Below are 68,356 nucleotides of genomic sequence, written 5' to 3' on the forward strand. Positions count from 1 at the left end.
GGAAAGAGGAAAAACAAACAGGGCAGGCAAAAACCCCATATATGTGTGATATACATATGTAATATATTTACCACATATAATATATATTTAATTCGCTTCCTAAGCTTTAGTGAGAACCGGGTCTTGTTCTAAGTGCTTGTACTTAAATGGTTCTACAGTTTATAGATTTTTCGGATGAAAATTGGTCAAGCTGCCAGCTGATAGTGCACTGTAAGTAATACCCTGCATCTTATATTTCCATGGCGGGCAGCCAGAAACATCCGAGTCTGGCGCACAACCCCTGTGTATTGTCATTTTAAGAGTGAACTAACAGGTTGAAGATGAACTACAGCTGATCCAAAGGAAGACTCCTAGAGTGATGCTAAACTTTCCTGCTATCAAGTGAAAGTAAGGTCTCTATTCTCAGTCCTTTTCTTTTCTTTTCTTTCTTTCTTTCTTTCTTTTTTTTTTTTTTTTGAGAGATTTTTGCTATAGGGCACATGTGCTCACCAGAGAGATGGAGACAGAGAGACAGAAAGTGAGAAATCACCCCTGGAAGGATGGCCACACCACAGTCCCTTCTCCTCCATTCTCTTCTCAGGATTTTGGGCATGCATGTACACGTGCCTGGCATGAGTTTCAGGCCACTGAGTCAGGGACTCTAAATGCAGTTAACCATGTGGGAGTCTAGCACCTTCACCACACCCACTGCAGGCCCTTCAGTCCTTTAATTTTTCCAGTTGCTTTTACACTTTTGTCATTTACTTCTCACAAGAAGCCTATGAAGTCGTTACTATTATCACCTTAATTTTACAGAAGAAATGGAGCCTGAAAGTCATTCCACTGTTGGACCACAGCCAGGTAGGCATTCAAAACCAGAGTCCATGCACATACCTCTGCCTCCCACTGCCTCCGCTATACTGTTCCGCTTCTGTGTACGTTTCAGATCAGATTGGTGGAAGGGCATGAGAACTGTGAAGAGTCCCTTTAGCACACCTCAAATGCCAAACGCAGATGACCAGTCAGGTGAGCACAAACGTGCGAGATTCTGAGCCATGACAGAGATTTTCTCAGTGGTAATGAGTAGGGGTTAGTGGTAAGTCAGAATCACTCACATTCAGTGTGTCGTGCAATACATGTTGTAATTAGTTATTTATGTGCCTGAGTTCTTCATTTAGAAAACCTGTATATAGTTACTTCCCAGGAGCCGTCACCTGTGCCCTGTATCATTGTATCCTTAATTGGAGTTTCTGCGACTTGTCATTTAGTCCCTTTAACGTCACAAAAGAGGCGTGTCTTAGGAAGACTGGAGGGACTGAGATCACACACAGGCAAGTGGAAAATCTTCAAGTGTTCTGGTAACATTTGGACACTCCTAAAACTAAGCAGTGAAGAAGTCAACATTTGCCAAATTTCTAAGCTGGGCTTATCAACCAAGTTGTTTTCTCCTCCCTTTAACCATATTTTCTTTCCTTAGCAAAGTTGCCAGCAATAACCATTTTGAGCAATCGTGGGATGCTAATGGCACGTGTTCAAAATATAGGACAACTGAATTTAAAGCTTTTCATGGCATACAGCAGATAGATTTGAAAATGCCCAAGAACTTCTCATTTTAACCTTCCTCCTGATAGAATCTATTTGTATCACTGCCGTTAGCCGGGTCGACTTGGAGGGAGTGGTGAAAGATGAACGGGCAGTGCTCAGCCGCAAGGGGAGAAAAACGTCATCCAGCCCCCCAGAATAGCAACAGCAATAAATATGGTCATGTCTCTCTTCTGCCGAGGCCAAAACGACAGACAGGATCACATTTACGGCACCCACAAGCCTACTGGCTACTAGGGCTGGCTCAGGGATTTGGAGGAAACACATACAAAAGTTGATGCAGACCTTAGAGGCTTGATTCAGAGCACAGGAAGAAAAAGGACACAGGGTGCAGAACCACTGCTAAACTAGAGGGGGCTCAGCACCCTTCTGGTCACAGGGGAGGACATTCTAAATCAGCTTTCGGACAGCTGGCTCAGGGCTCTTGAGAGCTGAGCTGAGAACTTCCCTGCACGTCTGTCCGAGACCTTGCTGTTATCTGCAGCTGCCACAGCCATCAAGGCACATGCGTAAGGAGGAAGGTGAAAAAGAGGGCTCTTGTTGGTCATCAGTTATTTAAAGAGGGCCCATTGGATTGCAGCCACCTCATTGAATGGAATCAGCATCTTTGTTCTGAGAGATCTAGGAGGAGTGGGTATCTCCTTCCCTTCAAAACTTGAGTCTCCCTTTCCATACAAGCCCTTGGGGGTCTAGCCATTGCTGGGACTCCAGGAGCTTCATTTTCACACATCTATTTTCATATATATTCCTGTTTCATATACTGCATGGCCACATCTCTAAGAAGTTGTGGTTTTACCATCTTTGCCTTCTTGTGCCACTTTAACAGGTCTGGGCTTTGCCATTCTCAGAGCTCGCATGCATGCAGCAGGAGGCTTTTAGACTGAAAGGTTTTCAAGCTCACGTGTAACTGATGCTTCCCATGTGCTTTGGAAACCAAGCATAATCTGGATTGGACTAGTTTATTTTTTCCTATTAAACTTTCCCATTCTACCATGATTCAAGTCCTATTAAGCTGAATTCTCTCTCTGTGGTCTTTGTGGTTCATAGTCCTCTCCAATCTGTCCCCGCAGGGACTCCTTGGAAGCAGATTCACTTTGGCCACATGTCACCCATTTCTACCATGTAGCTTTAATAGGCACAGACCCAACCCTGCACTCTCATTTGTCTCAGTCCCTGCTGAGGATGTAAATCCACCTTTTCTCTAAGGATCCCCAAATTGCTTTTATTTGAAAAATACAGTACATAAATCATTAACACCAATGTAATAGTCAACATGATATCTGATCATCACTATTATCTCACACTTCATCTAAGAACCTATTAAGACCAATAAGATAAATGAAGTACGTTTTTCTAGCACTTGCTCTCCTGTTTGTTCTTTCTCTTTCCCTGGTGACGGTGGGTGGTTAAGAGAAAAATCATGCCAGTGTGTTGAGATTGGTGCCAAAGGAACACAAACGACTATTTGGTGCCCAGAATCTGCTGCTGCCCAGACCTTATCTTGTCCTATTTATACACTGACAAAGTAAAAATCTTACTTAGAACAACCCTTGCAACATTAGCGTTGTCTTTCTTTCAAGCATGTGCCTTGAGTTTTTATGCCATTTTTCTCGTGTGGACAGAGACAATACAGACATAAATTAACTTCGCCACTTACTATTTAGTGACTAAACACACACAAAAGCAAGGACCCTTGCAAAACAAATTCCAATGTATTATTAAATATTCTAATTTGAATTACAAAGATTTGTGCAAATGATCTTAAATCCCTGGAAAGATTCTTTTAAACATGAAAAGAGAATGTTAAGATAAGGTGTCTAAGAAGACTGCCTAAATAATTTATCAGAAGAGAATAAGAAAAGTACACCTGTCCCTGAAAGTACGGCGTTCTATAGTTATGACAAAAGGATATTTATAATGCTCACAAATACATTTTAAAAAGCGAAGTGCTTCAGGAAATGTAATTAAAAGCTGTAGTTTCAAACTTAAGTACTAAGTAGCCTCTCAGTAGAATATACTTTCCCCAAGATTGTGTCTAACATGCTATAGAGGATTTCATAGTTGCAAATAGTTATGAAAAGACTTAACTATTGTTACCTTAACAAAAGAAATATTAGTGACATTATTTGTTTTATTCAACTATCAGAACACATTGGGAAGTGACTCCTTTTTTCTCTTCTACTTCTCTTACCTTCATATTTTATGATATTTGCATAATATTAACACAATCATCAAGGCATTCTTTTAATGAGCTACTCCAACAGGCATAGTAGGAAGTCAAGCAACAAACCCTTAGGCCAGACCTGCTGTCTAGTAGTTAAGAGAGCTGAATCCTACATGGCTGATTGCATGATTCCAATTCCAGCCCTGGTGGCTTAAAAAATGTTGGTTGCATGTGTGTGCCCCAAATCCTGACAAGATGGAAAAATGGAGGAGAAAGAATTGAAGTGTGACCATTTCTCACTGAGGGGTGTTTTCTCCCTCTCCCTCTCTATGTGTCTCTCTGGCAAGTAAATGTGCCCTCTGCCAAATACATTTTTTGAAAAATGAACCCATGTGAAACTATGAGTAGTATCCAAGGATTTTATTATTTGTTATTTCTTGCATTAGAAAAATCTAATTTCCACCTAACGTGGACTATTTTAGATGTATTTTTGTAGTATAGGTGGGCTAAAATTTGTACAAGCTGAAATTAGATTTTCTAATTGGCAGAATAGCTCCTCTGACTGGAGAACATACTATATTAATAGTCAATATTTATCCTGAGTAGTAAGAAATATCAGTTATTTTTTACCATTATTTTATTACTATCTGTTATAAATTTTATGTATTGTTTGTTAAACATCATGCTAAATACTTCACACTTTAAAAATTCCAATTCTCAAAATATCCCGATAAAGGTGGTACAATCTCCTGATTTATTAGTGAGGAAGCTGTATGCACGCTCACCCAGCTGGTGAGCAGTAGAGCCAGCATTTGAATCTAGTTCTAACCTTGGACTCTGAGTTCTTAGCTAACCCATGTCCTGGAGTAGATGGTAATGGTAGGATAAAGTGGGAGAATTACACAGTGAAGTATAACCTTCGCCATTGCACTCACATGAGGTGAAGATCTCAAGTACCTGGTCAACCTGTCCACATCCTTCAGTGTAAAGACAAGAAATGGAATGAAAGTTGGACTGCAATGCCAAAATATAAATACTGAAAAGGCTCCAGGGTTGGCCTTACATATGAGGGGACCTCAAGAAGTTTGTGGAAAAGTGGAATTAAAGTACAAGTTTATTCTGGCACAAAGTTTTGTTGCAATCCATGCAGAATTTTTCCCTAACACACACTGTGAACTTTTCAGAGTCCTTGTCAAGGCTGAGACAAGCGTTGGGCCACAGTAAAGCTAAGGAATGTGGCACCAGATGTGTGGACTTTGAAGATGGAAACCGTGAGTTTTTGTTCCATCTCTACCAATTATTAATGGGCCTGTTAACGTCACACCTCATGCTGATTCCTTATTTCTACAAGGGTGGGAGATTGTTGAGAAAATCAAATGAGTACTGTTTATAAAGGCACTTTGTAGACTTTTAGAAGGAAATCAGACATTATTAGATAAATGTTGGTACCTATCATAATAAGCATTGATTTAATTTTGGGAAGACATTCTCTTCACCCTTCTCCTACCAGTTTTTTCTAAGAATTCTAGACAATCTTGGTCAAAAAAGTTCCTGAAGTAAAACTATTTGTGACTTAAGAGAGGACAATATTTACATATGAGACTTGTGAAATTACAGTCAATGACTACGGTTGTACTTCATAAAATAAGGCTAGATCTTGTGGTGAGCGGTGAGATCCTACCTTTAGCCCAGACTTCAGGGTTTAAGTCTCAGTTTTGATATAAACAGTGCAAGTGTGGGAAATTCAGTGGACCTCTCTGTGCTTCATTATCCTCATCAATAAAATGGGGAGGATATTTATCCCTGCGTTAAGAGATTTTGCAAGTTTTAAATACTACACACACACACACACACACACGCACACATCCATTGAAATAGTTCCTGGCACACAGTAAACACTCCAAAAAATATTAGCAACCAAGTAGTGTGAATGCATCTTTGTTCGAATTGCATATTGGCTACATTCACATATTTATTCTGGACATGTCCACCATGCATCATAGTAGAGATGGATGAAAGAGAGTGGAGGATATTTCAGATCCTCTCCACCAGAAATACAGCTCAATATGATTTCTCTACTAAAAATGAAGAACTTTGTACACTACCAACATTATTAGCCATTCTTAGGGGAAAAAACATCTTATTATAAGCCTACAGTAACCTCACAAAGCCTCCTGAATTAGTAAGTTGCACTGTACAAAATATGATATTTGTTCTGAAATCCTGAGGTAAGATTTTAGAATCTGAAAATCAAGTTGGAACTATTCTAAGTTTATTGGAACCTTTGCTTAGAAGCAGGCAGTGGGTAGTCAACCCTTTTGGAAGGGCAAGTGGTGGAGTCTTAACATCCTGGGCCTTGGAATTTAACTGGTGGGTTGGCACCAGAGTTTACCTGCCCATTTTTGTGGAGGTTGTTCCAAAAGATTTAACGTTTTGTTTCTGTCATTTTGTTCAGCCTTTCAACTTTCACACACTATTTTCTGCCCTAACAGTTTAATAGATGAAGAAAACTAAGGTCCGACTTGGGGTGGTTCATCAGTTACACACTAAATTGGTACATAGTTATCAAACTTGACTTGCAACAGAAAAACCTGAAAGGGCTGACTTCATAGTCTGGTTGTTAAAGCAGACAGCTCACATGTGGCAGTCTCCACTATTTGAGTCCCAGCTCAGGCAGCTTGAGAAACATGTCAGGTGTATGTTCATGCCACAAATCCCAACAGGATGGAGAAATGGTGGAGAAGGGATTGCAGCATGACCATCCCCATGGGAGGTGCTTTCTTTCTCTCCCCCTCTCTCTTCCCGGAGAGCACCTGAGCCCTCAGCAAAATTTAGAAAAAAAAAGGAAGAAAAACATGGATGTCTTATTAAAACAGATTGCCAGGCTCCATCCCCAGAGTTTTTGATTCAGTAATATGTATTCTTTTTTCCCTTTTTTTTCATAAGAGAGAGAGAGAGAGAGAGCACACACGCAAGAGAGAAAGAGAGTGAACAAGAGAGAGACAGGTGTTTTTTACAGGGTCTCACCATGTTGTAGTCCCTAGCCTCAAACTTCCCAATTACATAAGACCATTCTATTATTATTATTATTGTTATTGTTATTATTATTATTATTATTATTTATTTTTAATTTGGCCAGAGAGAGAGACAGAGAGGGAGAAAGGGAAAGTGGGAAAGCAAGCTGCCAGGTCCAGGATTTGAACCTCATTCAGCCATGTGGGACGTTAGCATCTTAACCACTGTGCCCCTGTTAGCCCCTGTTAGACCATTCTAACTAATTTAGGTGGGGCCAGTAATTGAACTTGGCATCCCATGTGGCCCCTGCCTTTCTGTAGCAATGCCCTCCTGCTTGTGCCACTAGACTGGGCCAGTAAATATGCATTTCTAAGAAGTCCCCAGGTGGTGTTGAATTGCTTGTCTGCAGACCATGCTTGGAGAACAACTATGACACATCAAATACAGAAGTCAAGTTGGTTAGAGCTCTAGTAAACTAGCTAGAACTGTCACAGTCTCTTAAAATCAATGTATTTGATGAGCCATCTTGTATCTCATTCAATTAGGTAATACTTAGAATTTTGTAGACACTTGAAGATATCAGATAGCAGGAATTAGTAATAATTAAGATAAATATCCTCAAGAATAATTCCTAAATAAGAACCTTTCCCCCCATCACCTGCTTTTTGGGAAGTGGGTGGGGTGCAATGCTCCTGAGTCATCAGATGCCTTGGTCCTGGTGAGGTGGTCACAGAATTTCATTGACACTGTGCGTCTTTGTCATGGCACCAAGTCTTGGTCACTGAATATCTTGTCTAGAGCATGCTTTCATCATGGCATGTTTGGGCAACACACAGTAACTTAGTTTCTCCTGTCTGTGACAATGTGGGTGAACTGCTGCTCCCTTTAATCCTTATGTATATCACATGGATCCGATTACTGTCATGTGTCAAGTCAGAGTAGGCAGAGTTGTCTCTGAGTGCATAGTTAGTATTGTGTTGCTACTGTCAAGAGAAAGTAGAGATGATTCCCTTTTTTCTACTTATATAAAATGTCCTTTCTGGTTTTGGAAAAGTTAGTTTTGAACTACCATAATTAGTTAAATATAGTTTCTGGATAAAATCACCATTTCTGTTTTCTAATTTATCAGCAAAGTAAATAGCAGGGGGTTGGTTATTCTTAAAAAATAGAGACCTCTTGTGGTCATTCATGAAAGTACCTTAAAAAGCAAACCGAGAGTATTCTAATTCATTAGGTTTCAAGATCTGTGGCTCCATTGATGTTCATTTAATATATACAGTACATACATGAAATATCTAATACCTGTCAAGATATATAATATCAGTAGTAGGACTTTATATAAAGTAACTTTTATAAGTACTATACATCATTCAGCCATAAGAATGCTATGTGATAATTTAAAATGTTACTGAAGCATAAAACTTAGAGGAAGGTAACAAATCATAATTACCTAGATCAAGGAATTTTTCCAAACTGGATATATCTGTGTAGCCAGCATATGTGATATATTTTATCATAATTTTGTCAGTAAGTTAACTCAGGCTAAAAGGAATCATTGGGATGCATGATTTCATAACATCAATCAAATCCATTTGAACTTTGCTTAGAAATATTTAGATAAATAAATAACTTCAGTGAATAGTAACATAAAAATTTTCAGGTTGCAGAGTCATGATCTACAGTCCAGATCTGTAAATATAAAATATATTTACCATCCTTTTATGATTAAGGTTCTTAGCAAAATTGACATAGAAGGGACATTCCTCAACACCGTAAAGGCCATCTATGACAAACCTATAGCTAACATCATACTAAATGGGGGAAAGTTTAAAGCTTTTCCACTAAAAACTAGAAGTAGATAAGGCTGCCTACTTTCTCCACTCCTTCTTCAACATAGTACTGAAGTTCTAGCCAATGCAATTAGACAAGAGGGTCAAACAAAGGCATCAAATAGGAAAAGAAGCAGCAGAATTACCTCTATTTGCAGATGATATGATTCCACACTTAGAAAATCCAAAAAGAATCCACAAAAAATCTCCTGGAACTAATAAACAAATACAGTAAAGTGGCGGGATATAAAATTAACAGACAGAAATCTATAGCACTTTTATGCTCCAACAATGAACAAACTAAGATAGAATTGAAAAAAAATACATTTACAATAACTACAAAAAACAATAAGATATCTAGAAATAAAACTAATCAAAGAAATCAAAGACATCTACAAGGAAAACTGTGAAACATTTGAAAAAGAAATTAAAAATGATACAAAAAAGTGGAAAAACATCCCATGTTTCTGGATTGGAAGAATTTATATAATCAAGATGTCAATCCTACCCAAATTAGTCTACAAATTCAATGTAATTCGAATCAAACTATCAGAGATATTACTCACAGAAATAGAAAAAAAAAGTCATAAAGTTTGTCTGGAATCATACAATGCCCTGTCTTGCCAAAGTAATGCTATACAAGGGGAATAAAGTAGGAAGCATCTTGTGACGAGCAGATGGCATAATGGTTATGTCACTGGACTCCCATGTAGTTGACTGTGGTTCAAGTCCTGGACCTGGTGGCTTAAAACTCATGCCAGGCGTGTATGTGTGCATGCCCAAAATCCCAAGAGGAGAATGGAGGAGAAGAGATTGCAGCACTGCAGGGAGGTGATTTCTCACTTTCTGTCTGTCTTTGTCTCTCTGGTGAGGGCATGCACCCTTTGGCAAAAAAAAAAAAAAAAAAAAAATCTAACAAAAATAAGTAGGGCATCTCACTTCCTGAACTTAAAACATATTACAAAGCCATGATAATCAAAACAACATGGTATTGGCACAGAAATAGGCAGGTAGACCAATGAGAACAGAAAATAGAACCCAAAAATAAATCCTGAAACATACAGTCAGCTGATCCTTGACAAAGCACACAAGACAATCCAGTGGGAAAAAGAAAATCTCTTCAGCAGATGGTGTTGGGAGAACTGGATATCAACCTGCAGAAGAATGAAACTGTACCCTTATCTGTCACCACAAACAAAAATCAACTCAAAATGGAAGATCTCAACATAAAACCTCAAACTATAAAAATACTGGTGGAAAACACAGGAAAACTATTGGCGACCTTGGAGTAGGCAAAGATTTCTTAAAGGAGACCCCCAAAGCATAGGCATTAGTCCCCAAAACAGACGAATGGGACTATATTAGACTGAGAAACTTGTGTGCAGCTAAAGAAACAATAAGTAGAGTGTGAAGATAGCTCTCAGAGTGGGAGAATATATTTGCAAACTATACCTCAGATAAGGGACTGATAACCAGAATATACAGGGAAATCAAGCATCTTATCCCCTCAAAATAATCAATCCAATTAAAAGATGGGAAATGAGCTGAATGCACAATTCTCTTTCATATGTAGAGCATATGAAAACATGCTCTACATCTCCTATCATAAGAAACATGCAAATCAAAATCATGTTGAAGTACCACTTAACCCCAGTCAGAATGGCTAAAATTTAAAAAATAAAGAATAATAAGTGCTGATGGGGCTGTGGTGAAAAGGGAACTCTCCCTCACTGTTGGTGGGAAAGTAAATTAGTGCAACCACTTTGGAGAACAATATGGAGATTCTTCAGAAACCTATGAAAGAAATATCATACAACCCACTAATTCTACTCTTTAGGATTTATCCAAAAGATAGGAAAACCCTCAGTTGAAAAGACACTTGCACATCCATGTTTATTGTAGCATTATTTACAATTACTAGGACATGGAATCAATCCAAATGTCCAAAACAGGCTAGTGGATTGAAAAAATGTGGCATATGTGATCTATGGAATACTACTCAGCTTTAAAAAGCAATGAGACCCTGATATTTGATACAAGTGGATGAATATGGAAGACTTAATCCTAAGTGAAACAAGCCAGACTATGAAAGACAGACACTGCATGTTGTCCCCACTCAATGTATACCGAATGTCTGTGTTCTGTAACAGAAAGTGAAAGTTTGGAAGGTATAAGAGCAGGGCGGGCAACTGTAGATACTAGAGATAGTAAGGGAGGGGGAATGGGAGTAGGTTGTAGGTGGAGGGAGAAGGGGAACAGGGAAAGAAACAAACAATATGTTTAACTGACAAAAAAAGACAAATTATTTGCTGATGATAATATGTATGGTAACATCTTTCTTTTGACTGATACGTACAGTATTTGTGCTGGAAAAACCATCATGTATATTGTAAAAAATGTATAGTAATTAGATGTAAATTAAACACACACACACACACACAATCTAAAAAAAATTATCAGCAAGCATGTGCATTTATCAGAGAGAAACAGACAGAAAGAAAGGGAGAGGGAGAATGCACTCCCCCCAGTGGGGCATGGTCACCCTCCTCCTTCACTTTTCCATCCTGTTGTGATTTTGGGTATGCATGCACACAGACCAAGTATGTTTTCCAAGTTACCAGGCCTAGAATTTGAACTATAGGGTCAGCCATATGAGATCCATATGGATCCCTTAACCATAAAGCCATGGGGCTGGCCTTGTAAATTTTATCAAATGAAATTATCTTTGCCTATAGAGTTAGTCTTCTCTAGAGCAGTAAAGTAACAGGCTACTAGGTCCTATTTATTTGTTGTTGTTGGTGGTGGTGGTTGCATATTCTTTTTTTCCATTAATTAATAAGTATTTTTGGATGCATCTTTTATGGTACTATTCTGGGTTCCTGGGAATACTAAACTGGATAATAGGTTGCTCTTCCCCCAAGAGGCTCAAAATGTACTGCACAAGAAATACGTAAGTGAAGTAGTACACTACAGTGGCTTGACAAGTGCTCCCATGAATGTGCCTGCACTTAGGTAGACTAATTTTCAAGAAGGTAGCTCTATTAATGAGGATAGGTTAAAACAATAGTATCCAAGAAGCATAAAATACCACTTATGTAAACAAGATGCTTTATTCTTCTTTAAGTAAAAGTTTGGAGGCTTCAGACTGGGTTTGGTGTGCGAGCTCTGTTCCTCTGTCTTGCGCCTACTCATAGCTGAGCTATCCCTAGGTTGTGGCCCCATTCCTCAGAGTCCAACTAAGCATCTACTCTTATGGAAGCAGGATGGAGGACGGGATGAAAAAGGTGCACAGGGCTGTCTCTTTAAAGAAGATTCCAGAATGTGGCCTTAGCATATCCATGACATCCCATCTGTTAGAATAGAGTCACAAGGTCACATTTAATGCAACAGAGCCTGGCAAATGTAGTATTCATTCTCATCAACCATTTGCTAAAATTTCTATTACCAGAGAAGAAGAGGAAAATAGATTTTTAGGGCCAACTGTCTGATTTTGCCAGTTATTTCTTTAGTTAACTTGTAAGTAGAGGAATTGCTAGTTTAGAAGCTGTGCTCATTCTCCAGGTTTTGGGGGTGTACTGATAAATTTCCTTTCAGAATCTCTGTACTTGTTTATACCCCCAATGACACACATGAATACTTAGCATAAACAATGTCATACTAATCAGTAAGTTCCTTCAGTGTTTACTACAAGGCTCAGCTGCTGGGAAGATGTGATAGAAAAAGCACTCAGTGATTGATGGACCAGGGCTTTATTGCCAGGACTCTTTCAGTTGTAGGTGACAGATGACCTACTAATAGTGTTGAACTGAGGTGTTTTAGTAAATTAAGAGAAAAAGAACTGAATTGCATATGCTAAATCTGAAGCTGGAGAATTAAAAGGATAATTCTTCTGAAGGGGATATGAGGGGTAGATTATGTAGGTATTTGTAAAAATGTTAAGGACTGAAGAGATAATATCTAGTGTAATATGATGTCCCCGTACTGTCAGTGGGAGGGCTTTTATATCTACCACACATTTCAGGCAGTGTCCTAAGTGCTTTACATACATTCTCATCGAATCCCACAGTAATCTGATAGGAGTATGTTTTTTACATCCATATTTTACACATGATGAAGCGAAGCTTCAAGAGAGGTCAAGTTAGGGCTAGAGCTAGAATTTAAACTCCATGCTGTCTGATTTCAAAGTTTTCTCTTTTCTTCCCTACTCTTACAAGTGAACTGATAAAATATTTTGGCGAGGAGAATACTTTTTCTGTATCATTTAAAGATTTAAAAAGACACATTATAAAATATTTAAAAATATACAAGTATTATAGAGAACAATAAGTAAAGTACTGCAAAGGAGAAGAAGGACCTCATGAGATTTTTGTCTCTTCCAGAGGTCTTTTTCCAGTCTGGGTTGGCTGCCAGCTCTTCCTTTCTCATGCTGTCCTGTGTTCATCTTAAGACAGTTTATTCTAGTCTGTTCTCTGTTGTTTCATAATTGAATACCTAAAGTCAAGTAATTTACAAAAATGGAGGTTTATTCAGATCAGAATTAGGACATTGAGGGGCTACATCTGGTGGTGGCCTTTTTGCTGAGCCTCGAAGTGACCAAGGACATTACACAGCAAGACAGAGCAAGAACGGATATGTATGTGTGTCCATCTCATTCTCTTTCCTTATAAACCTGCCAGGATTTAGTCATGGGAGAACCAGCCTGATGACCTTAATTCTAATCACTGCCCAAAGGTCCCACCTTTTAATCCCAAAAGTGAATTAAGTTTTCATCCTCTTAATACTGCCACAATAGGAGTCAAATGTAAACTCATGAATTTGGGGGGAACACATTCAAACTATAGCACAATTCTTATCTTTATTGTGGTTATCTATTTACTTTGTTGCTTCCATTACCAAACTTATGTCTTGAGTGCCAGGTATAAGGTCTTCCATATCTTTGTATCCTCAGGACCTGGCACAATATCTGGAATATAGTAGATGCCCAGTAAATATTCGCTGAATGATTTATATGGGCATTATTTTATGGCCATATTTATATGTATTGAAGAGAATTTTTTAAAAAAAGAATTATTTATTTAATTCCACTTGTTATCATTATTATTATTTTTTAATTTGATGAGAGAGACAGAGAGAGAGGGAAAGGGAGAAAGCAAGCCACCAGGTCCAAGACTCAAACCACAGTTGGCCATGTGAGAATCCGGTGCCTTTAACTACCATGCCATCTGCCGGCCCCTTAAGAGAAATTTTACCAGTTTACTGTGATGCCAAAGTTTAAGAGGTATACAACTACATGAGTGCAAAATTATGATTCTGACCATGGCTATAAACAAAATGTTTACAAGGCAATTGAACCTGTGAATAATACTGAGGGCCCACAACATGCAAAGCTTCTCTGAGTGTTTAAGATTTTATTATTTATTCAATTTTCACAAAAACCTCATGCAGGAAATAAAATGCTCTCTACTTCAAAAGTAGAGAAATTGATACAAAATCAGGACACGAATCAAAGTAGTGCTATATTGACTGAAGCGTCATTATTTACTAGCTGTTTATCAGAGTTCCCTCCCCCGCCCCATGATTCCATAGTATTTATCTTAATGCAAACTCAAAGATCCTTATCCTCTTGCTTTCTGTCCACCGGAATTCCTTTCAGTCTGCGGAACAGACTCTCCCCAACAGGAACTCTAAGTATCTTGGGAAGCTGTTGCCACACAACCCACAAAACCGATGAGTAATTTGCTATCACCATTTGTTCTTTCTTCCCTTAATAACCAAGGTCTCATATTTTAGTTAATCACTTTCCCCTAAACACGTCCAAGTGCACCTCCTAGGTGGTTTCTGCGCTGCAGGGCCTCCCTGGCGCCCACACACCGGCGTCTTTGCAGACGCAGCCCCGCAGCGTTCTCTCCGGAGAAACTACACTTCCCAGCTGTCTGTTCGAGGCCGGGACTCATCCCGCGGCACCGCGGAAACCAGAAAACGTAGTGTGGGGCTGTGTGGGTGGCAGGAGCGCAACGCGCCCTGGCCAGGCCTGCCCTCGCTCGCGCACCCAAAAATGGCTCGGAGACAGGACGAGCAGCGAGGGGGCGCGCCCTTGATGGCGGAGGGCAAGTCCGACGCGGAGGTTAAGCTCATTCTGTACCACTGGACGCACTCCTTCAGCTCTCAGAAGGTACCGGCCCCGGCGGCCGAGGGAAGCGGCGCGGATCGGGTTTCAGCACCGGGACAGCTCCCCCAGGGTCCCACCCGGGTCGCCGGTTCTGAGTCAGGCCTCCAGCGTCTCAGCCCCAGATGTGCTCTCTGCAGAGCAGGGATGCACATGTGGGGAGCGGGGGCACGCAGTCTAAAATGGGCAGGTGGCGACCCAGGCCCTCGCTCCTGAAATGCGACACAAGACCGCCCCCTGCGCCTTCGGTGTGCTGGAAGGCCTCGCCTGGCCGGCCTTGGAAAGGGAAGCAGAGGGCAGCGACCCTACAACCGCATAACCTATGGGTTCTGTCTTTTGCTTTGCCTTTCATTCAGATTCTGAACAAAACCGAAAACACTAACTCAAAGTCCAGAAAGTCTGCTTTGCGGTGTTCAGGGAAGTCTCTTAATTGATAGCTTAAATGCGTTGTCGTAACCGGTGTGAACTCTTCCAGGTGCGCTTGGTAATTGCTGAAAAGGCTTTGAAGTGCGAGGAACATGATGTAAGTCTGCCCCTGAGTGAGCACAATGAGCCTTGGTTTATGCGTTTGAACTCAACTGGAGAAGTGCCTGTCCTTATCCACGGGGAAAACATAATTTGTGAGGCCACTCAGATCATTGATTATCTTGAACAGACATTCCTGGATGGTAATGTTAAGGCTATTTGTGATTTCTTGGATTTACTTTCTTTTCTTTCCTTTTTTCCCCCCTTAGATTTACTTTCAATACAAATATGTGTCTGTCTACAACCTACCTCTCTTCCTCCCTTCCCACCCTGCCTCCTTCCTTCCCTTTCTTCTCTCTTTTTTTCTCTTCTTTTGGTTTCATGATGATGGTTTAGTGCTTAAAAACCTTTTCCATTTCCATAAGCACACAAATAATAAAGTAAGTCAATAGCATAAATATTTTGTAAGCCAATATGACTTTATTTAAAATAATTCCATGTAAATTACAAACGTTGATGTCGAAACTTTCCTTTTACATTCGCTTGTTAAAGAGCCTGCAAATGTGCAGTCTGCTATGGTAATTTATTAGCCTTAAAATCAAATTGATATTGATTCTAAGTATACATTATAAAAATAAACTTTTTATCTAATATACCAAATGATTCTATCTAAAGAACAAGAAATGGAATAAATCTTAAACAAGAGCAAATAGGATGTTAGCTTGAGTTCTTTGCCCCAGCTGCTTCCGTATGGCTTGAGTTTTGTCTTTCCTAAAGAGTTATAGGCTTTAATATGTGCAGTGCTTTTTAGGTAATAATTATTTATTGACAGCTTATTATGGGTCAGATATTTCATGATTTCTATTCTATTTAGTCTTCAAAAGAATACATCTGAGAAAGGCAAGGTAGACTAGTTACTTCCATTGTGTGCAGAAGCAAAGAGAAACAAGGTTGCCCAATATCATACAGCTATTTTATGGCAGTCTGGTCTCCAGAGCCTTCATACTACACCAACTGTGACTCACAGTCTTTGCTGCCACTTACCCATTGTGTGGCTTGTACCTTATGACAACCCTTTGAGGTGAATTGTAGCCTCCATGACTTGTCCAAGATTATCAGCTGATCATAGGCAGAGCTGAGAGCAGAACACCAGCCTCCTCACTCTCAGCAGAGCACTCCTCTAAGAGAAGCTACCTGAGATCCAATTATGCCTCCTCTGCCACCAGTTATGTTGATGTTCATTGGATAAGATGAAATCAGAATATAAACTCAAATTATAGGAAGCTGAGAAAGGAAATGATACCAGGTCCCCAAATGTCTGAGCTACTGTACTTAGAAGAAAAATGGGTATGAGACCTAAGTGGGGGAGGTGAGAGAGGGGTAGTTCAGGGATTAGAATAGCAGTGGGCTGTCTCTATGCTTTTTTTTTTTTTTTTTATGGAAGAGGGTTATCCCTATTCTTAATCCAAGTGTTAGTTCTCTAGGGTTCTGATTATAGGTTTTATTAATGGTGGTTTAGGACTAAACTGAACAGCTTAGTGAACTATTGAATACTTTCTCCTCACTATTGCTTAATATCTCCAAAATTTAAACCCTAGGGACTGTACTCAAAATGATTTGATTTAAGACAATTTTTCTCAACCTTGAGCTTTTTGGAAATGGATAAGTCTGTTAATAATAATTTGTATTACTTGGGAGAAGTGAATATAATGTGAACAAAAAATAAATAATGGTGTTAAGAGTTATATTTTAAATGATAAAAAATTTAAAAAAGCATAATAAATGGAAATTATATTTAAGTCTTTTGTTAATATTGCTTGAACTACTGCTACTAGTATCAACATTTTCTTCCACCCATTCCTCTTCCTTTTCTCCTTAAACTGTTTTCCCTCTATGAAATTTAGTAATCTAAAATATGATACTTTACACTATGGTAATGTTTCTGATTATTAGGTTTTCTTCAAATTTTCCTTACTAGGTTTTTCTTTTTCTTAAATGTCCCCTTTTACTTTTATTATGTAATAAAACTAAAATAAATTCCAAGTCCTGTTAAGCTATATTTAAATAATCAAACATGAGAAATACCAAGTTATTCTTTTGATGATTATTTATTAAAGTCGAAGGGAAAACACTGAGGACTAAACAGTAGGATGGAAATACGGAAACTAGAAGTTTATTTTTGTTGAGTTATGTTAATAAATTAGCAATCAAGAGTTTAGTCTAATATGCCACCAACTTGTTGAATATCTTTGGTTACTCAATTTCTCTGCCTTTTGAGTTAGGTGACACTTAGTTTTGTAAGTTGCACAGATAAAACAAGTCCAACCAACTCTTACTGTACTTTTTTTCTAAAATAGTAGTCATGTAATTAGAAATGATTTTTAAAAGATTAATATAAGGAACCTAAATTTTATGATAGATTTGAAGATAGCAAGAGAACAATAGTTAAATAAATCAAAGTTACTGCAATGTACAGTCAAGATGACGTTCATCTTAAAGTTTTGAAAATAAAAAAAGATCAAAACAGATTTGGTGTTTTTATAGTTATAATCGTGATACTTTTAAAGAACCATGGCAAGGGTCAGGTGGTGGCACAATGGTGACACAACATTCTACAATGCTGGATTCATGTGGGAAGGGCTTGGGTTTGTGTTCCAGGGACTCCCTGTACACATGGCTGGCTGAGATTGGGGTTCGATCATGGTGTGAAGACTGTTAGATTGCCTTTCTCTCTGTGTATCTCTTTTTCATGGATATAATGTAAACTAAAATAAAAAAGCAAAAACAAAATAAAACTCATGGGCAATAGGAAAAGAGACAGATCTGAGATAGATAAATGTTTTCCCAGTTATAAAAGAGAAGGAAAGATGAATTCTCCCAATTCTTGCTTTTTAGAATGTGTTCTATCTCCCAGAAGCATTGACATCCCCTGAGAACTTATTAGAAAATGCAGTCTAGCCCAGCCATAGTAGCACAGGCACAGGCACTAGGGGGCCGTTCTGCAATGGTGGAGCCATATGGAAGGCCAGGGTTTGTATCCCAGGTTGACCTGAAATGTACCAGGCACCCATGACTTGGTTGGCTGGAAGGTCTTCTTAGTGTTAGGGGATCATGGGAAAACAGGACCTTGTTGAGCATGCCTATTCTATTTGTTTCCCTCTCAAGAAATGGAAACTTAAAAAAATAAAAAGAAACACAAGTCTTAGACCTGGTTACAGATCTATTGAGTTAGAACCTTTTTTTTTTTTTTAAGAAATTCTTTTTTTTTTTTTTAAGAAATTCTTTTTTTTTTTTTTAAGAAATTCTTTTTTTTTTTTTTAAGAAATTCTTTTTTTTTTTTTTAAGGAATCACTTTATTTATTTTCAATTTGACCAGAGAGGGACAGAGTGAAAAAGGGAGAGAGCGAAAGTGAGAAAGCCAGTCACCAGGGACTCAAACCATGGTCGACCATGTGGTAGTCCAGTGCCCTTAACCACCACGCCACCTGCTGGCCTCAGAACCTTCAGTTTTAACAAAACTCCCAGTTCATATGTACATTAAAGTTTGAATTTATTGTTATAAATTATTGTCTTTAAATCTGGCAGAATTCTAGAATGGATTGTCAAAGGTTTTTAAAAATACTATTATTAATTTTTGAGCATCTCAGTAGAAGGAACCAGCTTACATTTTATACTGGTTGTGAATGTCACCAACACCTTTAAACAATGTGTCTATTATGTGCCAGACATGGTTCTAGATATAGCGTATCCTGATATATCAGCATGTTGTGAAGTGATTATGTTGTTGGATGCCCACATGGCCAACCATGGTTGGAGTCCTAGACCTGGTGGCTTCAAAATCACACTGGGTGCATGTGCATGTGTACTCAAGATCCTGGGAGGAAAATGGAGGAGAAGGGATTGCAGCATGGCCATTCCCCCTGGAAGGTGATTGGTGATTTCTCACCTTCCTTCTCACAGTGTCTTCCCCTCCTCTTTCTGGTGAATACACAGGCCCTAAGGCAAAAGCCTCTAAAAAAATAGAATGAAAAAACCCCACCTATATCCCTAACATTTCCTATAGTGAATATTCTTCAGTACTACTTACTAAATACTTTTGAGTAATTAAAATAAAATGAATGAATTATTAAAATAGCTGTCAACCTATATGGGGTCTCTAGTGGTGTTCTTAAAGACTTTTATTCTCTGACTTGACTCTAACAATTCCATAAATGAATACAGACATAGAAGAAATACATTACATTTGTCAATGACTGAAAAACTGGGGTAACTAAAATGATCAACGTATGAAATGTCTCCTATTGAACAATAATAAAATAAGATAAAGTTTAACAAGGCTAAATATAACATGTAAATTTTATTTTAAAAAAAATCAGCTTCATTAAGAAAGGATGGTGGAACCAGCAGGAGGCGTGGTGGTTAAAGGTGCTGGATTCCCACATGGATGACCACAGTTTGAGTTCTGGACCTGGCAGCTTGCTTTCTCACTTTCTCTCTCTCTGTCTTTGGTCAAATTAAAAAATAATAATAATAACAAATAGAATTAAATAAATGAATAAATTTCTTTTTTTAAAAAGAAAGAATGGGAGACTTGGTTGGTATTAAGTTGTCAGTAATAAAACAAAAGTCCAGTGTGACCTCAGGTTGTTTTAAAAGTGTCGGTTCTGTCTAGAACTGGGTAGTTGTAAGTCTGCATTCTGAGCTGGCTGGAAGAGTCAGCACTTTGTCTATTTCCGGATGGAACTTTGAGGAATGCTGACTAATTAAAATAAGTGGATGGATTTCAAGAGGTGCATAGTTGTCCATGGTTGTAATAGGAGACTGGAATTAAGTGTAGCTATTCATCTGAAGAACAGAATGTAGAAAACTGGCATCTCCCATTAATTTACTCTTTGTCAGTTGGGGATTGTACTATAAATGATGACTTGCTGACCTGGAGACATTTCTCAGCCTTTTTGTGTATTAGTATTTACTTTCGAGTGGTTTTGGGATAGCCCATTAAATAATTGGTAGTTTAGGAGCAGAATTTGAAAACCAAAGTAACTCTTTTCAAGTCTTAACCTGAAATAGTGAATATCTAAGTTGGATAATTACTGTGTTCTTTCTTTCTTTCTTTTTTAACGGTTATATGGAAGAATGGTGTGAATATCAGTGATATTCCTGAGGGGTTAACATGAATCAAAGGAGAATTTAGAAGTGTTCAGTTATGGCTGCTCAGTTATGGGCTAAGAGCTCTCTCTTCATTCTTTCAGTAGTCTTTTATTGGCATTACACTAGGTACACGGTTCTGAGATACCTAAAGATATTTCAAAGATTCTAAATCATTAGGTGTTTACTAATCTTCAAAGATAATTTATTTCTATATATTTGATAATTCTAAATCTGTCTTGTCTTTTTTCTTTTTCTTTTTTTTTTTTTTAAAGAGATTTTTGCCTTAGGGCATGTGCACTTGCTGGAGAGAGAGAGAAAGAGAGAGAGAGAAAAAGAGAGAGAGAAAAAGAGAGAGAGAGAGATGGAAAGTGAGAAATCACCTTTCAGAGGAGAGGGCCATGCTGTGATCCCTTCCCGATTTTTCTCCTGGGATCTTGGGCATGCACACATATGTACCTGGGATGATTTTTGAGCCACTAAGTCCAGGACTCAAACTGTTGTCAGCCAAGTGGGAATCCAGTGGCTTAACCACTACACCCTCTGCTGGCCCCCCACGTCTGTCTTAATTTATGTATCTGCTACTATTAAATCTTATGCTAATATTAAATGTATATGGTACTATTCAGTTTTACAGACTCCTTTTTACACACAAGACTTTTTATATTTTGGCATTTAATGACTAATATGTATATTAAAACAAGTAATTGATTAAGCTAGATAAGTTATGATAGAAAGCAAATTAGGCAAACTCAAGAACAGTTGATGTGACAAGGTGAATATACACACCAGTATGGATTTTAAAATCTATCTTGTACTATTTGTAACCTCTCTTTCTCCTTTTAATTTTTTTCTTATCGTTTTGCCATAGGGTATGTATGCTCACTGAAGAGAGACAGTGAGCAACTGTGAAAGGGAAAGTGAGGAATCACCCACCAGAGGAGATGGCAATGCCACAATCCCCTCTCCTCTGTTCTCTTAGGATTTGGGGCATGCATACATGCATTCCTAGATTTTCAAGCTATCAGGTCCAGGACCTGAACTGTGGTAGAACGTGTGGGAGTCCAACACCACACCACCTGCTGGCCCCCTTAGCTACTTTTTTTTTTTTTATTAATTGCCAAAGGATATATGCACTTGCCAGAAAAAAAGAGTTATAGAGGGAGAGGGAAAGCACCCCACAGTGGGGCATGGTCATGATGTCATAATCCCTTCTTCATCCTGTTGGAATCTTAGACATGTGTGTGCATGTGCAGACAGACACACGCACATACATATACACAGACACACACACACACACACACACACAGCATGTTTTCCAAGCTCTTGGGTCCAAGATTCGAGCCACAAGCCATTAGGATCTGGTTCACTTAACCAGATACAGGGTACAGAACCAGACCTATAATCTCTGTTAGTAAAATTTTTTTAGGGGGGACCAGCAGATGTCATAATGATTATGCCACTGGACTCCCACATGGCCAACTGCGGTTTGAGTCCTGGACCCAGAGGCTTGAAACTCATGCCGGGTGCATGTATGTGCACGCCCAAAGTCCCGAGAGGAGAATGGAAGAGAAGGGATTGCAGCAGGGCTATCTCCCCAGGGATGATTTCTTACTTTCTGTCTTTCTGTCTCTCCGGTCAGCACATGCACCCTATGACAAAAATCTCTCCCTAACACACACACACACACACACACATACACACACACACACACACACACACACACACACGAACCCAAAAAACAAAACCTTTTTCAGTTTATTTACTTATTTGTTCTGAGTATGAGAGAGATAGACAGATAAGTGACCTCATCAGGGTCTTTATGCCATGATGCAATCCCAGCCTCAGTCCATCCAGAGCAAGAGCATGTGTGTGCTCCTGGCATGTACTGGAGACCTCAGGTTGCAAGCCTGTGACCTTCGCATTGGCCTCATCATCAAAGAGCACTACTGCTGCTTTTTAAATAAAATTTAATTTGGCTACTAGATAATAAAAAATGGGTATGAAATAGTAAAGCATATGATTTTTATTATTGCCAGTTAACTCAGTAGTAACTTGGAATGAAGGATATCCTCAGGTGAATATTGAAATTTGGTAATTTAATGTATAATAGTTCTCCAAACATAATATCCCATGTTATATGTCAATGTATATGGTTTAAGTTATTCTTAGAAAATAAAATTTGCTTTGGAAATAGACTATGTTGGTGTTATTAAAATCACATACAAGTCAGATTGGAAACAAAAATTTATTTTATAGGTACAGTTTATTATGATATATTAAAGTTCAAGATTTATTTATTTATTTATTTATTTATTTTTCAAGAGGTTTTTCCTATAGGGTACATTTGCTTGCCAAGAGACAGAGAGAGGCAGAGAGACAGAAAGCAAGAAATCACCCCCCCAGGGGGGATGGCCATGCCACAATCCCTTCTCCTCCATTCTGCTCTTGGGATTTTGGGCATGCACACATACATGCCCGGTGTGAGTTTTAAGCTCCCGGTCCAGTATTTGAATCATGGTTGACTATGTGGGAGTCCAGTAACGTAACCATTATGCTCTCTGCTAGCCCCAAGTATATCATATTTTTAAAAGAACATTAATTTTGAAGTCATTGTTACATTAAAAATATTTATTCAAGGGATTGCCAGTTTTCATTAAAGTTCATAGAATCATTTTATGTCTATCAGTAAAAGGCTCTTGTATATATAGTTGAATAATTTTTTTAAAAAGAATTATTTAATTTATTTTTTATTATTTTTTTAATTTGACTAGAGAGAGAGGGGAGAGAGGAGGAGAGGGCAAGAAAAAAAACGAGAGAGCAAACCTTCAGATCTGGGATTTGAACTGCAGTCAGCCATGTGGGAATCCAGCGCCCTAGCCAGCACACCACTTGCCAGACCTAGTTAAGTAATTTTCTAGCACATCTGCTGAAATTGCAGATTAGCACAGAGTGTGGAAAAAGCATGGTATATGATAAGGAGAAGGAAACAAGTCTTTCAGATGAATGATTGTGTCACTAAAAGTTCCTTTACAAGTAACTTTTTTTGTCTATTCTATGATTTGTTAATTTTAGCAAAGGGCTTATTCTGTATTATGTGTATCCAACAATTAGAACAAATTTTCTGATAAGGAACTTTCCACCTCCAACGTTACGTGTGTTTGTATTAAAAGTCTTAAATATAATACCGATTAAAACTGGTTAAATATTTAATATGTAAAATTTATTCAAAATAATGCTACAGAAAATCCTTGCTGACATGGATCTGTTCTCATCTTCATTTAGAGTTGATCATTCTAAGACCAAAGTTAAAACACCCTTCAATGGTAGTCAATTTGTAACTATGTTTCTTGCTTCATAGCTTCGTTGTTTACCATTGTTATTATATTTTTCAATAGCCTGGAGTAAGATGGGTTGAAGTATTCAATATTGTTTTCATTATTAGATATTAGCAAATAATACCTCATATACTAATGCCATCACTGTGCAGTTTGTAATAAATAAAATTTAAAAAACCAGAGAAGGGCTAGAGTTAGAGAGGAGGTCCAATTTGTTTTCACTGAGCTTAAATAAGGAAGACCTGAAAGTTATTTAAATAGATCTAGAAGGAGTCTACCTACTTTATCTGCCATCACTAGGGAACGCAGGAAATCAGAGCAGCAAATTAATTGAAATAATGGAAACTTATGCTTCAACCCTCTCATTTCTTTTCATCTTTGCATTCTGGGAAACTGAATGTAATTTTTTGGCTTTGTTTTTATTTTAACTAGCTCAGAGCTGTTGTCATTGTTATTCTCCTCAGCAATGCACAGAACCATTTGTCCCCATTAAGTGACTGAAGAATGCTTTTATTGTTCCTTTCTGAATGTCTGAATTTTCTTGCTTTTTTTTTCCCTGCTCTTGTTTGTCACCTCTTTCTCCTTTATGTCTGTCTGCCTGGTTCTAATTTGCCACCTAAATTTATATGTAATACAACTCCTACCCTTTCCCATGCTCATTTCTTCTAGGAACCTTTCTTCAGGCCTTGCGCTGACTTATTTATTCTTCGAGGTTAGTTGCCTTGCCTGGCTTCCACTATGGCAACCCTACTCCCCAGTGCTGGGGCCTCATCTCATTGGCTCATCCTCCAACTCCCCTGTGTCTCTGTCCTGTCCCTGTGTGCCTTATTTTGCCTTTCCCCTGCTGAGTGAAGTAGAATACCAAGAAAACTGTCTTTTTTAGATTTTAACAAAGATGCTCAATGGAAGGATGGGAAAGTAAAATAGGCTAAGACAGAGAGGAAAGGTCTGGTGTGTAATTCAAAAGAGAGTTCCATTTGTCTTGAAAACTCTGCTTCTAGAGGCAGTGGTCTAGGGTGTGAGGAGGTGGACAGCAGCGTGGTGTCTGTGTGATCCAGACAGAGTATCCTTGATGTTTGCAAAGACAAAAAGTAAAAGGGTGGGGAGTGTGTGTGCCAGGTGGTCTGGTGGGTAAGGCAGCTGGACACAACATGGTCCACTGTGCAATTTTAGTCCCAGGTCCAGCTTGAAAAACATCTAGGGTGTGTGTATATGCATGCCCTAAATTCAAAAAGATAAGAGAGATGGAGGAGAAGGGATTGCCCAGGAATTAAAAAAGACAAGAGAGAGCTGAGAAGACAACTTGGGTTCAGTGGGTATCTTATGCTCTGACAGAGCACTTCAGGAAATATTAATAGATTCAATTTGTCTTCTGAAGAATTAAGGCTTGGCCAGATGAAGCTTCCCAGAAAAAAATTAGACCTTGTTTTTCCTGCTCTCATTCACTTTCCCAGGAAGGAAGTGGTATGCTCTTCTGGAGAAAAGCCCCAGGGCCTGACAGCAGAAAGCAGCCAAAGCCAGTAGTCATAAATCTGATGAATTAGGAAGCATTTGAAAATGTACCAGTTATGGTTATTAACCAGAGGTTCTTGGATTTCCCCTAAAAAAGTGGCTCTTAAGCTTTTTGGTCCTAGGACCTGTATATCTTAAAAAAAGGGTCCTTGAGAGTTTTCTTATTTAAATTTATTTATTTACATTCATTTACTGTACATCATTACAGCATACAAAATGAAATTTGTCCATACAGAATACATTGACTCAATTAAACACATCAGAACTTTTGTTTATGTGGGTCATATTTATCAATATTTACCTTTTAGAAATTTAAATTAAGGTGGTTGTGGCAGGTGGCGTGTGGTTAAGGGTGTCAGACTCCCTCATGGCTGACCATGGTTCGAGTCCCAGACCTGCTGGCTTTCTTTCTCACTTTCTGGCTCTCTCTCTCACACACTCTGTCTCTGCTCAAATTCATATAAATAAATGAATGAAGATTTAAAAAATTAAATTAAGAAAAATATAAAACTAGCATACTCAAGCACACACCCTGTCAGCTCAGAGTGATGGAGTCATCACATTTCGTGGTAACCTCTGGAAACCTCTGTCATACACTCGAGAGACAATGTGTGTGAAGAAGCAACTCTTATCAGTATTGCTATAAAAATAGCATTGACTCTGTGAATCTCCTGAAGTGCTGGGAAAGTGTTGAGACCCTTAGCTCATAATCTGTCATTGGTTGCCCTCAGGATTCTGCAGGTAGAATTCGGATTTGCGAACTTAGAAGAACATCGTTTATTTCCACTTATTTCTAATAGACATGTATGATTTCTTTATTACCAATGTAGTACTAATCCATAGTAGTATCAGGAGTCACTGTGACTGTTGCGAATAGAAGTCACAGATAGCTCTGTTTATAGTATATCAAGTTACCAGAGATGTCTTAGTACTTTCAAATTAGGGTAGTTATTAGACCTGTGGCTAGATCTTGATAATGTGGTGATAAAGAGGCATGCATGTCAGTGTTTTATAATTCAAAATCGTTTTGATAACTGTATTGTAACAGAATTGATTTCTTTGCAATCCCATCTTGTATTTCATGCATTTAAGAACATTGTTATTTTATGTCAGTGGCACACAAAAGGTTAAGGATGCTCTAGAATTTCAAGGCTCCCCGTCTGTTGTCCTCATGGTAACTTCTATCATGCATTGCCACGAGGGTCCTGGAGATACTGAAGGTCCTGAAAAGACAGCCCGAGGTGCTCTGCTCACTGTTAGATTTCTGGTGTGTAGAGGCTTGCCGCCACATAGGTGACTTCCCAGCCTTCTTCCCACACAGTCAGCAGTGAAGTGTGCTTAGGGAAGGGAATTCCCTTGCTGGGGAGCAGTATGTAGCTCGTGGCTCATTTTTGTTATTCTAATGCAGCCTTCAGAGTTGGACTCTCCAAGATGGAATTAGCTCACTAGCTGGAGAAGTCATCCATTTTTCTTTTTCTTAGAGAGTCAGAAATAGCCTGCTGGCTTGAAAAGCCTGTTCTGCTTGGCATGGCATTATGAAATCTTGCCTGAAATGCTCTGTTGATGGCAACCAGTCTAAACTGTCAATGTTTATAAATGAGTGTGGGAGGCTCAGACAATTCTAAATTAAATAATCCAGGTTCAGAAATATATGAAGGGCTGGCAGGTGTCATGGTTGTTAAGGGCACTGGGCTCCCACTGACTGCAGTTTGAGTCCTGGACCTGCTGGCTTGCTTTCTCATTTTCCCTCTCTCTCTCTCTCTCTTTTTTGCTCTGTTCCTTTCTGGTCAAATTAAAATAAATAAATAAATAAAGGTAAATAAAATAATTTTAAAAGAATAGAAATACAAGAAGAAAGAAGATTGAGACTATTCTTTTTTACTAGTTGGAACAAGCTAGTTGGCATTTTTCTGGGATGTTTGAGAATCAGAGGTGGAAAAGGATCAGGGACAGAGCCCTGATCTTTGGGTTGCATCGTCACTTTCCTACACTCACAACCCTATTCACAGCTCTCTGTGCACTAACACAAAATTATATTAAAAAAAATGGATTGTCTCTGAAATGTAAACCTTTTGATGATGGCAAAACAGTGCATTACCTTAGGAATTAGGTAACTTGAGGTCGTGCTCTGCCTCAGCTGTGGGTATCCTCTTTAGCTACTGCAGAGCTTCTGCAGCTCAGGTAGTCTATAATAACTGGAACTGTATTCAGTAATTATAATTTATTGGTTATCTGTCAAATATTATATTAAGCAAAGAGGATTTAATAGAGAACAGTAAGTAGTCTCTGACCTCAAGAAGTCTACTGACTGGATTTTAACCAGCAAATGAAGATTTATATAGAACCCCCTTCTCAGAGGTCAGTCGTGAGAAATTGCTGCAGAAACTGCAGCTGTAATATTAGAGCAAGGCCTCTTCTATTCCATACAGATCGTCATTCCACATTCACATAGTGTCTTCCGTTACTCTTGGTGTTGGTTGGCACCTAGAAAACAGTGTTCTATGACTATCTTCTCATAATGACTTAATGAAGTAACTTAATCAACCTTTACTGAGGACCTAAAATGTATGAAAAACTCTCCTACTTCTTGCCCTGAAAATGTTCTTGGGACAAAAAGATACACTTGATTGTAGAGTAGTGAGGGCTGAAACAGGATGTGCAATGCATTGTGAGTGTATGGAAGAAGACGTGCCTGAGCCAGTCAGATGTGGGCAGTTGTAGGAGATCAGAGGCACTTCTTGGATCAAGTGGTCTAAACAGCAGCATCTTGAGGGTTAAATAGCAGTTTGCAAGCTGGAGGAGTGAGAGAATGCCAGTATATAATCAGAGTTTAGGATCCAGTCTGGTACATCAGGCCATTTCAAATTTTGAATATCTGGGCTGGGAAAATACTGTTCTTTAAATGTACTGATGTGATGTCAAAAATGATAATGATGAGGGGGTTAGGGCTTATATTTTTGCTTTGGATATAATATCTCATTTGTAACATTTTCTTCAATATTTGCATATGTGTCTGTGTGCATTATAGAAAGAACACCCAGGTTAATGCCTGACAAGGGAAGCATGTATTACCCACGAGTGCAGCACTACCGAGAGCTGCTTGACTCCTTGCCCATGGATGCCTACACGCATGGCTGCATCTTACATCCTGAGCTGACAGTGGACTCCATGATCCCTGCCTACGCAACCACAAGGATTCGCAGTATGTAAAACTCTTGCAGACCTGGAATTTCACCTGAAGTTTTAACATTCATTTTTGAGATCCTAGCATATCTCATCGTCATGGAGAAAAGACTGAGAAATGAGAATAGGGAGGTTGAGTTTGCTTCTTGGATGTGCATTATGGATTGATCCATGAACTGACCAGATTAATCTGTGCTTCAGCTGTTCGGCTGGATATTTATTGTCCGTAGAACCCTACTTGTCAGCTCTTGGCTTTGAGAGCCAAGTTTGGATAAAACTAAGAAGAGTGGTCTATGGAAATTTAAGGAATATAACATGTTCTTATGCAAGATGAACTGGGAGTCAGAAAAGCTGGGGTCTGCCTGCGATTATGGGTAACCGTGTGTGAGGGAGCCAGACTAGAGGGCGTCTAGTACTTCTACAGCCAGTGATTGAGGTTTATTGAGATCAGACTGTGACAGCCAGCTTTTCCCTCCCTCCTGCTCTGAGGGTAGAGTGAGGTCAGTACGTGAGATGTGAGCTTAAGGAGCTGTGCTGAACAGCTCGGCATTTGGGGCAGGAAGTAGGGAAGGTGGCAGGACTGGACTCTGGTGTATGTGACTAGAAACTCTCAGATGCAGGTCTTCTAAATCCAGAATCTGTGTTTTGTCCATCACATCATACCTCGCCTTTATTATTCTCTTGTTCAAGTCAATTTTCTTTCTTTTTGATATCCACCTCTTCTTTTTCTATTTCCTTCCCTTCTTTCCTCTTCTCCACTCCCTTCTCTCTTTTCTTCCATTCTTTTCTTCCTATCTTCTCTTTTTGCTTATCCCCATCCTCTTGCTTTTTTAGAATTTTCAATTTTATTTATTATGATTATTATTTGTGTGAGAGGTTTCCGTTATAGGGCGCATGTGCTCGCCAGAAAGACAGAGAGACAGAGAGACATAAAGCAAGAAATCACCCCCTGGGGGGATGGCCACATCGCAATCCCTTCTCCTCCATTCTCCTCTCGGGATCTTGGGCACACACGCACACACGCCCGGCATGAGTTTAAGCCACCGAATCCGGGACTTGAACCACGGTTGACTACATGGGAGTCCAGTACCATAGCCATTACACTAACTGCTGGTCCCTATTATTATTATTTTTAAAATTTGACCAGAGACAGAGACAGAGAGAGAGAGAGAGAGAGAGAGAGCGCGCAGGTCCAGGACTCGAACTGAGAGTCCAGTTCCTTAACCACCATGCCACCTGCCGGCCACATCTCTTGTTTTTACTCCTTCTCTGCATAAGTACTCATTATATGTTGGAACAAGTATTCCAATCACAAATCTATCGCATGCAGTTATTATTACTATTTTTTTTTTTAATAAGCCTCTTTTCCATAGTAAGCTCAAGGAAAGCAGAAACCTCCCATGGAACTGAAGGGCAAAAGCTCTCTTGATCTTGATTATCAGTACAAATACAGAATGTGAAAATAGGGCCTCAAAAAAAGGGGAAGTGTAAAAATATAAGTTTTTTTTCTTTCTTTCATATAGAAGTTCTTTATAAAATACTTGAAAGGTACAGAAAGGTAGAACAATTAGCCGGCATGGAGCACTGTGTTGTGCTAGGCCTTCTCTGAGAACTTCCCATGGAGCTTCTGTCCTCCCTGTGAGTGGCAGGTACTCTCCTAGTTTCCCTTCAAAGATGAAGAAACCGGGAACCAGCAGTTAACGTAATGACTACGTCGCTGGACTCCTATGTAGTCGACCGCGGTTCGCATCTCGGACCCGGTGGCTTAAAACTCACGCCGGGCGCATGTGTGTGCATACCCAAGATCCCGAGAGGAGAATGGAGGAGAAGGGATTGCAGTATGACCATCCCCCCTGGGGGGTGATTTCTCACTTTCTGTCTCTATGTCTCTCTGTCTGTCTGGTGAGCGCACGCGCCCTATAGCGAAAATCTCTCAAAAAAAAAAAAAAAAAAAAGATGAAGAAACCAAGCCATATACAGGGTCGGTCTGAGGCAGAGGCCAGGCATGAGGCGCACAGCTTGGGCCCTTCCTATTGCATTTCTCTGCTTCTAGTCTCAGGTATAGAGGAGAGAAAATAATTTCCTATCTCAAAAATATTTTCACTCTCAGGCCAAATCGGTAACACAGAGTCTGAACTGAAGAAACTTGCTGAAGAAAACCCAGATTTACAAGAAGCATACATTGCAAAACAGAAGCGACTTAAGGTGAGTGAACCAGGCTGACTGTATCCAGCATCCACGGTTTGTATTAAATGTTCTCCTTTTTGTAAAGTACTGCTACTTTTAGAATATTTTCTATTATATTTCATAATACGCCAGTACAGGTATTGTATTGGCTTATGTTCTGCTTTTACAAATAATTTTCTTCATTAATTTGATAATCAAATTGCATAAAAAAATATTGGGACCAGCAGATGGTGTAATGTTTCATTACAATGGGAGAGAAGGCGTTGCGGTGTGGTCATCCCCCCCGGGGGCTGATTTCTCACTTTCTGTCTCTCTCTCTCTCTCTCTTTCTGGTGAGCGCATGCGCCCTATAGCAAAAACTTCCCCTTCCCTCCCCACTCCCAAGAAAAAAAAAGATATTAAGCATGCTAGTTGCTGAGCAAAGTTATAAAAATGTCAAAACAAGTTATTAAATATTCTTTTTTTCCTTTATTATTTTATACATTAAATCACTATACATCATTTAGATTATAGAGACTTTACCCAGCATGATATACACCTCAGTCCAGCCCAGTTGAGAATATTATACACATCAACAGATAATAAACCATATCTGTGTCCTACAAATGTCTTACCTCTCTATTTTTTTCCTCAAATTTCATTTCCTATGCTCTTCCCCTCCCACACTCTCCTTCCACTTTGTCTCTAGTGTCCATAACAATTTTTAATGCTTTTATGTCCTCTAGACTTTCAGTCTCTACCATAGAGTGCAGACAGTTGGTATATATTAATTGGAAACATACAATGTCTCTCTTTCATAGCCTGACTTACTTCACTCAGCATCGAATCTTCCATATTTGTCCACTTTCTATCAAATTTCAGGGCCTTTTTTTTTAAAGAATTATTTTATTTAACTTTATTTATTATTATTATCATTATTATTTTTTAGTTTGATCAGAGAGAGACAGAGAGAGAGAGAGACAGAGAGAGAGCAAGCAAGCCACCAGATCCGAGACTTGAACCATGGTCGGCCATGTGGGAATCCAGCGCCTTTAACCACCATGCCACTTGCCGGCCCCTGGCCTTGTTGTTTTTTATGGCTGAATAGTATTCTATGGAGTATATGTGCCACACTTTTTCAATCCATTCATCTGTTTGTGGACATTTCATTTAGTTTCATGTCTTAGCAATCGTGAATAATGCTGCAATAAATATAGTTGTGCAAGTTCTTTTCTGACTGAGCATTTTCCTGTCCTTTGGGTATATACCCAGGAGTGGAATTGCTGGATCATATGGTAGTTTTATTTGAAGGTCTTTGAGGAACCTCCATATTGTTCTCCATAGTGGCTGGAACACTCCTTCATTCCCACCAACAAGGTAGGAATGTTCCCCTTTCACCACGTCTCCTCCAGCACTTAATTTTTTTTTTTTTATTTTATTTTGCCATTCTGACTGGGATTAGGTGGTATCTCATTGTGGTTTTGATCAGCTTTTCTCTTGTGAAGAGGGATGCTGAGCATTTTTTTCATATGCTTTTTTTTTTTTTTTCCTGTTTGTGTGTCTTCCTTAGAGAGTTGTTTGCTCAGCTTATTTCCCCATCTTTTAATTGGATTAATCATTTTCTTCTGGGTAAGCTGTTTGAGTTCTCTGTGTATTCTGGTTATCAGTCCCTTATCTGAGGCAGTTAACAAAAATTCTCTCCCATTCCAAGAGTTGTTGATTCACACTAATTACAGTGTCCTTTGCTGTACAGAAACTTCTTACTCTGATGCAATTCCACCTACCTATTTTGGGGCTTACTGCCTGTGCTTTGGGAGTCTTGCTTAAAAAGTCTTTGCGTACACCAGTGTCTCCCAGAGTTTCCCAAGTGTTTTCCTCCTGTAGTTTTATAGTTTGCGATCTTAGGTTTAGATCTTTGATCCACTTCGAGTTGATTTTTGTAAATTGTGACAAATAGGGGTTCAGATTCATCTTTCTTCAGGTGGATACCCAGTTTTTCCAACACCATTTGCTAAGAGGTTTTCCTTTTACCACTGGATTGACTGGTACCCTTTGTCAAAGATGACTTGGCTATATATTTTGGGGGTTGTTTCTAGGGTCTCTACTCTGTTCTATTGGTCTTCATGTCTGTTTTTGTGCCAATACCATGCTGTTTTGATTATCCCAGCTTTGTAATATATTTGGGGGTTAGGAACTGAAATGCCACCTACTCCATTCTTCTTGCACAGGATGGCTTTGGCAATACGAAGTCTCTTATGATTCCAGACAAATCCTATAATTGTCTTTTCTAGATCTGTGAAGAATGTCTCTTGTAATAGGGATTGGATTAAATATGTAGATTAATTTGGGTAGGATTGCCACTTTGATTATATTAATTCTGCCAATCCAGGAACATGAGATGTCCTTCCACTTTTTTATGTCCTTTTTAATTTTCTTTTTAAAGATTTTCATAGTTTTCTTTATGTAATCTTTGACTTCCTTGGTTAGTTTTATTCCTAGGTGTCTTATAGTTCTTGTGGCTATGGTAAATGGGATTACTTTCTTCAGTTCTGTCTCTGCTTGTTGTTTGTATATAGAAATGCTATAGATTTTTGAAGGTTAATTTTGTATCCTGCCACTTTACTGTATGTATTCAATACTTCGAAAAGTTTTTTCATGGATACTATTGGGTCTTCTATGTAAACAATCATGTAATCTGCAAACAGAGATCATTTCAGCTCTTCTTATGCCTTTTATTTCCTTCTCTTGTCTGATCTCATTGGCTAGGACTTCCAGTAATATACTGAATAGGAGTAGAGAAAGTGGGCAGCCTTTTCTTAATGGTTAGCTATAGGTATAATGTTGGCTATAGGTTTTTCATAGATGGTTTTTATTATGCTGAGAAACGACCCATCTATGCCAATTTTCCTGAGAGTCCTAATCATAAAGGAATGTTGTATTTTGTCAAATGCTTTTTCCACATTAATTGAAATGATAATATGATTTTTATCTTTCTTTCTGTTAATGTGGTGTATTACATTTATGGTTTTGCGTATGTTGAACCACTCTTGCATCCCTGGAATAAAGCCTACCTGAACATGATAAATAACCTTTTTCATATTCTGTTGAATACAGTAAAGTATTTTGTTGAGAATTATTGCATCTATATTAATCAGAGATATAGGTCTGTAGTTTTCCTTTTTTTCATATCTTTATCCATTTTGGGAATGAGGGTAATGGAGGCTTCATAGAATGAATTTGGAGGGTTCCTTCTGAATTTGGAAGGGTTCCTTCCTTTCGGAGCTCTAGAAACAGTGTGAGTAGAATGGGGGTTATCTCTTTAAATGCTTTGTAAAATTCAGAGTGAAGCAATCAGGACCTGGACTTTTTTTTTTTTTTTTTTTCTTTTCTGTTGGGAGGTTATTTATTACTGATGAAATTTTATTGCTTGTTAAATGTCTATTCATGCTTTCTATGTCCTCCCGAGTCAATCGTGGTAGATTATATTTGTCCAGGAATTTATCCATCTCATCCAGGTTTTCTTCTTTGTGGGCATAAAGTCACTCATAGTATTCTCTAATAATGTTTTGTATTTCTATTATGTCTTTTTTTTTTTTTTTGGAGAGGTTTTTTCACTCTAGGGCGCGTGCGCTTGCCAGACAGACAGAGAGACAGAGACAGAAAGCGAGAAATCACTCCCCAGGGGGGATGGTCACCCCGCAATCCCTTCTCCATTCTCCTCCCGGGATCTTGGGCACGCATGCACACGTGACCGGCATGAGTTTTAAGCCACCGGGTCTGGGATGTGAACCGCAGTCGACTACGTGGGAGTCCAGCGACATAACCATTACGCTAACTTCTGGTTCCCAGCATTGCTCTTGCTTTGATAAACATATTTTTTTTGCCCATTACGTAAGCAGACTCCAACTGTAAAAGAATTTATATCTGCTTAAGTTTCTTTCTTTCTTTCTTTCTTTCTTTCTTTCTTTCTTTCTTTCCTTTTTTTTTTTTTGTTGATAATTAGTCAAAGCTGCTTGATCATGACAATGTCAAATATTTGAAGAAAATTCTGGATGAGCTGGAAAAGGTCTTGGATCAGGTTGAAACTGAGTTACAAAGAAGGAATGAAGAAACCCCAGGTAGGTGCTCATTTGTATTGTTTCCCTCTTTTCAATATCAGAAATATTTCTGGGAACATTTTTAGATTTCAACAGAAATGTTCTGTGATCTGTTTTTCATTGTTGTTGTTATTTACAGGCAATTTTAATTATGTCAGCAACAATGATACTGAACTCAGAAAAACCCAGATGTCTAGTTGTGACTCAGTTTGTGTTTATCTGAAACATGACTGATGAAGAATTTTTCTGCACAATTTAAATTATAGTTGGATGATTCTTATCATACTTGTTTTACAGATTTGTAATTACAGTAGTTAGTTTGGTTGAATAACCTGAGTAATTGCTTGAATGCTCCCTCTAGTGCTATCCTTAGGCAGGGAGAAAAGTCTGACCTAAAGTTAAGTTTGAAATGGGAGCTGGTGTGTAGGTGGCAGGTGTATGTCTGCAGGCTGGCTGGAAGCTTTCCGTGTGAACCAACTTCAGGAGGAAGCCATTGCCCAGGTGTTTACGCCTGGACCATTTGCATTACTCTGACAGCAGAGTTGAAGACTGTGTTACCTGAAACTTGCTTCAGAATAGGGACCCTCTTCTGCTTTAAATAAGTAACTAAACTAAGAGCAGCAGCCACTGAATGATGTTTCAGGCCCATCTGTGGATTTTTTCCAAAGCACACCTGTTGTTTTCCCAAGCCAAAAGGAAGTATTGTTTACTTCTCTGACTTGGAGACTCTCAGTCCCTCAGAGTTCTATGCAAGATGGTAGAAAGGCTTTGAGCTCATGTGGCTCCAGTTTCACACCTGGGTGGCTGATAGATGTCAGGCAAGTCTCCTTTAGCTTGGAATGCATTTGCAAGAAACTTTCTGCCCCCAGCTATTTATTTTTTAATAAATTCCTACTGGCAAAAAAACCCTCTCTCTGTCCTAGACAATATAATCTTCCTTCTTCTTATTTATTTAGAGAGTTATTTACTATAGGGTGCATGTGCTCACCAGAGAGACAGAGAGGGACAGAGGGACAGAAAGCAAGAAATCATCCCCCAGGGAGGATGGCCATGATGCAGTTACTTCTCCATTCTCCTCAGGATTTTGGGCATACATGCACACATGCCTGGAGTGAGTGTTAAGCTGCTGGGTTCAGGATTCAAACCATGGTCAGGTTGCTGGCACCATATTTAATTATTTTTAATAAAAATTTTAATTGTAATTTCTAATTAACATATACATCTTTCAGCGTAAAATTACTTGCTGAATGGGTGGTCAAGAAAATATTCCATGGGCCAGCAGGTGGCATGGTGGTTAAGGCAGCTGGATTCCCACATGGCCCACTGTGATTTGATTCCTGGACCCTGTGGCTTAAAGACCATGCTCGGTATAGGTGTGTGCTCATGATCTTGAAGGAGTGTGGAGAAGATGGGATTGCGGGATAGCCATCTTCCTGGGGCATATTTCCCTCTCTCTGCATTTCTCTGACTCTCCTCTCTGGTGAGTACATGAGCTATATGCAAAAAAAAAAAAAAAAAAAAAAAAAGAAAGAAAGTGTATGTGTCATGGCCTTGGTGTACCCATACTTGCTCTTAAGGCCAAGGTCAGAAATGCCAGCTAGAGTCTGTCTGTACAGTGCTTGCCCCTAATTGTCCATGTTCTTTTCTTTGACTAGAAGAGGGTCGCCAGCCTTGGCTCTGCGGAGAATCCTTCACCCTGGCAGACGTCTCGCTTGCTGTCACATTGCATCGGCTGAAGTTCCTAGGGTTTGCGAGGAGAAACTGGGGAAATGGAAAGCGACCAAACTTGGAAACCTATTATGAGCGTGTCTTGAAGAGAAAAACATTTAACAAGGTTTTAGGACATGTCAACAATATACTAATCTCTGCGGTGTTGCCAACAGCATTCCGTGTGGCCAAGAAAAGGGCCCCAAAAGTTCTTGGCACCACCCTTGTGGTTGGTTTGCTTGCAGGAATGGGATATTTTGCTCTTGTGCTTTTCAGAAAGAGACTTGGCAGCATGCTATTAGCACTTAGACCCAGACCAAATTACTTCTAGGCTCATTGGGACCTGGTGGTGGCAGCACATCAGCCATTCAGATAGACCCGTGTCCACTTTTCCAGACCTAGTGAAGAATTATCCTGGGCAACTAGTGAAATGCATACTTTACTGTTTGGGTAGTTTATATGGGGAGAGGACACTGGAAGGTTCTTGAAGGCTGATAACTGAGATTACTTATTTGCAAACCTGAACTAATCCATCCTTAAAACATGTGCAACCTCAAGATGTAAACCTTTATCTCAAAATGCCAGTTCAAGTTCTGAACTGTTTGAGGGGTGGGCAGACAATAACAATAAGCTATGAATGGCTGTAGGTCTTCACCTGAGACTATCTGGATGTGCTGAGTGTTGAGTAGGTAGTGATATTTCCTCCTGGAATTCAGAAGTCATCTTTGTCACACACACACAGGTTCAGACTGCAACAGGCTTTATCTTACCATTGCTTGCTTTGGGGAGAAATAACAGAGACAAAAGGCGGAGGGAGGCGGAAATGGGAGAAAGAAGTCTTTATAAGGTAGAGCAGTAGTATGTAACTTCCAGGTGCCTCTGCTCTCACTCGTAGGTGCCCATCTCTATGGTAAACATCATATTTAACTTCTTGTGGCCACTGCCTGCACATATACGCCTGCAAGAGAGATCTTGGAAGGAAAGGGCTAGGGAGTTACTGAGGGTAGTAGGCTTGAGGGAACCTGGGCTTTACATATGTAGCACCCCATTTTATCTTATTATTTTAAACACTATGAATCACACTGATTGATTTAATAGGATTAAGTGCTTATACTTATACTTTGGCATGAAATGCCTAGGATCATTTGTGCCTAGCATAAAAAGTTTTAAGTGCTATTAAGATAGTTCCTGGGTTGGCCAGTGGCATGGAGGTTAAGGCAGCAGGATCCCACCTGGCCAGCTGAGTGGTTTCAGTTCTGGAACTCTGGTGGCTTGAAAAGCATGCTGAGAGCATGTATGTGTATGCCCAAAATCCCAAAGGGAGAAGTGGAGAAGGGATTACAATGTGACCATCCCCCATGGGCGGTGCTTTCTCACTATTTCTCTCTGTTCCTTTCTGGTGAGCACATGTGATATAGTGGGAAAAAAAGATGGCTCCAATGGTTCCTTACCATTCCTCATGGTCCAGTTTGATGGTGCCTGTGAAGTCACTCCTGTGGACCACCGTAGCTGGTCAGTGGGGTAGGCCTTTATAGCCCTCCTTATTCTATGACTAGCATTCAGGTATATGTCCCAGCTAGTCACTTGCATGGCATGTAGCTGGGTAATGGATGTTGGGATGATCTAGGAGTACCAGATAGGCTTCTTCTTCAGCTGGAAAGACTGGTGCATTAACATAAAAATTATTGTCCAGGCCTTCCATATGTTTGTGATTAACAGTAGAGCCTTAAAAAGTAGAAGAGAAGAGGAAGGTCTAGTTCTAGGTCTTGCTAATTAATTTAGAAGAGATAAAATCAATGGATATAGTAATGCCCACCTGTATTCATTCACAAATGTAGAGACATTTTGAGGGGTACCTCTGTCCGTCTAGAAGGGATTATCCCAGTGTGTCCCATGAATAACCATGAAACTGTCTCACATGGGCTGTGCAAAACAGCCAATGCATGTTGAGCATATCAATCCAGAAGTCTGAATTTGAAAAGCTCCCAAATCAGTAACATTTTGAGTGCCCACCTGACATCATGAGTGGAAAATTTCACACCTAACCTTATGTGACCGGTCACAGTCAAAATGCTTCAGTATAAAAGTATTGTATCAAAGTACCTTCAGGTTATGTGCATGAGGTATATATGAAACACAGATGCATTTTGTTTTTAGACATGGATTCCTATCCCCAGGGGTTTTGGGGTATTTTCATGTTATGTACATGTGCATATACAAATACCCCCAAATTCAAAGATATCCCAAATCTAAAATTCAGAAATATCCCCAATACAAAACACTTATGGCCCCAAGTATTTTGGATAAAGGATATTTACTGGGTACTGACTTTGTATTGAAAAGGAAACAAACCTAGGAACCAATGACTTTTTGATGGTAAAACAATTCTATAATTCCTTTTCTGTTCTATAATTCCATTTCATGACTCAGTTATATTAAAACATCCTGATGAAAAAGATGTCCCCTGTTTACAAAAACTTAATGACATGTCCAGAGTAAACCCAATCCAACAATAAAATAATAGGCTGGCAGATTTTATGTCTTACTTTCGCATATCATGTGGAGTTTGCTGGGCCATTCCGATCCATCATAACAGCCATAGATTTGATTTTTCAAGAGTTCATAGTGTTTCAGAATTCTTTATATTGCTCTGTTATAAACAAAAACTGAGACATGAAAAAGTCAAAATTGGATTTTCATGAAAATTCCACCAACATTATTTTCCTGGAAAAGGGCTGTTGATTAAGAATGAATAGGAGCCTAGTGTTAGCTTTTCTTTCAAACCATTACTGAATTAGAGGGATTATATTAGAAGTGTTTATAATTTTCTTATGCAGGTTCGTTAGAAATGCGCTTGTGTCAATGTTGAAGGTAATGTTCGTTCTGGCTTCACTTAGCTTATGGATACTCAAAGATGTTTGTTTAGGGATATAATAACCACTAGATGTCACTGTTCACCCAGTAGTCTAAAATTGTTTAGGTTCACAAGCCTTCTGAAATGTTTCAAGTGAAGATAAACATTAATGACCTTAGTTTCCGAAATGAGGGCATCTTCATCTGATTGTTCATTTGTAAAAAAGCTGAGGCAAATGTAATATTGATTTTAATGCTTTGGAAAGGATAATAGTACCACACCATGTTACTAAAGAGTTGAACGCATACTATTAGCGATTATGGGCACTTTTATGTATTTTCTTTTTATGATCATTGGTGACTGGCCAATGTGCTCTTCGATTTCCAAGATTTATGTAAATATCACAATTAGAAAAATGCCTGAGGTACTAAAGTTATGTTGGCTTTTCACGTCTTAACACACATAAATGCTATTTTACTGTTACTGCAATTATATGCCTTTTGAACCTATTTTCCTTAATTGCAGATAGTTGTAAATTGCTTGCTCAATTTTCAGTAATTATTGTTATTGACACCAGAGTTGTAGATTTTTGGTGTTGTTGAATGTAATAGAGAGATCACGATACTATTCTGCCTGTAAGATCAATAAAAGTAAATGGAAAATAAACATGAACCCTAAAACAAAGTACTTATTTTGTAATCTTTTTGGAGAAGCAGATATGTATTTTTTTCATTTAAAATCAAAATATCATATGGTAATTACAAAGGGTAAAGTAAGCAGAAATTAGGTATTCCAAATATGTAGCTATAGGATGACATATTTTCCTTATGATAAAGTTGACCGACTCCTGATTCATTTGAGTATGAACAACTTTATGGTTAAAATCAATGCTAGCCTACAGAATAACATATCGATCCTGATTATTGAAGTAGTCTTTTGGTGGCCAGCCACCTATCAGGTAAGAACATGAAAATGATAACCACTAAAAAGTATTTACCTCTGCAAAATGGTTTTGTTACATGTTTCCTGGGTTTCAAATATTACTTTTCTTATGATATTTATATATATTTGTGACATAGCTAATTATCTTCCTTTTATCAAGCATGGATTATGAATATCCCAATTACTGTTTGTGTTTATCTTGGTAAACTTAGTCATTGTTCTAGCCATCATATAAAAATTGGATACTATTTTTGTTTTACACTGAACAAAGCTAATTAAATGAAGGAATGATAAACCTTATCTTTCCTAAGTTTACAAGCAAAAAGCAAAAGCAACAATATTGAATACTCACGAAAAGTCAAATGAATAGGTAACATCCTCTGCTCAGAAGAGAAAACAGTACCGTGATAAAGCTATAAGAGTTAAATTAATGCAATAAACAAGGCAGTGTTTAGATGTGAACTTCATGTTTTTTATGTCAGTTACGAGCCCACATATTTTATTTCTACTTACCTTACTAGGTAGGGTAGTAGATTCCAAACCAAGTGAAGAAGTGTAATTTCTGCTGTGAGGATGATACTTTTTTTTTTTTTTTTTGGAGAAATTTTCACTGTAGGGCGCGTGCGCTCGCCAGACAGACAGAGAGAGACATAGAGACAGAAAGCGAGAAAGCACCCCCCAGGGGGGATGGCCACGCCGCAATCCCTTCTCCTCCATTCTCCTCTCGGGATCCCGGGCACGCACGCACACGCGCCCGGCGTGAGTTTCAAGCCACCGGGTCCGGGACACGAACCGCGGTCGACTACATGGGAGTCCAGCGCCATAGCCATTACGCTAACCGCTGGTTCCCGAGGATGATACTTTTTTTTTTTTTTTTTGGAGAAATTTTCACTGTAGGGCGCGTGCGCTCGCCAGACAGACAGAGAGAGACATAGAGACAGAAAGCGAGAAAGCACCCCCCAGGGGGGATGGCCACGCCGCAATCCCTTCTCCTCCATTCTCCTCTCGGGATCCCGGGCACGCACGCACACGCGCCCGGCGTGAGTTTCAAGCCACCGGGTCCGGGACACGAACCGCGGTCGACTACATGGGAGTCCAGCGCCATAGCCATTACGCTAACCGCTGGTTCCCGAGGATGATACTTTTTTAAAAATTTTGTGTTGTGTTATGAAAATGGGGGAGAGAGAGAGCCTCCTTCATAGATTAGAAAGACAGTGTGAGCTGATGAAAGCATTATCCTTTATTGCTTATGTCTGAGTTGAGACCTAGATTTCATCTTGGGGGTGGAAGGATTGATGTATTGAGTTACTGAGTGAGAAGGCAGTGTAGCAGAGGAGGCTGCGTGGTATAGGCCAACATGGCCATGAATAGCTTGAGAGAAAACATACTGTGATGGGACTTGATATACTCTGATTCAAGTAGGATGGTGTTTCTCATCCATGATACCTTGGCATAAAACTGTGTTGGAAGGTTATAATTTTTTTGTCTTTAGTTTTTTACTTTATTCATCAACTCACTTGAGAAGTATTCAAGAAATTCACAGAAAGGGTGCTTATGAACTCTTTTTTTGGAGAGGTTTTCGCTATAGGGCGCATGTGCTCGCCAGACAGACAGAGAGACATAGAGACAGAAAGCGAGAAATCACCCCCCAGGGGGGATGGTCATGCCACAATACCTTCTACTCCATTCTCCTCTCGGGATCTTGGGCACGCACTCACGTGCGTTTTAAGCATGAGTTTTAAGCCACCGGGTCCGGGACGCGAACCGCGGTCGACTACGTGGGAGTCCAGCGACATAGCCATTACGCTAACTGCTGGTTCCTGAAAAGGTGCTTATGAAAAACCTGTTCATGGATTTTTTTTTTTTCCCTGAGAAATTTTTGCTAAAGTGTGTGTGCTCACTGGAGAGATGGAAAGCAAGAAAACATCTCCTGGGGGGGATGTCCATGTAGCAATCTTTTCTCCTCCATTCTCCTCTTGGGGATTTAGACACATGTGTACACACATATTGCATGAGTTTTAAACCACTGGGTCCAGGACTTAAACTGTGGTTGACCATGTGGGAGTCCAGCGATGTAACCGTTATGCCATCTGCTGGTCCCATTGTTCATGGATTTTAAGATTTTATTTTGCACCGAATAAACTCATACTTTAATTCCATTTCCACAAACTTTTTGAAGTATCTGTGTATTACAATGTGCTGTCATTACATTCCTTTAGTAGTATAAGCCGATAGTATGTGTAAAAATAAAAAGGTATTAGTGAAATATAATGCAAGGGATCAGGTTTCCATTACAATAGCAATATTCACATATGTATGTATAAGTTAATTCCTAACAACAGAAGTAATTTCTTAGGCATCTGGCCAGCATGTGAAGCTTTAGCTTATTATATCATCAGATTAAGCTATATTTTGAATTTAAGAGTCTGATATTTAACAAAATTCCCCAGAGATATAATTAAGTATATTCATTGTAGTAGAAATATAACCATGACATGTAGTCAGAGATTTGATATTTAAGTTCAAGTGCTCAAAAGAAAATAAAGGCTTGTATTAAGGAAATGACATGACCTAAAAATTATTAGCACTGGGCCAGCAGATGGTGTAGCAGCTACATTGCTGGACTCCCACATGACTGACCACAGTTCAAGTCCCAGACCCAGTGGCTTGAAACTCACACCAGGTGTGTGGGCAGGTGTACCCAAAATCCTGGGAGGAGAATGAAAGAGAAGGGATTGTGGCATGGCCCTCCCCTTTGGGAGGATGATTTATCATTTTTCCTCTCACCATCTCTGTCTTTCTCTCTGGGGAGTACACACACCTGAAGGGAAAGACCTCTACCAATAAAAGAAGGGGTTACATTGTAAAAATGGGCACAGATTGTTCTCATTGCTCCACTTATTGCCTTGCGATGTGATGTTACAAATTGTCCTATCAAAAAAATAGCACCTGCAGAGCAAGACTGCATGATGCTTACGAGAGAGGAACTAGTTAGAGATGTTAGACATCAGGTAGGGCTGAAAATCATTGGAAATCTACCAGTCCAAGTGAAAAAGTGGAATGGAGGTCCTCATTAATCTCTAAGCAGGAGAGTAGAGCTTATCATGGTGTTTCTTTTTCTTTTCTTTCTCTTTCTTTCTTTCTTTCTTTCTTTCTTTCTTTCTTTTTTTTTTTTTCTTTTGAGAGGTTTTTGCTATAAGGCATGTGGTCTCGCCAAAAAGACAGCGACAGAGACAAAGCAAGCAATTACCCCCCAGGGAGATGCCCATGCCACAATACCTTCTCCATTAACCTCTTGGGATCTTAAGGCATGTGGTCTCACTGGAGAGACAGACAGAAAGTGAGAAATCACCCCTCCAGGGGGAATGGCCATGCTGCAATCCCTTCTCCATTCTCCTCTTGGGATTTTAGGCACACATGCACACATGCCTGGAGTGTGTTTAAGCCACCAGGTCCGCGACTTAAACCATGGTAGACTATATGGGAGTCCAGTGATGTAACCATTATGCCATCTACTGGTTGCTTACCAGGGTTTTTCAATCTTGCCACTATAGATAACGTGAGCCAGATAACCTTTTGTTGTATGGAACTGTCCTGTGTCTTGTAGAATGTTTAGCAGCATCCCTGGCCTCGACTCAACAAATGCCAGTGGTGTCTCCCACCCCAGATGTGTAAATGTCTCTAGTCATTGCTAAATGTCACTTGGGAAGAAAATGAATTGATCTGCAGTTGAAGACCACTGTTTTACACCCACTCTAATAAAGCCTAAAAGCAAACTGACAGGATTTGCAAGGGAGACTTACTTGGAGGTTGATTTCGGCCAAGTTAGAAGTGTTTGGAAAATATCTTGGGCTTCCACTTATTGTCTATAACAATGCATAAAACCAAACCAACATAATTTAAAAATGATTAGCTAATAATGGCTTATAAGAACAAAATCGCTCTTCAAAGCAAAGATAACAATTTAGGGTTTCTATAATGTATCACTAATGACATCTAGCACACAATAAAAAATAACTAGATAAGAAAAGATACAGGATGAGTGAAGATAACAGGACGTAGTCAATAAAAATGTGATGTGATCCAAATGGATTTAGCAAAGACTTTAAAGTAGCTAGTAGACAATATATGTTTCTAGAATTAAAAGAAATTGTAGTAAGATTGAGTTAACAGATAAGAATCTCAGTAGAGAAATCAAAACTTAAATAAAATGAAGTGGAAATTCTAGAATAGAAAAGTAGTGTAGCTGAAGTGAAATATAACAGGTGGGAAATAGCAATGAAAACATAAATAGGACCTCTGAGACATGAAAAATATCATCAGGTCTAATATATGTGTTATTGGAATCCTAGACGAGAAGTAAACATGGGCAGGAAAAATATATACTTAATGACAAATTTCTCCAAACTTGATGAAAAAATATTGAATTACTGATCCATGAAAATTAATTCAGTGAAACATAAACACACAGAGAAGCTTTTTTAGACATATCATAGGCTGCTAAAAACTAAAAGAAAATTGTGAAAGCATCTGGGGGAAAAAGACAGCGTACAACTGACCAACAATAAGAATGTTTGCTGGCTTATCAGTACATTAGAGTCCTGAAGTCAATGGAAATGTCTTTAAAATGTTGATGGGGTAGGAAAGACTGAGGAAGGAATCTTGTCAAATTATAATTATATATCCACAGAAAATATCCCTTAAAAAATTAGGTGAAACAAAGAGAGTGGGTGGAAAAAAGGCATTCCACTTCAGTAAGTGGAAACAGAGAACTTGGATCCAGCACATCTACAAAACAAGAACTCCTAAAGGTCATTTTTTAAGGCTGATGAGGAAGGATACTAATAGAAACCCTACTTTACAGAACAGGGGAATAAAGAAGTACCAGAAATGGTAAATAAATGGCTGCATATAAAAGGTTATTTTTATATTTCATATTTCTTAACAAGGTAAATTGTTATTTTTCATATTTTATTTTTCGTATTCTTAACAGGTAAGTTGTTTAAAATAATGGTACTATAAATACTTTATTTGGTGATTTATAAAAATTTTTTGAGAGGTTTTTGCTATAGGGTGCATGCACTTGTCAGCAAGACAGAGAGAGACAGTGAGACAGAAAGCAAGAAGTCACCCTCCGGGGGAATGGCCATGCTGCCATCCCTTCTTCTCCATTCTCCTCTCAGGATCTTGGGCACGCATGCACACATGCCCAGTGTGAGTTTAAGCCACCTGGTCCGGAACTTGAACCATGGTCGACTACATGGAAATCCAGTGACATGGCTATTACACCATCTGCTGGCCCCTGAGTATATTAATTTTTAAATGATTTTAAGACAGAGAGTTATACAGGAGATAAAGAGGGACTTTATCATCATGAATGGAACAATTCTTTAGAAAGACAGCAATTTTAAATACATGTGGACCTAATAACAACACTTCAAAATTCATGTGGTAAAATCTGACTCAACAGGTAGAAAAAATACTTAGAGATTTTTATCACCATTTCCTCAGTAATTAATAGAATAGACAAAAATTCAGTTTGACTAGATCTAAGCATACCATCAACCAGCTTCAGATATTACCATTTACAAAACATTGTATCCAACAACAGTGGGATAAACGTTCTTTTCAAGTACATAAGGAATGTTCATCAAAGTACACACATACCAGGCCATAAAGTAAATTTCCAAAGATTTTTATATTACACAGTGTATTCAATGGCCATAGCATAATTAAATTAAAAATTAATAACTAAAATATTTACCACATTTACAAATACTTTGAAATTAAATAACACATATCTAACCCATTGCTAAAAGAAGAAATCATAAGGGAATAAGAAAATATTCTTAGATGACTGATAATGAAGTACAACATTTCAAAATTTGTGGAACAGAGCAACGGCAGTGGTTAACACGATTTATAGCTTTAAATGCTTGTATTAGAAGAGAAGGAAGTTTAAAATTTTTGACATAAATTTCCACATTAAGAGCTACAAGAGAAGAGCAAATTAAACTCGATACAGGTAAAATGAAAAAAAAATTAGAATAAAGGAGAAAATAGGCAAGACATTTGAGGGACACAGAAATGGAGGATTGTCTGTTGATAATGTGTATGATATCTTCAACTGGACTGGTGGGAAGTGTGTTCATGTTGGGTAAATTCATTTTACAAGCTGTAGTGATGTACAGTAATTGAATGTACAAAATATATTAAAAAAAAAAAAGAATCAGGTGCTAAAACATTTGTAGATGACCTTCTTCTGGGTTTGGGTTTGTACACAGCAGAGCAGCTCCCTCACTGCCTGCCATCTACTGAGAGTCAGCCCTCGACACACAAAAAAGACAAATAAAAGAAGAAAAGAAAAAAAAAATCAGTGTAGAATCCATTATATAGAAATAGAAAAAATTAAAATCTATTCTTTGAATGATGACTACAACTGATATACATCAACACAAAGAGAAATATAAATGACCGATATCATTAATAAGACAAGGAATATCGTTACATATCCTACAGATTTTAATAAGAGAATGACTAATTATAGGAATAAATTGTGCCAATAAATTGAGCAACAAATGGACAAATCTCTTGAGAAACATAACTTCTCACAAGTTATTCAAGAAGGAGTAGAACATTGGAATAGTCATTTATCTATTAAGGAAATTGACTTTGTAATGCAAAAACTTTCGACAACAAAAACCCAAAGCCCCTGAAGTACCACATAGTACTTCATAACACTGAATATTTTTTTGAACATGGAGAAAGGAGTACTCCCAAAATTATTTTATGAGACCAGTGTCACACTGATACCAAAATCTGACAAATATTTATCAGAGTCAGAAACCAAATATTGGGCTGTCAGAAAAGTAATGATGCAGAGGGAATATGTGGTGAAAGGGGAACTCCCCTACACTGTTGGTGGGAATGTAAACTGGTTCAGCCATTGTGGAGAACAATATGGAGGTTCCTCAAAGATCTACCAATAGAACTACCATTTGATCCAGCAATCCCACTTCTGGATATCTACCCAAAGAACAGGCGAATGCTCAGTTGGAAAAGTGCTTGTGCATCAATGTTTATTGCAGCATTATTCATGATCGCTAAGACCTGGAACCAACCTAAATGTCCACAAAGAGATGAATGGATGGAAAGTGTGCCACATATACTCTATGGAATACAACTCAGCCATGAAAAATAAGACCTGGCATTTGATAGAAAATGGCCAAATATGGTGGATCTATTGCTGAGTGAAGCAAGCCAGGATATGAAAGAAAGATATTGTATGTATTCATTTAATATATACTGATTACCCACACTTCGTGGTAAAGACAGAAATATTGGAGGGCATAAAGCAGTGACAATAGTTATGGATACTGAAGATAGTGTGGAATGGGGTGGGGTGGGAAAAGGGAAGAGTATAGAGAAGGATAGCAAGAGAACAAATAGAGAGGCATGACATTAGTGGGACACAGAAATGGCTTATTACCCGTTGATGATAACATGTACAGTATTCTCAACTGGACTGGTCTGAGAAGTCTTTCATGTTACAAGCCAAATGATATATAGTGATTGAATGTTTAAAAAAATAATGAAAATAAATAATAATAATAATATGGAAAAAATGATGAAATGCTATTTGATTATGATGATGTGGATAGTAATGTCTTTGTCTTGACTGATATGCATGGTGATCATGCAGGAAATAGAAATGTAATGCACCATAAAGATACATGTGATTCAATGTAATATGAAAAAGATTATGATAATAATGAAATTAAATAATTAAAAAAAGAACAGTCATGATGGATTTTTGCATAGAAAAACACATCATGGCTTTTCTAACGACACAATATTTTAATTAACATAGATTAAAAACTCCTCCACAGAATATTGGCAAATTGAATCATTGATACATTTTTTTAAAAAGTACACATCACCTATGGTTTTAGCTGAATAGAGTTTATTTAAGGAACACAACTTTGGCTTAATATTTGTAAAATCTCACAATATAATTAGCCAAATTAAACAAATACAGATGAAACAGTATGTGATTGTTTTGATAAATGCAGAAAAAGATTTTGATAAAATGTAGCATATGTTCAAGATAAAAACATTCATCATAGTGAGATAAGAAAGGGATTTCCTCAACCTGAAAAAGGCATCTATGAAAAAAATCTGTACTTCATAGTGAAAGACAGGTTTTCCCTTTCATAGATCAGATATAAGGCAAAGATATCTACTGATCTCTTCTATTCAATATCCTGTTACTATTGCCAGGGCAATAAGACAGATAAAAGTCATAGCAGGCGTAACATTGGAAAGGAAGAAGGAAGATTGTTTCTTTTGCAATTGACATGATTGTCTAAATATTAAAACTTAAGGAATCTTTCAAGAAACTCTTAAAAATATTATAAGCAAAGTCTCAGAATCTAAGATTAGTATACATACGTTGATTGCATTTATATATAACGACATAAAATAGAAACAAAATGAAGAGTTCTTTTTACAGTACCTTAATGATAAAATACTTAGAATTTACAGATGATCAAAAAAGCTACATTAGAAACTTCAAATAACTGGAGGGACCAGCAATTGGTGTAATGGCTATGTCGCTGGACTCCCATGTAGTTGATTGCAGTTCGAGTCCTGGACCTGGTGGCTTAAACTCACGCCAGGCACATGTGTGTGCATGCCCAAGATCTTGAGAGGAGAATAGAGGAGAAGGGTTGTGATGTGGCCATCCTCCCGGGGGGGTGATTTCTCACTTTCTGTCTCTCTGACTCTCTCTGTCTTTTTGGCAAGTGCATGCGCCCTATAGCAAAACCTCTCAAAAAAAATTTAAATAACTAATAAGAGAAATGAAAGAAGATCTAAATAAATAGCTATGACATGTTGGATGAATTGGAAAACTTGATATTGTTAAGAAGGCCATTCATTCTGTGCAATGTATCTGTAGCTTAGTATAATCACCATTCTATTAGCTTCCTCTCATTTTAAGAAGAAATCGAGGACTTTATACTAAAATTTAAATGAAAAGTCGAATAGGCAGATAATTTTGAGACAGAACAATTTGTAGTAGTTGCACTATTTTATTTTTAAGACCTATAAGAAAGTTGTAGCATTCAACTTAGTATATAGTATTGGTATAAATAAAAGTAAACATATAGCTCAATGGCGAAGTATAGAGAATTCAAAATAGAACTTCCATGTTTTTTTAAAAATTTAAAATATTTTAATTTTAAATTTTTGCATAAGAGTTAATTCTTTTCTATTAGAGAAAGGATCCTGGTGATGATACTGCAGTAACACAATTGAATCCACATGAGAACCTCCTTGGTTCATGTCCTGGGACTTCCTTCTCCATCCTGGGTGTCCATATGTGTGCCTAGGACCTAGGCCACCTGAGTCTAGGAGTGGACTATGGTATGGACAATGTGTTGGGGGTGGTGGCTGTGTCTCTCTCTGGAGAAGTAAACTTTTGAAAATGACACTGGAGGGATTACCAGATGGCATAATGATTATGTTGCTAGACTCCCAGGTATTTGACTGTGGTCCGTGTCCTGGACCTGGCAGCTTAAAACTCATGTCCGGCATATGTGTATGCATGCCCAAAATCATGAGAGGAGAATGAAGGAGAAGGGATTGTGGCATGGCCATCCCCCCCCCATCCCCCCCCGGGAGGTGATTTTTCATTTTCTGTCTCTCTGTGTCTCTGGCGAGTGCACACACCCAATAGTAAAATTTCTCTTAAAAAAAATGACACTGGAACAACTAGATATCCCTAGTAAAAACACATACCTTAACATTAATCTTAAGCCATAAACAAAAACAACTTTGAAATCTGCCATTGACCTAAACATATAAACTAAAACTACAAAATTTTTAGGAGAAAATGAAAAATTTTGATACTTTGGGGCTGGTAAAGATTATCTATCAAAAAGGACATAGAAAACTACTCACCATAAAAAATGATAAATTGACTTCGTCAAAGTTATAACTGCCTGCTTTCTAGAAGATACCACTAAGAAAATCAAAATATTTATTTTCACTATATGAAATATTCATACTACATGAATCTAACAAAGAGCTTAAGGTCAAAATTTATAGAGTTTTCTTTCAGGTTGATAATAACAAAAACAGTATAATACAGAGAATGAATGTAAAAAAATAACAATTCAATAAAAAAGGACAGAAAACTTGAGACAATTTACAAAAGAGGGTATTTGGATAATCAAGCATATAAAACATGCTTAACATGATTATTTATCAACTCTACTGGGACAATTGGATTCAGCTGGAAACTAAATATTCCAATTATGATATCAATCTAGAAACTTGATATTATGTAATCTTAGCCAAATTCAAATTGAAATTATAATGAAGTACTACTACACATTTATTAAAAGGACTAAAATTAAAAAGACTGAGAAGACTAATTGTTGGCAAGGATGTGCAGCAACCAAAACTCTTATCAATTTTTGGTGAAAAGGTAAAATTTATAACCACTTTGGAAAACAATTTGGTAGTTTTTTATAACTTAAAAATATACTTAGCAGATAACCCAACAATTCCAGTCTCAGGTATTTATCTCAATGAAATTATGACTAACATTCATATTTATGTATAAGACTTTTGCATAAATGTTTATTGTAGCATCTTTCACAATTGTTAAGACATAGAACAAATCCAAATGTCCATGAACAAATGAATAGATTGGAAAAGTGTAACTCATATACACTATGGAATACTTCTCAGCCATAAAAACAAGACTTTGCCATTTGACAGAAAGTGGATGAACATGGAAGGTTTACTGTTAAGTCAAGAAAGCCAGATTATGAAAGAGAGACACTGTATATACCCAGTTAATATATACTGTATGTCCACACTCTATGGCAGTATTGAAAGATTGGAAGATATAAAATAATGGAGAACAATTATGGATACTAGAAACAGTGTGGAGGAGGGTGAGATATAGGGGAGGGTGAGAGGAAGGAAATCAAGGGGAAAAAGAAAGAGGAAAACATTTAAGGGACATAAAAATGGAAAATTATCTGTTGATGATAACATGTATGATAATCTCTTTAACTGGACTAACAGATACTGTATTCGTGCTGGAAAATTCATTTTACAAGATGTAATGATATACAGTGATTGAATGTATAACAAATAAACTACGAAAAAATACAGCCTGTAATTGGAAACCATCTAAGCATACATCTTATATAACAAATAAACTATGAAAAAATACAGACTGTAATTGGAAACCATCTAAGCATACATCTTAGATGACTGAATAAACACATTGCTAAATTCACACAATGAAATATAATACAGCAGTAAAAAAGAATGAATTATTGATATGTATGCTAATCTTGATAAAGTTCAAAAACATGTTATGTGATTGAGGTACTGGGCTCACACATGTAACTCAAACCCGGGGCAACCCTCAGGCTCAGAGTCCTGAACTTGTCCAATGTCTGACATGAATGAAAGTCACCTTGAATCAGTATATCAACACCATTTTGGCATTTTGTGAAAAAACACTTTCAATTTCAACATGGGGTATTTGACAAATATTTACTCAATATTTCCCAAGAGACCTATGGCAATAGAAATGAAAAATAATGAACTATTCATGCATACAACATTATGGATGAATATAAAAATATTTATACTGTGTGCAAAAAAGGCAGATTATTAGTGTATTTCCTTTATGACTCCATCTAAATAAAATTCTAGAATATACAAACCTATAGTGTAACCAAGAAACCTTAACATTTCACTCAGTTTAGCTAAACTTTATACTGCTTCCTAGTGATATCACTCTGACCTCTCTTTCTTAGAGCATTAACTTTAGATTTGTAATTATAAATCCTTTCTTTCTCCCTTTGATACATAAATTTCCTCTTAACTTCTCACCTGTTTTATAACCCAAGAACATCCCAAGACCTGGGACTTGGGAGCCATCTCTTTTCTTCTATTTTTTTTTTTGTTAAACAATTATCTAATTTTATTTTTCTTTCTTTCTTTCTTTCTTTCTTTCTTTCTTTCTTTCTTTCTTTCTTTCTTTCTTTCTTTCTTTCTTTCTTTCTTTCTTCCTTCCTTCCTTCCTTCCTTCCTTCCTTCCTTCCTTCCTTCCTTTTCTTTCTTTCTTTCTCTTTCTTTCTTTCTTTTTTTCTTCTTTCTTTCTAGTTTGCTACAGGGTTTGCGTGCTTGAGAGAGAGAGAGAGAGATAATGAGAGAACAACAATGTGGGAAAGCAAACTGCCAGTTCTGCAAACTGCAGATGGTCATGTGTGTATTCCAGTGCTGTAGCCACCATGCCACCTGCTGGCCCCAGGAGCCTTCTGTTTGAAGTGCAATCATGAAGAAAAATAGTGCTCCTTATCTCCCAGTCTCTGAGGGCAGAAGCCTAACAGTGACAATTAGCAAACACAGATGGCCTAAACATTGGCCAAGCTTCTTTCAATATCTTTCACTACTTTTCACTAGCTTTTCTCAGGGTTAAAGCCCTTTTGGGACCAGCACATGGAGTGGTGGTTAAGGTGTTGGATTCTCATATGGCTGCCCATGGTTTGAATCCCAGATCTGGCAGCTTGCTTTCTCTCTCTCTCTTTTTCTATTTCTCTCTGGTGAGCATACATGCCCTGTAGGAAATTAAAAAAAAAAAGATAGATGAAATTAAATAAATCTTTCAAAACAAACAAACAACCTTATGCCTTTTGTCTCAGTGGGGTTGAGTTCAATCTCTTTTCCCTATTGTGCTTGTCTTAATAACGCCTTAAAAACATAAGGCGTTTTGTTTTTAAACTCTTTAGCCAAGTATTAGAAAATAGGTTAGTGATTGGGAACCAGCAGTTAGCATAATGGCTATGTCGCTGGACTCCCACACGGATCGCGTCCCGGACCCGGTGGCTTAAAACTCACGCCCGGCGCGTGTGCGTGCGTGCCCAAGATCCCAAGAGGAGAACGGAGGAGAAGGGATTGTGGCATGGCCATCCCCCCTGGTGGGTGATTTCTCGCTTTCTGTCTCTCTGTCTCTCTCTGTCTGGCGAGCGCATGCACCCTATAGCGAAAACCTCTTCAAAAAAAAAAAAAAGAAAAGAAAATAGATTAGTGATTTTCTGGGAACTGGGAAATGTATGAGAGAGAAGGATTACAAAGGGGATGAAGCAATGTGGGGGTGATGGGTATGTTCTGTGTGTGTTTCATATGTCAAAATCTATCAGACTATTCGTTGGTTTCATGAGTGTATTCATATGTCATATTTTGCCAGGCTATTTATTTATATCAATTAACCTCAATAAAACTCTTAAAATCTATATCCTCTATATCACCCAACAATTTGTCACTTAAAACTATTTCATTAAAATAATTACATATGTATACAGAGACATATGAATAAGGATATGCAGGTAGCAGAATTGGTAACACAACTTGTAAATGATCTTTTTAAAAAAGTTGCCAGAGGGCACATGTGTTTGCCAAAGAGAGAAAGAGAGACAGAAGGTGAGAAAGCATGGAGAATGGTCATGACACAACCCTTTTCCTCATTTCTCCCTGCTTTTGAAAGAATTTGGGCATGTAAGTGTATGCACCCAGTGTGTTTCTCAGGCTGCAGGGTCCAGGACAGTCTGCAATGTGGGATCCAAGCGCCTTTACCACCACACCACCAGCTAGTCCAATCTTGTTATCAGCAAGAGAGTTAATAAACAGTTATAGTACATCTATAATACTATGAAGCTGTTAAAAGCATAGGTGGAAATATCAATAGGAAACTGAAGATTCATATATTAATATGTATGGCTTCATTTATATAAAGAAATATGTGGGGACCAGCAGATGGAGTAATGGTTAAGTCACTGGACTCCCATGTAGTTGACCATAGTTCAAGTCCTGGACCCAGCGACTTAAAAGTCATGCACATATATATATGTGCCCAAAATCCCTACAGGAGAAGGGAGGAGAAGGGATTGCGGTGTGGCCATCCCCCCTGGGGGGTGATTTCTCGCTTTCTGTCTCTCTGTCTCTCTGGAGCGTGCACACATGCTATAGCAAAAATCTCTCTTAAAAGAAAAAAAAGAATTATGTGGGACCACAGATGGTGTAATGGTTACATCACTGGACTCCCACATAGTTGACTGTGATTTGAGTCCTAGATCCGGCAGTGTAAATTCATATCAGGTGTGCATGTGTGTGCGTGCCCAAGATCCCGAGAGGAGAATGAAGGAGAAGGAAATGTGGCATGGCCACCCCCCCTGGGGGGTGATTTCTCACTTTCTGTCTCTGTCTCTCTCTGTCTTTCCAGTGAGTGCACGTGCCCTATAGCAAAAACCTTTCTTAAAAGAAAATAAATATGTAATGCATATGAAAAAATTTAACACTAAAATTCTTAATACTTGTTCACTCTGGAGAGCTCCATGGAGTTTGTGCAGGAATATGTGACAGAAAGGACTCCAACTGTTTATTTTAGCTTCCATGTTATTTATCAGTGGTTTGTTCATCTTTGAGAGTTTTCTTCATTTTTGTTAACATTGACTGGTATTCTGGGATTTATTACCAACTAAAAGCTTGATCCTTTTCTATTATTTTCCAGTATTCAGAACAGTGAATTGATTCCCTAGTATTCTCCAAAGATGACCAATGTATGGTTTTTGGATTGTATTATAGACTCAGGGATTTAAACATATTTCATGTATTTCAATCTGTTACCTCTATTGTCTTACTGATGCTCAGATTATACCATCTTTGGCTGCTAGAAGCCTATTCAAGTTGGCCACTGAGTTTTTTTTTTTTTTTTTTTTCCTTTTTAAAGGTTTTGGCATAGGGTATGTGTGCTCACTGGAGAGAGATTGAGACATTGAGAGAGAAAGTGAGAAATCACCCTCTGGGAGATGGCCGCAATCCCTTTTCCTCCATTCTCCTCCTGAGACTATAGGCACACATGTACATGAGCTGGGTGTGAGTTTTGAGTTGCTAGATCTGGGACTCGAACCACAGTCAGTCATGTGGGAGCATCTTAGCCACCATACCACCTGATGGCTTGAGAGTTTTTCTTATAGCCATAATATGATTTGATAACTTCTTTGAAGGTATGACAAGGTCCTTCATGTTCATGTTTTACATTTCCTACCTCAGACTTAGAATCAGCCATTTTTCCAAAGAATTGTGGTTCCTGTTATGGAAAACTGATGTGAGGGCTGCTCATTGCTATTGGGTTGAGCACTTTTTCCTAGATCTTTCCAGTAGTAGAACTTGGTATGTTCTAAATATTTAAAGGCGTGAAGTCATAATATTCTCCATGTATTCTCCAGCTAACACATTGTTAGATACCTTGGGTATTAAAAAACAGATATGGAAAATGTGGAAATGGATCTTTAGTAAATTTACAGTTTCACTGGAGTTCACTAATTTTACCTAAGAACAGCAACCATAAAAAAAAAAAAATTGAGTAACAGGCTTTGAATTAATCCCTGGGTCTGTCAACATTTATTCCATTGGCAAATACTACTTCTGAATTTCCTTTTTAACAATTATCTATTTATTTATTTTGTTTTGTTTTGTTATAAGCACATGTGCTTGCCAGAGAAAGAAAGAGAGAGAGAGAGAGAGAGAGAGAGAGAGAGAGGAGAGAATTACTCCCCAGGAGGTATGGCCAGGGTGCAATCTCCTTCATTTTCCTCTTGGGATTTTGGGCATGCATGCACACACACACACACCTGGTGTGTTTTTCAAGCTGCTGGATTGGGGACTTAAACTGCCCAGTTGGCCATGTGGGATTTAGCACCTTAACCACCATGCCACCTGCTGAATTTTTCTTTTTTTATCAGTGCTGAGTTCAAATAATTATACTAAGGAAATGACTGGGGCCTTAATTTGTTTAGAAAAATAATTAGGAAGAAGCAAATAGCAAGTTGGAGCTTTTGTTATTTATAATCTAGGCAAAATTGTACAAAAACACATTACTCCTGCCTGTTTAGAATCCCCTCACCCCCGTATGTATCTGCCTAGAAGTTTGAATTATTCTAGTAGAGAATTTTTGTATTATTAGTTCTGTCTACCTTTTATTTCAAGTACTCTCTATTTGGAATCCCTTCTTTTCAGGAGTTCTACAATTTTTTTTACCCTTAGTTGTTTAATGAAAATGTAAAATTCATGGAATCTAAACAACCTTTAAACTAAAAACAAAAGTAAACAAATTTCTTCCTTAACCTGCTTATGAATCAATCAATTTACACAATGTATGTAAAACTTTGCAACACTTTTTATAGGCATGGGTTAAGTCTGGGTCTTTTCGAGATACAGCACTCCAGTTAAAAGTTCGGTGAAACATGACATTTTGTTTCCCAGAATGTTTACACATAAACTTATTTAAACAAATCCAAATCCAGAGCAACCTTTCAGTACCTTAGTTGGCCCCTCCAAAATTGGGTTGGGCAAAATTTAAAGTCAATTAAAATTAGCTTGCTTTGCTAAATTTCACCTGTTTGCAGGTTTCTGATGGCTTTGAACCCAAGCTTTAACTCAGTCCAGCTTTATTTGAAAACCAGACTGCATTGGCTTTAGAATTGACTGGGATTGTTCTGAATGCATTCCAGTGAAATTGCAGCCCGGGTTAGTACAAAACTCATCTTTAGAAATCTCATTTTCTCTCTTGGGAGAGAATAATCAGGTTGTATTTTGAGTTATAGAACTGATTTCAGAAGTTTCAGATTAACTAATTTGTTTTTGAATTTCTACAAAGATTTCCATCCTAATTTAAATTTTTTTTTTTTTTTCTTTCTCAGCAGAAGGGAATCCAATACTGTATATGAGCCATGACGGAAATCTCATTTTTAAATCTTTCTCTTCATCTTCCTTGGTCTGGGGCTTAATTGCTCTTTTAACTACATCCTCTGACATTCAGGATCCATACTTGTTTTCCACACTTTTCCCATATGATTGGAAGAAGTTATATTTTCTCTTTGCCAGTTTACCATTTTTTTCTTTTTCTTTTTTTTTTTTTGTTAAAGCTGTACCTCTTGAAGATTCAATTCTTCCACAAAACCTTCCAATCAAAAATCTATGAAATGCCAAAAAGGAAAAGCATAATCTCACAAGTATCACAGTCAGAATTTTTTTCAACTTTGTGAATCATTCACATCCCGGTTATGGTTAGTGTCTGAGCAGTGAGGTTGTAAGACACCACCCCACCCCAGCCGGGTCATATGACACCCATAAACTCAACCTTTAACACCAAGGTGAAGATTTCCTGCCTCTGAAATGACGAGAATAATAATTTCATTATATACTTCACAGGAACTTCTTATTGGAATAAAATCAGCTGAATTCAGACAATGTACTAAAAATGAACTGTTCTCTTTTTAATAAACAACTTTAATTTAGTCCATTAATGAATGACTTAGGTTAGCATTTTCTTCCCTAAGAAGATTTTGTGTGTTGATACCTCTTACAGCTTCTGGGAGTTCACTTCAGTAGAGAGAATAACAACTGACAGTAACATACTGTATTACACAATTTCTTTAAATTCCTCTCAGGCGACCTCTTTTCAACCACTGCGTTTTGGTTCCAGAACCTATGCACGCACGAACAATTTCCGTATTTTGCCAAAGTAAAAGTTGTTTCCTTCAGGTCTTTTCTTTCCACTAGTAAGTCATGTTTTCCCTATGAATGGGACTTAAACCCCAATTGTTGAATTCTAAAATGAAAAGCCACAGAATTTGGTTTAAAGTAAACAAAACACATTCATTCTCTCATTCCTAATTGCTTGAAATTCTATCCAGGGTTTCCAAAAGTTGATTGAATTTTACCGACATTTTCTATGAACTACACATGTACTTGGAGTTTATGGAGAAACCCCAAGCTTCTAGAAATAAACCCCACATCCAGAAAAGTTCATTAGGTTCCAGGTTTCATTATAGAAATTCAATATAACTTCATAAAAAAAACATAAAAAAACACTGAAGAGGATGATCTCTTTTGCCAATGAAGTGCCATGCTTATATATCATTGCATACCTGTACTCATTTATGTCTTTAAGTCTTGGCTGAAGTCTACTTTATGTTTTGCAGTCAGTAGAACTCTGCTTATTTTATTTGTGGCTAAAGTTTCAATACTGACATCAGTTTTGAAATTATACACAGAATGTGCTAAGAAACAATAATATATGAATATACATCTATTCTAAACCAAAGGTTAAAACTAGCAAAACACATGATATGGGATACTAATTAGGTAAACATTAATCTATTAAATTTTAAAAGACTGAGAATCACAAAACTGGAAGGGGACTTTAGGGAATGTTTTTTACCATGCCACTTCTTCTGCAGTAGAAATGAGCTATTTCCAAATCCATGTCTTATATTTTGTGGATAAGGGGTTAGATGGTACTACATCTTTCCTTACTGAATTGGATATTAATCAACTCTGGTCAATTATTACTGGTTAATTTTGGCATTACTTATAATAGGGACTTAATAATACTTAATATTTGTGTAAAGAAAAATACATAAGGTGTGTCTATTATATTAACACTGATTTTTGATCTCAGGTACAAGAATAATAAAATTGTAGTATTTCTTTAATAATAGTTATTATTGAATGCAGGAAAAGGGTATGCTAAAATAAATTCCAGCTATTAGTTTGTTTGACTTATCTGCTATCATTGCGTAATTTTTTCCTATCTATAAAATGAGGATGTAGAGGCCAGCCTATGGCAGGTGGTTAAGGTGATTGAATCTGTGGTTAAAGTCCCTGATCCGGTGACTAGAAAACACACCAGATATGTGTGAATGTGTGTATCTGGGCCCCAAATCCTGAGAGCAGATGGAAGAGAAGGGATTGTGCTGTGGCCATGCCTGCTGGAGAGGTGTTTCTCACTTTCCCTTTTCCTCTCTCTTTCTCTGGTGAGCACACACACCCTATAGCAACACTTTAAAAAAATGAGGTTTTAAGTTAAACAAAGCACTTTCCAGTTTTATCAATGTGAACTTGAAATATTTACTATCATCTAATATATCTTAACTTGTGATTTTGACAAGATAAGCAATATTTTTTATGTCTATATTTTCAAAAAGAAAAATAAAAAAATAGAAAGAACTTTAAGTTGAAATTTTCTGTTGCCTGTATAAACATAGAGCAGTGGTTAAGGCCTATAGTGATCTCAGTGGAAAATGTTTTCTAGCTTGCTGCTGTTGCAAGTGTTTACCTATGGTGTAAGATCATTTAACAGTTTAATTTATAGCATTTGCTTTTACAATTAGACTATACGGCAGCAAGAATTAATCCACTAACATTCATGTTTAACTTTTGATAGAACAGAGGTGTTCCTGGAAATAGATGTAAAGCCAAGAACCACATCTCCCAGCGACCCTGTTTTTTTTGAGAGATTTTTGCTATAGGGCATGTGGTGCTTGTCAGAGAGACAGAGAGACAGAAAGGGAGAAATCACCCTCCTCCCCATGGGGGATGGCCATGCTGCAATCTCCTCTCCTCCATTCTCCTCTTGGGATTTTTGGCATGTGTGTACATGTACCAGCGGAGTTTTAAGCCACTGGGTCCTGGACTCGAACCACGATGATGTGGTAGTCCAGTGATATACCCATTACACCATCTGCCAGTCCCATCTCAGCCTCATTTTTAACTGGATGTGGTCTTGTGAAGTATTCTTGCCAATTAAATGAGGGCAGTGATTTTTGCCAGAAAGAGACCTGGCCAATACAAATCTTCCCTATTCTTTCCAACATACTTTCTTCTTCTGTTGGAATAAATGCAAATAACAAGGCTTAAGAAAAGGCAGAGTCAAAAGACAGAAAAAGCCATAGCATGGAGGGAATTTGCTGCTGATTAGGAACACCTGTATTGAACTTTTATTAGCAAGAAAAACCTATAGAGTTAAAATATGGATAGTTGGGAGTTTGTTACAGAAATTAGCAGAATATACATTTTTTTTTGGAGAGGTTTTCGCTATAGGGCACGTGTGCTTGCCAGACAGACAGAGACATAGAGACAGAAAGCGAGAAATCACCCCCCCAGGGTGGATGGCCACACCACAATCTCTTCTCCTCCATTCTCCTCTCGGGATCTTGGGCACGCACGCACACGCGCCTGGCGTGAGTTCCAAGCCACCGGGTCTGGGACTTGAACCGCGGTTGACTACGTGGGAGTCCAGCAACATAGCCTTTACACTAACTGCTGGTTCCCAGCAGTATGTACTTTATACTCATTTTTGGTGTTATTTTAATTAATATCAAAAATATTTTAGTATTTAAAAAGAATTTTAAATTTATAAGAAGCAAATTCTAAGTGTGTTGGCATTACACCGTATGGGGTAATATTCTTAACAATAAGAATTTACTATAATATATACAGTAACTTTTGGGATTCTATCTAATATAAATGATTTAAATAATTGTTTTCTCACAACAAAGAGATTGACCAAAAACACAAAAGAAAATCTGACAATTTCTGACTTGGATAAGTAATTGCTGACTCTTGTTCCACCTTCTCAATCACACAGAGAGGATACTGAGAGGCAGGTGGGTTAATCTGTCCTGAGAAACAAGAATGGTAGTATGGTGACAGTAGAAATGAGGAACCAAGAGATAGGGATCTGGAAATGGGAAGCTGAAGAGAGCCCAAACCTATAGGAAACTCATGGTAAGCAGGTCAGATCAGGAAGTAAAATTGTGAAACTCAAAGTTGAAGAAATATCTGAAATCGCATCAGTTATGAATAAAAGTATACCCAAGCATTTCAGCTTTAACTGGTCTATTTTTTTAAAGCCTATTTATCTATTTTTCTGAGAGAGACAGACAGATAACAAGCAAGACCATTCCTCCTCCCCACCCCCAACAGGGTCTTCATGTTGTAATCCTTGTCCTTACCTCAGCCAGGGTCACAGGCTCATTCATGTCTGGCATATACAGGGAGACCCCAGGATGCAGAGCTGGGGCCTTCTCACATGGCTTTAGAATTATGGCAAACTGCACTATTATGGCTGGCCATAACTGGACTTTTCATCTTATTTTACCCCACTGGAATGTCTTTGGATCATACCTATCTTCTTTACTAGCCTGTGACCATCTCATGGGTATCTTCTGTATCTGAAATCACAGTGCTTAACCAGTTTCTTATGCCCCAAACAATGAGTTACATGTGTGAACAAATTCCAGAATATATCATTCACCTTATTTTATAAATAATAAACCTTGGGGCTGGCCAAAACTTTTGAGCACGTTAGTTAATATGGACACAGCTTCAGTAACACTTTAGTTAGAATGTGGCGCAATTTAATGCCTACTAGTTTTCGTTTTAAGTCAGAAACATGGTTGTATTCAGTGATTACTGAATATGATTTACATGTAAAGGCTTCAGTATGTTAGAGGTGGATTAAACACATAGAAATCAGGAATCTTGATTTCATGTCCTCTCCCTTCCTGCAGAACAATTAATTAGGAGATGAGAAAGAAATAATCTCTTGTATACACTCAGTTTTACTATATAGCTCTCCTAAACTGAACTCATGTGGCTGAGAGTATGAATGAAGTACTTTGAGGTTAAACTTGAGGTGATGCAATTCTGTTTTCATATGAACGAACACAAGTTGTCCTTCAGTAATTTTCCAATGTCCTGTTGCCTGCGGGCATTCTGCAATGCTGGTGACAACTCTAACACTTGAGTGGGGCAATTGCGTGTTTAGTTAAGCCTAAGTAAAGCATATCTTTAACGTGCACTTGTATCTTTAGGCTCTTGGTTTTTTTGCTTAATGGAAATTTGTTAGAATTCCCCACCCTTCACATTTATTTGGCATAAACTATATGTAATACATTGCTTTAGATTTTACAGTAAGATGGAAAAATGGGATAGAAGAACTGAAACACAGTCAAAGTGTACCATCAGTGTGGTGGTCATAGAGTTGGATAGCTGGGAAGTTGTTACTTTATCCTTCTTGTATACTTTTCTTTTCCTTATTATATAACTCTACTTTTTCCATGGCAAAGTGCAGCGAAATCCTTGGATGAATGCTTGCCTTGAGTGAAGAAAGATAATCAAGGTAATCAATTATCTTAGTGTTTTTAAGATGGTGGTAAGAACATATTAATGGACGGTGAAGCTAAAAGAGAAAGGAATAAAAACTAGTATAGAGCAGAGGTATAAATATCAGAGAGCCTCATATGTAGTAAGAAATATTGTTATCTGGTACTTTCCCCCCCATATTTACTCATGTGTATACTGGGTCTCAATGCAAAAGACATTTCTTACTGTATATCTTAATCAAAAGAGCTTGCGGGTTTGACCCCATAGCTTAGCACTTAAGGGAAGCAGGTCCCACATAGTTGACTACTATTTGAATCCTGGCCTCAGAGTCTTGAAGACACTCTGGACGCATGTTCATGTGTGACGTGATTGTTACAGAAACAAAGGAGGAGAGATCGTGATGACCACACCCTACTGGGAGGTGCTTTCTCCTTCTCTCACGCCCTTTGGCAATTAAAAAACAAAGAGTTGGAGAGACACTGCTTTAAGAAGTTCTGCCATAGAAACATTGGTTTACCATAATATTAATATTTTTAGAACTAGATATATATAGTTTCCTCATTTTGAAATTTCCAAGAAAGAGATTTTTCAAGAGTCAGAAAAATTGAAGCAAAACCTCATGCAATTATTGGTTTTCATAATTTCAATACGATATCATTTCATAAAAATAAGAAAAAAAATTTTCTCTAGAAACAATAATGCTTTCTCCTTAGATATAAAGAATGACTTTGTCTGTAATCTGTAAAACTGCTCATTAAATAGAAGACAACCTGTTATAAAATTATCTATCATGATGTATCTGAACAGATATGACATTTATTCTTCTTATTCTTTTTGTTGTTAAGCTTGGTAAAGATAATTTCAGTTTCGACATAACGTTTTTCAAAAGTTAAGGGAGAAAATAGTTACTGAATATGTGGAAATTTACATAAATGGAAATACCTCTGTATTATAGTAATGGACATTTTCACTATACAAACATGTATGGCAATAATAGCCAAAGAAGTTGATGTTAAAACATAAGCTAATTTTATACTTTGCGTTGATGTGAGAATAATTTACTGGGCATATTTGCTCATTAAAAAATAGAATATTTCAAGTTTGATGTTCGCTGCCTTTTATTGTTTCATTTGAATAAAAATTTAAACAGAAGAAATACACGAAAGGGGATTATAAACATATTTAAAAGTTTAATTCTTAATTTTTTTCCTATCTAGTCAGGGAAAAGCAAAGGATGCGTTCACATGTTTTATCTGAGTGATTATCTTAGTCTACCCTTTCTACATGGGAGATGACTAGAATTGCAAATGGATCCAGATGGTAGAATTTTCGTGTCTAAACAAGCTGGCTAAATATTTATAAGTCTTACATGCTTACATTTTAGCTTTTGCTGATGAAGCATACCTACTGAATTTCACCAGAAATTTCAGTAAAAGTTTATGATGGATTCTGGTCAGCAACATTTGGGTAAGACATTTGGGCAGATTTCTTAAGTTGCAGTGTTTCTGTAGTGTATGCTTCAGTAACTTTTACAGACCACTGGATAGAACATCAATCTCTAATCATTCACTATGTTTAAACGTGAAACTTGGTGTAGCTGCTTTTTCGTTTAGACTAAAATAACTCAATGCCCTAACTTGGTGCTATGTAAAGGTTTTCAAGGCCTATGATATCTGGAAAGATCTTTTTCTTATTCTTTATTGGGCAAAATTTACAATGACCAACACTTAGATATGAACCCTTAAAAAAAGGAAAGATAGTAAGATTGTTTTGAGTTTATTCAGTACAGATAACTCAGAATATCAGAAAACTCTATGAAAATAAAAAGATCACGAGATTTATTAGTTTGTGATTAATATAAAGAATGGCTATCTCTTAGATGCTTATAATAAACTAGGAAATATATTAAGTCATATGTACATATTCTCATTTGGTTGCTAAGTAGCAATTGTTTTCTTTATATATTAACTAAAAAAAAAATCCTCCCTTAGGTTGATTGATAGCAACACCCTCATGATTGTAGTAGCTATGATTTACTAGATAATTGCTACGTGCCAGGCACTTATATAAATGAACATATTTGATCATGACAAAAACTTTCCAAGGTATATATTATTTAAATATGTTTGAAAGGACTTTAAAAACTTTGTGGGTGAATGGAATTTAAAAAAATAAATTTATTTGGTGTAAAAAACCTTGAGTCCCATGCATAGTTTTTCCATAATACATATTTTCTAGGAACTTTTCTAAGAGCCCCTTGTATTCAATACATATTATCAAATTATTCTCTTTTATTACTTTTTAATAGTTTACTTATTTCTTCTGTGAGTGAGAAAGATGAGAGAGAGACAGAGAGACAACAATACCCAATAGGGTCTTGATGCCATGATCGATCTCCAACCTCAGTCAACCCCAGTTGCATCTTTAGTCAAACCTCAATAAGCAAATCTTTTTTTAAAGGATTGTTTTAACTTTATTTATTTATTTTTACTTTGACTAGAGGGACAGAGAGAGAGAGAGAGAGAGAGAGAGAGAGAGAGAGAAAGAGAAAGCAAGCCACCAGGTCCAGGACTTGAGGACTTGAACCATGGTCGGCCATGTGGGAGTCCAGTGCCCTTAATTACCGTGCTACCTGCCAGTCCCTAAAGCAAATCTTTAATGTGCACTTATATCTCTAGTTATTTGGTTTTTGGCTTAATGGAAGTTTGTTAGAATTCATAGCCCTACCCATGTATTTGGCATTTATATATTTTGTATATATATATATATATACATACACACACATACATACATATATCTCATATATATATATACACACCACATTGTCTTAGATTTTATGGTTAGATGGATAAATGGTAAAAAAATTTAAAGGCATAGTCAAGATGTAAAGAAGTATTTCCAAGATGGTGGTAACAGCATATTAATGGATGGTGAAGTTAAAAAGGAAAAGAAAAAACAAAACCAATATAGAACCAAAGAATAAATACTGGGCACATAGTATGTGTGCCCAGTATACCCAGAAAGGTCTCTGGATGCAAACCCAGAACCTTCCTCTGTGTGTCAACCTCAAAGAGCATCATGTTTTACATTTGCATCATCATCCAGCTCCAATTCTCATTTTTTTTTTGAGGGAATAATTTTCTCTTTTATTATGAAACTGGAGAAAAGGCAAACCTTGCAAGTTGTATCAAGGCCCACTGGTATTTTTCCTGATGGTAAGGCTAGTACAAGAGAAGAAGGGTTGACAGCCATACAACAATTTTTTAAAATTTATTATTACTTTTTAATTTGTTATAGGGCTCACCAGAAAGAGATAGAATTCTCATTTTTAAAAGTAAATAAACTGATTTAGAAAGGCTGAGTCACTCACCTAAGTCCCCATGGCTACTAAGTTCACACTAAATTCTATACATAAAGACTCCTACAGTAGGTCTGCCTGATTTCAGGGATTCTTCTCTTAACAAATGCATTACACAGAGTGAGCAGATGGCGTAGTGGTTACATTGCTGGTCTCCCACATGACTGATCATGGTTCAAGTCCTGGACACAGTGACTTGAAAATCATGCCGGGTGTGTGTCCGTGCGTACCCAAGATCCCAGGAGGAGAATAGAGGGAAAGGGATTGTGGCGTGGCCATTTCCCCTGGGGGGAAGGGGTGATTTCTCACTTTCTCTCTCACTGTCTCTGTCTCTCTCTAGCAAGCATGCATGCCCTAAGACAAAAATCTCAGAAAACACACACACACACACACACACACACACACCAAAAAGTAAAAAAACCCAAAAACCAAAAAACAGATAAAACAAAACAAAACAAAACCCAAATGCACTACCATAGCTCTTAAAGCTCTCTATTCCTCTGAAGTCTATGCTTACTGATATTGCCAACTGATCTCTAGGGAGAGCTTTTTCTTTTCTCAGTGACTTGAACATATATCAGAATTATCTCTCCTCTCATCCTCTTCCCTTCCCCTTTGAGGATATTCTTGGGGCACTGAGAGTGCAGAGCAGTATTTGTAGAACGAAATTAAAGTAGTTAACCATTCTTCATGTTGGATTGGGGACCTTCTTTCATGCTTTGCTGATATCCCCTTCATGTCTCTGTTTTAGCACTGACCAAAACTTCGCTTTTGTGTTATATGGACTTAATTTTTTTCTTGGCTTTACAAATAATAGTTCTCTTTAAGTAAATAGACAGTCACATTATTTTAAAAACTGCTAAGCCAGTCTAGAAATAGCAGAATTGAAGTATTACAGTAAATCCTGATACTGAGCAAGCAGTGAGATTGAGGGACTAAAACAAGAGTGAGTGTCTTGAAGGCAAAATCTTCCCAAAGGAGTAAAATGTCAGTATTCCAGCGGGGGAGGCCAGTCATTAATATGACATTGAGAACATTAAGGAGAGCTGTTGGGGTACGAAATGGTGTGTTCTGGCAAAGAAAAGATGTCTGAGGAGACATTCTGAATTGTGAAAGTTTCCACATGGGACATTTTCCAAGGAGCCAAAAATACATTGGAATCAATAAATGTCAGTAGTTCGCATAGGCTTTTCAACCATTTTAATGTAGGAATATAAAGCCCTTGGCATAAACAAAAGCTAAGTGCTCAGCCAGATCCACATGCCTTGGATCATCCAAGACACTCACCTGACCTTGTCTTAGTTTAAATTCTGTTTTTAATCACTGCTGAGTTGTAATTTGTAGAATGCTGAAAGGCAGATGAGGTAAAAATGTGTGGTGCACATGTCTTTTCAGCAACATGGCAATACATTGAGAATATTTGTGGCTCAAATTAAAGTTTAGGACAGCCAGTGCCATTTAATGAATTCTAGGTTAGCAATGATAAATAAACAGTGACTCAACAACACTGTTTATTTTCTGTGCTTGAGACTTTACTTTGGATTGGGCCCTATAAACACATATGTACTTCTAACAAGACTGGCATTAACATAATACTCCATGATACCAAGAAAATCTGGTCTGAAACATCAGTTCTGCCTGAATGAACAGCTCCCCTTACTATAAGAAACCATGGAAAATTGTATTTACAGCAGCAGACTTATATTTAAAGAGCTTCTGTACCAGGCACGACTTTAAGGTCACTTAAAAAATTCTGAAATTATTATTACTTAATTTGAGAACAATAGATGGGGGAATAGTGTGTGGTTTCTCTCCTCAATTTATTTCTGTTTGGTTGCATACCTAAATAGTGAAAGAGTTTGCATAATAATTCAACACGACTTCATCCTTTACTTCTTCCTTTCTTTCAAATAATTTTTTAAAATTCAATTTAATTTATTATTTTTAAAAATTTGCTACAGGGCATGTGTACTCAACAGAAAGAGACAGAGAGAGAGAAAGAAAGTGAGAAAGTAAGCCACCAGATCTTGGACTTGAACAATGGTCAGCCATGTGGGAGTCCAGCGCCTTAACCATCACACCACTTGCCAGTTCTTTGTCCTTTACTTCTACCATGGATTCACATAGTGATCTGTGGCTTTAGAAAAATATTTACTGGTACTAGTGAAGTGCCAGAAGTTAACTCACTGTGAGATAATTAATCCCTAAAGATAGGGTAGAACTTTCATAGAATATTTGTAACTGTGGGCAATTGACTCATAGGGTAGGTTTACTTAGAATAATAGTTGTTAATTAAGCTTACCAGATGAATCTCAACAGCTTATTCTTAGAATCACTATCATATTGTCTACCAACGAAAGTGTATGTGTTCTGTTAATCAGAGTGAAATTGTGGCTCTTAGAGAAATATGTTTCTAAAGTAACTGCTGGGGCGACACCTTGACAATTACAGGACTTTTGGATAGAACATCTGTTCTTACCCTCTCTTCCTTTGATCTGCTAGCCAACTGGTGTAGCCAATCAGAAAAGTACTTAGACATTTATCTTTTTTTTTTTCTTTAATCAAAACTAGCTGTAAGCCTAAATGTTTCATTTCTCCTCTGGACTTAAACCTTATCTTTTTCTGGAATCATATAGACTTCCCCAAACTAAAATGCCAAGAGCCCTAATTATGTAGATTAGTAATTACATAGATAGCTCCAACCATAGATTAGTCCATATGCAATTAGAATTTTGAGTCTTTTTTTTTTTTTTTGGGAGACGTTTTTGCTATAGGGCGCGGGCGCTCGCG

General features: G+C 37.9%; 1 protein-coding gene across 3 annotated transcripts; it reads left to right on the forward strand.

The window, feature by feature from the left end:
• The first annotated feature begins 14,581 nt into the window (after positions 1-14,581).
• On the forward strand, positions 14,582-37,626 carry GDAP1 (ganglioside induced differentiation associated protein 1). Of its 3 annotated transcripts, none has more exons than XM_006139815.3 (6): positions 14,582-14,761; positions 15,231-15,423; positions 28,247-28,420; positions 30,512-30,606; positions 34,571-34,685; positions 36,320-37,626. In XM_006139815.3, the coding sequence occupies exons 1-6, from the start codon at positions 14,645-14,647 to the stop codon at positions 36,700-36,702; spliced, it is 1,077 nt and encodes a 358-aa protein (XP_006139877.1). In that variant the 5' UTR covers positions 14,582-14,644; the 3' UTR covers positions 36,703-37,626. The 3 variants fall into 3 exon arrangements, with proteins under 3 accessions (XP_006139877.1, XP_027629428.1, XP_027629459.1); XM_027773627.1 differs by having other exon boundaries at positions 36,323-37,626; XM_027773658.1 differs by having other exon boundaries at positions 14,741-14,761; positions 15,231-15,278.
• The last annotated feature ends 30,730 nt before the right edge of the window (positions 37,627-68,356 follow it).

The sequence above is a fragment of the Tupaia chinensis genome, unplaced genomic scaffold, assembly GCF_000334495.1.
Source record: "Tupaia chinensis unplaced genomic scaffold, TupChi_1.0 Scaffold000002_1, whole genome shotgun sequence".
In the NCBI taxonomy this organism is placed as follows: Eukaryota; Metazoa; Chordata; class Mammalia; order Scandentia; family Tupaiidae; genus Tupaia; species Tupaia belangeri.

Excerpts from the sequence above, each read along its gene's own strand:
- GDAP1 (XM_006139815.3), top strand. The coding sequence starts at position 14,645 with ATGGCTCGGAGACAGGACGAGCAGCGAGGGGGCGCGCCCTTGATGGCG. Across the intron at positions 14,762-15,230 it reads ACTCCTTCAGCTCTCAGAAG|GTGCGCTTGGTAATTGCTGA; the intron begins GTACCGGCCCCG and ends GAACTCTTCCAG. Across the intron at positions 30,607-34,570 it reads CAAAACAGAAGCGACTTAAG|TCAAAGCTGCTTGATCATGA; the intron begins GTGAGTGAACCA and ends GTTGATAATTAG.